The sequence below is a fragment of the Rhipicephalus microplus genome, unplaced genomic scaffold, assembly GCF_043290135.1.
Source record: "Rhipicephalus microplus isolate Deutch F79 unplaced genomic scaffold, USDA_Rmic scaffold_178, whole genome shotgun sequence".
NCBI lineage: Eukaryota > Metazoa > Arthropoda > Arachnida > Ixodida > Ixodidae > Rhipicephalus > Rhipicephalus microplus.
The window spans coordinates 95,075-167,163 of record NW_027464749.1 but is presented as its reverse complement, the minus strand read 5'-3'; the positions used below and the strand labels follow the sequence as shown (position 1 = coordinate 167,163).

The 72,089-nt window shown below is 43.3% G+C and overlaps 1 protein-coding gene across 1 annotated transcript; it reads right to left on the bottom strand.

Moving 5' to 3' along the window:
• Positions 1-45,406: 45,406 nt before the first annotated feature.
• LOC142791605 (uncharacterized) lies at positions 45,407-54,184 on the bottom strand. Its single transcript, XM_075885517.1, has 4 exons — positions 53,696-54,184; positions 52,943-53,215; positions 46,506-47,459; positions 45,407-45,421 (listed from the first exon to the last, which is right to left on the bottom strand). The coding sequence occupies exons 1-4, from the start codon at positions 54,182-54,184 to the stop codon at positions 45,407-45,409; spliced, it is 1,731 nt and encodes a 576-aa protein (XP_075741632.1).
• Positions 54,185-72,089: the final 17,905 nt, after the last annotated feature.

The following is a 72,089-nucleotide window of genomic DNA, read 5'->3' as shown; positions in this document are numbered from 1 at the left end:
TCAGCGGTAAACACAGCAGCACACGTAAGACGAGAATTAGCGCCGACATCCAATTGAAATTTATCTCAACTCCAAAATGTGTCCTACATCCGAGATAATAACATGCTTATGCTGAAAAAAAAAATCGAAGTGAAGCTTAAAATCACAGAGACCACAAAAAAGAAAAGAAAAAGAAAAGTGGTGACATAGAACATGCCAATAAATCCAGGTAAGCCAGTTCTTTGCAGTCAAAAATATTGAAGGTTCTAGGTGCCATCATAAGGATGAGTTACGAGAACTTGTCTTTTCTCAAACAGGCCCTGGCAGTCGTATGTCTAATTATGAGAACCCAAGGAAACGTCTCTGCCCACTTGTTTTACTTTTTGCAAATTTCCCTGTAACCATATGTTTTAGTACTTTCCCTTTTTTCCAATGCACTGAATAAGCAATCTCATTCATGTAATGTAACTTGTCATGTTAAAAGAGCTTTGAACCATAGCCAATCTATGCACGGCAAAACTGTGCTGACTGTGCAGGAGGCATCGATTACAGCATATCTTGGTTCTGTGGGCACAGTTATGTGGGTCAAAGAGACGGGTGCCTAAGTATATGGTTGCAAGAATACTGTCTGAAGGTAAAAACTATAGATAGAGATGGTTCTTTGGCTTCTGAATGTTGAGAATGTGGTTGCCAGCCTCTGTTTGAGAAAACAAAAGTATTGCAGCTCATCCTTATGATAGCACCAGGATTATCATTGAGGCTGCACGAACAGCTAAAGGAAGCTGGTGCCTATCTGCTAAAGAACTGGCTTACCTGTATTCATCGTCATGTGCTATTTTGCCTTAGTTTTTTTTTAGTTTCTTTCAGTGCAATTTCACTTAAGTCATTTCTTCTTACCACGAGCATGTTGATATTTTAGATGTGGACTATAGATTCTATGTTCTATAAAATTTCAATTGGAAGCCTGTGCTTGTCCTCCTGTCACTAGTGTTGCTTTATCTGCAGTTGTGTTGACTATTTTCAAATCTCTGCACAGATTCATTGTATGCATGTTGAAATCGACATAGTCAGACTCGCTCGCTGGATTTCATGCCTACCGGTTGTGCCCTCGCGATCTCCGACAACAGCGCAGCTCTGGCCGACTGGATTAGCGTAGAGCTAGAGAACGTCTAGCCCTACGCCATCTCCTGTCGCCGACAAGAGGACAAGAGCTTTCGCAAGCCCCGTCTTTGGACTCCTGTGACTGTGTTTCCATATTTCCTATCTGTCTTTTTTAGTTTAGCCCTGAAAAGTTTAGTCCTGAAAAGGCTAGCATGGTGCAGAAATTTGATGTGGAGGAGGGCATGAAGAACGTCAAGTAATGCAATTTAAAAAGCCTTTTACCGTATCTTATATATGGGACGTTTCTTAGAGAGATTTGCCGTTAAAATTCGAGAGAGATGATGATACCGACATTCACAATGACTAAAATATGGGTGCTGATTACAAAATAAAGAACATTTACTTCGTTGGTATGTTCTGGCTGCATGGGGTGCTTGTGGAACAAAAGCGTGAGAATAATTACATCTGTGTGATTTGCCTGAACACGTTATCAAGAGCAAGAGGCAAGAAATAAGTGCGAGTGCTATTTAGCAAAATGACCCAACTTTCTTCCTTGTAAAGTACAAAACAGCAGCAGAACTTCTGAACATGCTCGCTTGATGCCTTGCGAAATTTAGCAGCGACAAGAGAGAAATGTTTGTATTCTTCTGCAGAGACGATCCTCATGGTCGATCGCAGGGCCTCATCATTAGGGTAAGAATATCGGCTTCCGAGTGTTCTGTGCAAGCTTGGTCACTCAAGAAAGGTCGGTGGGACACGTTTTTCAGGCCTTTGATTTAATCTGCAACAAGTGCTGAGTGTTGTTCTCTCGTGATAGCAATGGGACAAAAAAATTGAGGCAGATTTGCAATAGTGGTGCCAAGTTTCAAAGAAATGATACTGAACAAACTTCTTTGTTTTTGTGTTATTAGTCTTCTTTCTTCCTCTTTCTTTTATCGGTTATTTCTGTCTTCTTTCGTACAATTTATTTTCATCTTTATTTTAGATTCTATTCTATTTCTCTTTTTCACCTTTTTCCCTCACTTTTTTTTATTTTGTTCCTTCCTCATTCTTGCTATGCGACACCTCCTCTCCACCTTTTTCCCTTTTCCTCACTCTCGCTTATCTTTCCAACCTCTTTGCACCCTATACTATAAAAAGCTATGAGAAATTTTGCTAGCGTGCCTGCATAGCTGAATGGTTGTTTTCAGATTGTCAGTACATAGGTTTGAATGCCATCTCGTTGAGATTTTTTTTATGCCAACATTTTGTTCTCTTTGCACTCATTCTCTAGTCCATCAGTCTTAATGCATCCCATGCCAGTCGTATCGGCGCATGTGTTTTGGGAGCGAAGCACAGCAGGACATAAATGAACAAGAGGCCAAAGAGAGCATGTGCCCATTTATGGTGATAGTTACTTCTGTTTTCCCATTGCAAACCAATTCTCTGCTCAAACAGCTTCATTGTTAATATCTGAAAAAGTTTTCACATGCCCAATCTTTTACTACGTTCCAAATGATCTTCCGATTTGTTTTAAGTGTGTGTGCACCATCTGAATATCAAAGCATTTTTTAGCAAAATAAAAGTCTTTTGACTGTTTCGATCTGTTCTTCTATCTAGCTGCCTGTGTCAGGGTGCTTGGGTGATCACCCCCTTTACTAGTACATTCCAAAACTGGCATATAACAGTATGAGTGTAAGACAAACATGACTGACGCGTTGTTGCTTGAATGACATGAAATACCTGTCGGGTAAACCAAGAAACCTTTTCCCGTACACATCTCGTGCATACCTATGACCCATGAAATTAGGTCGTGTCCTGCAGGTTCTAAGCCCACAGTAAGGCTTTATTCTCAAGTATTGCTAAAACAGACATTGGAAATCTTACCATGATAACTTTTAAAAGATTATGTAAAAAAAACTGCTGTCTGTTTCAGTGGCAATGCCGGAGAGTAATATATTTCTAGGCCATACAGAATAAAAATCACAGTTAAAGCCAAAAGTGAACCCAGGCATTTTGTGAAGTAGCCAATTTTTCTACCCCAGAGTCACACGACTACTTAAAGTTGCGTCCACCACGGCGGATCAGGGGCTAAGGTGCTCACCTGCCGACCTAAAGTTCGGGAGTTTGATACCGGCCACGGCAGTTACATCTCTACAACTTGTTACAATGCAACAAGCAGGTACGCCTACGAAGAGTTATTATTATTGACAAAGTGTTAGCCGCAGCGATCTGGTTCAGGCAGAAACTCGGCAAGTACAAACCACACGCACTTCGTCTTCTTTCACACTGGCACATAGATGGTACCGCTTTGCTCCGGTACATACTATTTGCTTTGCAAGAGGGTGCTTAATGTATGAAATCAGTGCCTTACAACGTCTCAATTCTTAAAGCTTGATTGTGTATTCAAATTTAAAGGAAAGATGTGCCTTATTTTTATCGTCTTTCACATTGCTGCAGGCAGCAGGAGAAGGTGCATTCTCATTTATACAATGTATACACTGTATTCTATTGCAGATAGATTTATTGCCCACTTGTCTATAAAGTGGTCTCCAATGCACCCAAAAAACACTCGTACATTTAAAGCCTCACATGTTGGGTGTCTTGTCTGGAACTGTATTCTTGCTATGACAAATCGGCTAAGAAAGCATGTGTTCCTGGAAAACAACCATGAAATGGCTTGTAACGAGCCCCTAATCAGTGTGTCTTATTTCATATGATTACCATGTTGCACAAATCACTGGCTCTTGCCTTCTTGCTGAACGAGTTAGCAGCAACGAAGAATTTTGTAGTTTGTTCACAGTATGTGCGAAAAAAGTTGGATTCTTCGATCTCTTACTAGTCAGAACCATAGAAGAATGTGACATTTTGTGTGCCTCAAAACAAATTGATGTTCTTGATTCTGTGTGCGGTTTTGTCGATGCCGCACATGCATGCACAGTCTATGTACAGTTCTATTCATGTTTTATGCAATACAGCAAATAAAAACAAACTTTCTGCTGTATGGTAAATGTTCGATGAAGCAATCTCTGTGCGAATTACAACATAGGTGACAATTTGCTAGCGATGCTTTTTCCACGTTATACAGAATTACGTGGTTGCATCAACAAACAAACGGATAAAAACCAGTTCCAAGGTAACACACAATACTGCATTATTGCCCTGCTGAGTATACTTATTTTCTATTGGTATAACTAAATTCTCCAGTCATTTTTTATTATGTGTCTATGCTGAGCATCTTCTGATACACACTGGGGCAAAAACATCCTGCATCTTCAACTTCAATCAAGCTTTTTTTTTTTACAGCACTGCCTGTTCAACAAAAATTCTGTACAGTTGCCTGTATCAAGATGGGACTGGGCTGCATTTGCCAAGACTGAATTTTGCCATGCAGTTTATGAGAAAAAAATCAAACAGCACCATAATTAAAAGATAAGGTGAAAATGGCAGACTCATGTTGTGTCTGTTGCCTTCTCTCTACTTTATTCACAGTGCTGCACGATTCTCCCCTAAAAAAGGCATATTCAGTAGTACACCCTCAGTATGTGCTATGAAGCACATAGTGAAAAAGTGCTCCTCCCAATGAATGAGGGAGTTATTCGTTTCAGAGTATAGTATAGGAGCAGAAGCTCGACTTTGGTATGCATAGGTTCTATAACAAAAAAACAGGAAATGAGTATACCACTCTTGCAGGAAGTTGCAAACATGCCAGAAATTCTAAAGCTGGAGAAGAAAGGACAAATGATTCCGAAGGCCTAGCACTCATATGTAATAGGATATCATAATCTTGTGCGTTTAAAATAAAACAATATTCATATCCTGGTTTTTTCCGGCTTTGTTGATGCCAGAAGTGTATGCATTGCCCCTGTACTGCTGTAGCCATGTATAGAACACAGCAAAGAAAAACACTTTCTTCTCTACACTATAAGTTCGTCCCAGGAACGAGTATGGATTTAGTGACTAATTGCTATTTGGGTTATTTGGAGAAAAAACAGAGCATACATACTGAGTTTTTATAACAGTGCTCCCAACGTGAGCCTCCGTGATAACGCTCGTTTCTTCTAGCTAGCTGATTTGGCCACCTTTCTTATAAAACGGAGTGTCGTCATTAACACACATGACAATCGATACTGCACGAATTAGATCGTCAGATGAGAAGCGGTTCTGAATTTCTGGCGAATGATGTACATCTACATCAAACATGTGAGCTAGCAGAAGTGCGTAGGCGGGCTAGTTTGTTCATCATACTTGTACGCGCAATAGCTTGAGGTAATCACGTCATTTTGTTACGAATCTGGGCTCCAGAGATAATGTTGACTTTGATCTACTCGTTCGAGTCAAAATTGCGCCGTTGTGACTAGAGTTGAAAACGGTGGAAACTGAAAACATGTGCGTTACTTAGCCCTGAATTGTCAGGTTACAATCCGTGCATCTGTGTATTCAAACCTGTGAAAGCGCATGTAGATATCAATTTGATGCGTAAGAGATGTTAACTCTTATTAGTGTCCTTGCTATGAGCAACCCAAGAGGTCCAATGCCTTTCGCTGCGTATATAGCTAGACTTTCGATATGCACACCTTCGATCAATGATCGTGCAGCAAGGATGTTTATTCTGTGTGGGTGTATGTGCTTGTTCTCTTCTGTCTGCATTCAATCGTGCTGTTCAAACTTATAGTGGGAGCTTGCTCAAGAAGCTCCTACAAGTTGTATACACCAGGGAGCGCCGCTTTCGGTATGCTCACAAAAATTATGCTTTTCCGCATATCAAATTTGCTTCACCGTGTGACAAATTCATCCTGTAGTGAAGCCAAACAAATGCTACGTTGTCTTCGAACGCATGTACGATCGGCCCTTCCCCATGTGTGGATATGTATATGTGTAATGACCTAGGTGGTATTATATGATTGTGACAACATCTGTCACTCCAGCTCCGTCTTCTATCTCGATAAGGGAAGTTTATTTTGAATTAAGAGATATTTTGCGTTTGCACCTTTCAGCGCCTAAATAATGACTGCTGTTTTATTAATTTATATGTACACCTATAACCAAGCAGGGCTCGACAGTGAGTAGACAACGTTGTAATGAATTCAATTGACTAAGAAGGAAAAATTGACTTAATGATTGTCACGCACTTCGGGTGAGGCCCCACCGATCCAACATCGACGTGCGGCAGACTCGCAGGCTTCCACTTTACGCTTCGGCCTGCGACGCCTGAAAGGCCTCGAAGTGGCACATTTCGAATTTATTTGCGGGTTGGCCGACCCGTGCGGGGTTGCACGTGTGGTGATGTGTGGGCCTGACCGACGCACTCATAGAGCAGACACCGAGTTTGATTACACATAAACACGCATTTAATTAAAACAAGGGCAAAGGCAGGACAATAACAGAGAGGAATAACACTGATGCGCGATGGAAAGAACAGCAACATAACAAAATGGGCCAAAAACACTACAAAAGATACAGGCTGACGACAAATATGCGGAACATTAATAAAATAACAACAAGATGGAAACCAAAGGAAAGGGATACAAGAAAATAATTACAGAATGATCATTGGTCGCGCTTTTGAATTTCTATGTGCGTCGCAGCGCACCCACTACACATATTAAAAAAAAAAGGCTGGTTAAAACAATTTAGCAGTTTAAAAAAAGTCACAATAAAAAGTTCCATACGGACCAGGCCAGCTCTTGGTGCACGTAGGGGAGTTGACGGGTGCCGCTGAAGGTCTCGCCGGCTTGGTAGACGACGAGGGTGCCCGGAATTGCAGCCGTCTCAATACGTTGCACGGGTCACTCCATGCTCGCCGCCTACGCGAGACTCGCGACACCGACGACCGCACTTGTTGCTGGCTGTACGTCAACTCCCTATTCCGATGCAGTCCAAACCTCTTCAGGGGCGTACACGTGTTCCCGTCACATCTGGGAGTAATTCTCCTTGTTGAGACCGCCGGTTCCCCTTCCGGTCAGGGGCAGGGAAGACGAGCCGGCGCCACGCTGGGTCGTTATAGTCGCCGGATGTCGTCTCCCAACACAAAAACGCCCTTCCTTGGAAGATGGGGCCCGCGGATGCTCCGAAAATTGGAGTCGTTTGTGACAATGATCTGTCTATCTCCTGAGCCGCCTGCGTCTGGTTGCTCTCGTGATCACTCGGGACGGTAAGATGGTTTGACGAATATGATTGCCCGCCAGGTCGTGAATAATGCCGCAATCCCATCGCGTATGTCATCAAAGCCTTTCTTACAGATGTGTGGCACACATTGCAGGTGTGCGGTTATATGTGCCACAGGTGATTGACAGTTCTTCTACCAAAGAATGGCAAGAAATAATATAGGTAATTTTAACATGACAACGTCGAGACAAAAGTCAGTGTTGATCCTTAGAGTATCAATTAGAACAACAAAGGTAACATGTGCAGGAGGATAAAAAGGTGTGCGGATATACGCAAAAAAAAAAAACTTGATAATTTCTATATGTAAATGAAAGAGTACTCTGATAAACTGAACTGATACACACATATGTGTTAGCATGATATATAGATCATATATACCCAATAATTAAAATAATAAGTGCACAGCACCACTGTGCTAGTGAACAAAAATTATATATATGTGCACAATTACAAATTCTAATCAATCATGTATTTGTGCACATTCAAAATTCATTGTGAACCATTGCAACAACAAGTGAATTTTTTAATAAATTCGAGGAAAAATGATTGAGATTTGCGCGCGAATGCTGCAAGCAAATGACGCATTGCTTCAAGTGACATGTAGCCAAAAAAAGTGAATTCAAATAAGTGAATGAGTGCATGCATGGTAGCACTCAATCAGTTTAAAACAACTAAGGCGAATATCTTGAATTTCAATCTTGGATATTAAGCATGCTGTGGGAGAGAACCTAAACAATCGCAGCTGCGGCTGATGCAAAATTCTAAACAAACTGCATTCACGGGTATTGATTGAAGGTGTGCTTATCAAAAGTTGAATATTTATGACAAAATCGGGTGTCGGACCTCTTGGATGTGGCTCTTGACAAGCATGTCAATAAGAATAAACACCACGTGCGCATAAAAGTGATATTTTCATGTGCTTATTCAAGTGTGAATCCGCATAAAGATAGTTGCATGGACAGCACTTTGTCGGATTGAAACAGGACAATTTAAGGCTAAGTAACGCACATACTTTCGTATTCACCGCTTTCACCTCGGGTCAAATGAGTGTAATTTCGACTCCAGCCCCTAGATCAGTCAGCGTTATCTTTAAAAACCAAATTTGTGGTGATGTGACATCGTTACCTCGATCTATTGCACATATAAGTATGATAAACAAACTAGCCTGCCAACACGTCCACTCACTGTACAATGTACAATCCCTAGTCCACAAAGTTGACTGATTGGGACCCCATGGAATACACGTCCTTATCGTGGAGGCTCGTGCTTAGACTAGTCGTGCCGTGGGCGCAAATCGTCTAAAACAATTTACTAGAAGTTTTTCAAAGATTCTGGTATGGCCATGGCGGTCAAAGGCCTAAACATGAGCGCGCCCGGCTCTTGCAGCAAAAGCAATAATAAAAATTATACAATTACCTTGGTTGTTATAAAGTACAGTCGCGGCTCTCACGTGGGCCGGCTCTGGGATTCAGAATATATTATGCAGTGAATTATCGCCTGTATGTCTTGGAAGCTATGGTTGTTCAGTCTTCGTTGACGCGTTCACGTGAACGCCATTAATGACTTAGCACTACTTGTTTTACTTGCAGTGGGAGTCTACATCGTATGTAACTTATTTCTAGACTCAAATAGGAAACCCACGGCAAGCCGGGATTCTGAAGCTGCAACAATTATTTAAAAAAAAACTTTATTGGCTCAATTCATTGCAATAACTTTTGATGTGAAGTGCAGATGTGCATGCGCAATATAAAGACCGGCCGAGATATTTGTGACGTACCATACTTTCAGATAATCCGTAGTACAAATTGAAAAGTGGCTATAATCCTGCAGTTCCCGAGAATCCGTTTCTCTCAGAAAGGTGTGTTTAATGTTTCTCACCAATGCATATATAGCACGGGAACCTTTGTCCTTTCTTTCCAACATTAGAATATCTGACAATACTTTAACTTTCTCGCAAGTGTAGTATACTCATTTTCTTTTTCAATGAGATAACTCATACATGCCAGATGTGGTGCCTCAACTCCCGTAATTCCCTGCCGCGGTGTTCTAGTGGAAGTTGCTCGGCTGCTGACCCGCGGGATCGAATCCCGGCTGCGGCGGCTGCATTTCCAATGGAGGCGGAAATGTTGTAGGGCCCGTGTGCTCAGATTTTAGTGCAGGTTAAAGAACCCCATGTGGTCGAAATTTATGGAGCCCTCCACTATGGCGACTCTCATAATCGTGTGGTGGTTTGGGGACGTTAAAGTCCACATATCAATCAATCTACCCTCGTACTCTGAAATGAATGACTCTCCCAAATTTTGTGGAGCACTTGTTTAGACTGTACATGGCAGCCCACACTGCAGGTGTACTACTGAATACAGATTTTAGGAAGTTATCAAATAGCACAGTAGATGAAATAGAAGGCAGAAGACACGTATGTTGTGTCTGTCATTTTCACCCACCTTTTCTTTATGGCGCTGTTAAATATCTTCTCCATCAAGTAATGCGCAAATTAATCCAATCCAATGCAGCCTACACACTAGCTAAATGTGCTCGAAAAACACAGCCCTAACTTTACACAGAATATTTTGGCACTATTTTGCATCATAGGATTGCTTCGCAGAGCCACATGCTGAAGAGTAACAGGAGAAATCAGTCACAAACAGAAATAATTATTTTGAGAATGGTAAAGATGCAATATTGCTTCTCTCCTTGGTATCTGCTGCTTTTATATGGTTCCATGCTAACACAAACGCATAACTCTGCTCATTCTCGAGTTAGTAAAAACTTGATAATTCAAAAGTGACAGAGGCTGAATGGGAACAAAGGTCCCGCTAGCTCAGCAAGGTAGCCCCATCCTTGCCAATCTTCAAGCGTTAGGGGTAGAAAAAAGAGTATAAGATTATATAAAATACTTTTTAACTGACTGGACTGCGAGAATAATACTACGCGAATTAGAATCCCAAAAGTTTAGTCTGGGCAGCAGAGGTACGCCGCAAGGCTTAGTCCTATCCCCCTTTCTTTTTAACGTGGCCATGATAGGTCTCCCTACCAGACTAAACGAAATTCCAGGACTCCACCATATCCTCTATGCATGTGACATTACCTTATGGGTAGTGATACCTTATGGGTAGTGACGATACATAGAGGAAACTCTACAAACCGCAATGAATGTTATAGAAGGATATGCCACCCATACAGGATTACAATGTTCACCAGAAAAATTGGAACTTCTCTTCTATAACGCGATATGTAGGTGTCGGAAAAGTATCCAGGGAAAACCTAACATTAAAGTCATTGTTGGAAGAATTCTGGGACTCCGAATCAGCTCGAACGGGCATAATGGAGAGGCGATTAGATTACTAGAAACCAGTGCGCAGCAAATTATGCGTCTACATAAACGAATTGCAAACCGGCACTATGGTATAAAGGAAAATAATATGATAAGACTGGTACAAGCTTTTGTCATCAGTTGTATTCTCTATGTGATTCCGTATCTCAGACTACAAGTGGCCGAAAGAGAAAAGGTTGACAGAATCATTAGACGAGTTTTCAAACAGGTGATCGGACTTCTAATAACTACCTCTAATGATAAATTACTTCAAATAGGGCTTCACAACACATCATAAGAGCTTATAGAAGCTCAAAGAATCGCGCTATATAAAAGACTAATGCAGAGTAAAAGAGGTATAGCCATACTAGAGGAACTGTGTATACACTACGCAAATAAATTTGGCGCCAAAAAGGATATCCGGTATGAAATCAGGAAATGTTTAGTAATTTTACCGATTCCAAAAAACATGCACACCGAATATCACAAAGCAAGGAGAGCTGAAAGAGCAAAAAATATACATAACAACGTAACAGATTTACCGGAAACAACATACGTAGACGTGGCCAAATACAAAGGAAATGACATGAATATAGCTGTAGTGGACTACAAAGGAAATCATAAGGTCAGCGGCACGGTGAGAACGAGCTTTGCAGAAGAGGCGTAGGAAGCAGCTATTGCAATGGCCATAGCATCCACCTCGACTTCACTAATTGTTAGCGACTCGCAGACGGCTGTGAGAAATTTTGCACGAGGGCGAAATATCCCAAATAGCCTTAAGAATATTAGCTGGATGCAAAGACCAACGAACAATTGATATAGTATGGGCACTCGCTCACTACTCCTTACTCGGTAATGAGGCTGCACACCAGACAGCTCGAGGACTTACAGACCGAGCCTCTGGATTGCCCTGGTCGAACGGGGAGGACTATGAGAGATTTGAGTGGATGACCACTTACAGAGATATTATGCAGTATTACAGGCTAACCTGGAAAATTTATCCTCCCGCACACTCGTCATTGAACAAAAGACAGGCAGTGGCGTTGGCGTGGCGCCTACTCCAGACTCACACGTTTCCTAGTCCGGTAACAATGAACCGCTGCTTGCCGGAACTTCATTCCGACAAGTGTAAATTTTGCCACAACAGGGCAGACTTAAGCCACATTTTATGGGCATGGCCGCAGGCCCCCATGAGAGGCGAATTTCCAGACGGGAGTGGATGGGATACCGCGCTCCTCAGCTCTGACTCTCAATTACAAGCCCGCCTAATAGGGCAGGCCGAAGACGCTGCCAGTACCCATGGGATCATGGCCGTCAACTAGGTTTGGTCCTACCTTCTCCTCTCGCACCTGAAAGGGGAGGAGGACCTTTCTGCTAACTAAATAAAGTTTGTTCATCATCATCATCATCATCATCATCAGAAAGGCAAATAAATATTGCTACTAAACAAATTGAGAAAGCAATCACTCAGGATAATAAATATGTGTCGACATACACAAATCTGATTAGACTGTTTGCGCTAGAGCTTGCTAAGGCATGTGACAAGTCACCTTGGAAAAGAAGACACAAGCCCAAGAGTTCGTGGGATAAGGAAGTTACAATAGCCATAGCAAAACGTCAGGAAGCCTCTAGGGAACACAGACATGCTAAGCAAAGGGGTGAACTGACAGATGAGGTTGAAAGAAAATGGGAAATCTTTTAAGCCCAAGAAGAGAAGCATCCCTCCTGATCTATGAAAATGAAAAGATTGGAAGAAAGGGTGCTCAGTGGCTGGCAGAAGTGCATAAAAGGGACAGAAAGGCCGCTGCACAATTTTGGAACCATCTAAACTCCCTAAGAAATGAAACAAATTTAGAGCAGAGGTTTATAACTACAGCTCAAGATGCTTGACTGGAAGGGGACGAATCTATGTAATATATAAGAACAAGGGTGACAGAAAAAAATTGCCCGCAGCTTCCCTCGGGGGAACACTAAGGAGGATGCGGAGCATATAATTGGTTAACGGGGTGTTAAAGTGCGACTTACTTGGGTCGATGGCTAAATTGGTTAACGTGGTTGTGAAATGGGGTGTTAAATTGCGACTTTCTTGGGTCGATGGCCAAATTGGTTAACGTGGTTGTAGGAGGGGGTGTTAAATGAGTGAACACGTACACACGTATGCGAAAGGGCGGCGCTGGTCGAAGGGACGTCGATCACTGTGTTTGTGGATTCGTTGGAATTCATTTCACCGCGACCTTGGACGTCGACGCGCCGTACAAACCAACCGACGAGCGGCAACTGAGCGAGCGAGCGCCGACCTTGAGTATATATACAGCTCGACGGCGCATGCACTGTCAGCTGTTGAATGTTCTCGAAGCGCGACGCCACATGCGCGACCACTGGAGAATCAGGAGAATTGTAGATGTCGAACGCGGTGTGTAGAGGAGGAAGGGTGCACAGATGGTGGAGGAGTGAAGCACGCGCGGTGTGTAGAGGAGGAAGGGATGCACAGATGGTGGAAGAGTGGGCGACGGCGCGACGGCGCATGCGCGCGCGTCAGCTGTCGAATGTTTGAGAAGCGGTGCGGACGGCGCGGACGGCGCACTACAAGGCGCGAGTATAAGATGCTTCCGCATCTAAAATTTCAACAAAGAAGTGCTTTAACCACCACAATAGACAGGGATGGATCAAGTGGCACAATGGCTCCATTTTCACGAGAGTGGGAAAGGGCTGAGAAAAGGGTTCGAAGTAGTACATCAACAGGGCCAGATGTCATTCCAAATATGCGTCTACAGGCTGGCGATGCAGATTATAAAGGAAAGACTGCCGGCATGGATAGAGGATGAGGGGGGTGTTGGGGGAACTGCAAAATGGGTTTCGGAAACACAGGAGGTTGGAAGACAATCATTTCTCACTGACGCAGTGCATCCAAATAGCAGAAAAGGAACTCAGGCCTCTGTGGCTAGCATTTTTGGATATCAAGGGGGCGTACGATAGCGTGGTTCAAGAGGACTTGTGGGGAATACTAGACACACTGGGTGTGGAAGATGGAGTCACTGATATTTTGAAGGAAATCTATAAAAGTAACAAGGTAGTTATAAAGTGGAAAAAACAGGTATCCAAGCCCACAGAGGTGAAACGGGGACTTAGGCAGGGGTGTCCATTGTCACCCTTGTTATTCATGATGTACCTACAATGATTACAGGCCAGGTTAGAGGGAAGTGGGCTGGGCTTCAACCTCTCTTTCGTCAAACAAGGAAAACTCATTGAACATGTACGCGGATGATATAGAGCTAATAGTCGACAACAAGGAAGATTTGCAGAGATTGGTTGACATCTGCGGTATTGTGGGAGATAGGTTAGATTTTAGATTCAGTAAGGAAAAATAAGCTGTCATGATTTTTAATGACAATGAAGGTAGTGAGCTTAGAATTCAGGAGGTCACGCTAAAGATAAAAGATACATACAAATATCTGGGCATATAGATAGGCAATGGGACCGAGTACCTAAGGGAACACGAAATATACGTGACGACTAAAGGTAACAGGAACGCAGCGGTAATGAAAAACAGGGCACTGTGGAATTACAATAGGTATGATGTTATGAGAGAAATATGGGAAGGGGTCATGGTTCCTGGGCTGACGTTCCGCAGTGCGGTCTTGTGCATGAGATCAGAAGTTCAAGCAAGATTAGAAATTGAGCAACGTGGAATAGGCAGGCTTGCCTTAGGAGCTCATAGGAATACACTAAATCGGGGAGTACAAGGTGATATGGGATGGACATCATTTGAAGGCAGGCAAGCTTGCAGTAAGATAAAATTTGAGAAGCGATTGAGAGAAATGAGGGAGGAGCTTTGGGCTAGAAAGGTATTCAGCTCCTTGTACAAGGAGAATGTCGATACAAAATGGAGGAAGCGAACCAGAAAATCGACTGGTAAATACTTAGAAAACAGTAGGTGGCCAAACCAAAAATAACTATCGGTTAAGAAGAAAGTGAAGAAGACTGAGACTGACATGTCGAGAATTGGCATGATAAAGAAGTCCCCACTAGAGATCTATCGAGCTTTCAAGCAGGAAATTGGCAAGGAAAGGATCTATGAGAATACTCGGGGTAGTTTTCTACTGTTTGAGGCCAGGATGGGAGTATTGTAAACCAAGACATATCTGGCCAAATACGAAGGGGTAGACAAGGTATGCAGTGCATGTGGAGAGGAGGAGGAAACTACTGAACACTTGATAATGTTCAGTAAAGCGCTTCACCCTATAGTTGAGGATGATGGCACAGAGTTTTTAAAGCACTGGGGTTTAGCGACAGGGAGAGCAAAATAGACTTTAAGCGGGTAGAACTAAGTAAAGGAGGTTATCTGGTTGGTGGCTAAAGTCAAGGCATGAGCGAAAATTAAACCCTTCTTTGCAAAGTACCAGTACTCAACTTCACTATTTAAAGGAAACAAAAAGATAAATCTAGTTGTTGATTCACTAAGTTTTACGGCTAGGTGGCATTAGTCGCCACCCGATCTGAAGGGTACAGCCACATCAATCCATCCATCTATCGTGGGCCGCAGCAATATAATAATAATATATCTCTTCTAAACTTGCCTAGCTCTGTACGACTCGCTTTCGATGGGAGCTGCTGCACTTCGCTCATCGAAGTGCGAAGGTTAGGTTAGGTTGAGTTATGTTAGTTTAGCGTCGTGAAACCACCCAAAACGACGTCATCTAACGAGATAGTGTTGTTTTATTGCGAGTACGAAACTGCAATAGGTGAAATATTGTGAAAGCACACAAAACGGCATGAACAAGCCAGATACTGCGTCTTGTACCGTTACAAGTGTGAAACTGCTATATTGTGATATTCTCGTGAAAGCGCATGCAAGCATCGTGAAACCTTAAAGAACGATGTCATTTAGCGAGATACAGCGTTCTGTACTGTACTAAGTTCGTGAAAAACTGTGAGGTCATGCAAGTATCGTACTTCTAAACGAAATAGTGTAATAGAGCGTTTTTAGATACAAGTGCGAAGGTTAGGTTAGGTTAAGATACGAACCGTCATAAAACCGCATTAAACAATGCCAGCTATTGAGATGCAGTGTTTTTCACCATTACAAGTCGGAAACTGCGATATCTAATGTGAAAGCGTCGTAATGTTGCAGAAAGCATTGTAAACTAGCGAGTACAATGTTTTCTAAAGCTAGAAGTGCGAAGGTTAGGTAAGGTTGAGTTGTGTTAGTTCAAGCTAGATAGCGTCGTGAAACAACCAAAAACGACGTCATCATCGAGATAGTGTTGTTTTGTTGTGAGTACGAAACTGCGAAAGGTGAAATATTGTGAAAGCACACAGAATAGCATGACCTTGCCAGATACTGCGTCTTGTACCGTTACAAGTGCGAAACTGCTATTTTGTGATATTATCGTGAAAGCACATGGAAGCATCGTGAAACCTTAAAGCACGATGTCATTTAGCAAGATACAGCGTTCCGTACTGTACTAAGTTGGTGAAAAACTCTGAGGTCATGCGAATATCGTAATTGGGAACGAAACAGTGTAACAGAGCGTTTTTAGATACAAGTGAGGTGGTTAGGTTAGGTTAAGTTATGAAGCGTCACAAAACCACAATAAACAATGCCAGCTATTGAGATGCAGTGTTTTTCACCATTACAAGTCGGATACTGCGATATTTAATGCGAAAGCGCATGAAAGCGTTGTAATGTTGCAAAAAGCATTGTAAAGTAGCGAGTAAAACGTTTTTTAACGCTAGAAGTGCGATGGTTAGGTTAGGTTGAGTTATGTTAGTTAAAGCTAGGGCCGCTTCTGCTGCCACCGAGTGGCACGAACCTTTTCGAGGGAAAAGCGTTCGGTTAACCTATAGCCGCTTAAAACCGGCTTGACTTGGCTGAAAACGTATGAATAGACGGCGACAGAATCGCCGTGTTAGACATTTTTTGGGGACGTTTAGGTGGTGGGAACGAAAGGTCTAAGGTTCCTCACTAGCTTGTGAGGATCTTTACCGTGCGGTGGTTATTTATGCGTGGTCTTTGCTTGGCCGGGAGCCTCATGCGATCGCGAGAACCGCCTCTGCGCATGGATACGTGGTCTCGTTCTGTAATACTGTCTATAAGCAATGTGGTAACGACTTGCCCGATCATGAACACCGTGTGTTATGCTATTTGTGGATGTATGCCGTACGTGTATGTCTGGTAAGTGCGTGTGTAGCGTAAGGATCGATGTGTCGCTTCGGTGAAGTGTATGCTTGCGCCAAAACTTTCATTGAAGCTTCTTCTTGCGTAACTGCGTGAGACAGATATGAAATGCACAAGTTGAAAGCGATGGACTATTACCAGGCGTTCACACGACATTTTCCAAGTGGCTTAAATATGTTGTCGCCGAATACGATAATCGGTTTTCTAAGCTATGTCTTTTCTTGTGGGTGTATACAAAGAAAAAAAAAGAAATAAAGTTGAAGATATGCTGGGAGCACTATAAATATTCGCTCAAAATTGCCACCTTAAGCGTCTTCTTAAAATTAAACAGTGCCGCAAGGCAGTCGTGCCTTGCGGGGAAGTGCACGTTGTGTATTGCGGTAAAGCATACATATTGCGCGCGCTCGTGTTTAAATTGGAAATGTAGCACTGACATTGGGCCTCGTGTGTGCACCTAAATTGTACACGCGCTATCCTCTGCCTCATCAGTGACGATGGGGCAGTCAGTATCGTCATCATCTTCAGCTTGTGTAACAAGCACAGAACAATTTACGTAGTAAAATATATTTTGTGGCAGGCAATTCGCAAGGCATTCAGATGTTAGTTCATTGCAGGATTAATTCAAGATTGTTAAATGGCACCTTCAAATAAACGAAACATGCATATGAGAGGCTTCAGTCGTACTTCAAAATTTGTGACATGCCTCAAATTGAAATTGATTATAAAGGAAATGATTATAAGGACTGCACGTGACGATCTTGTTTTTTCAAGGTTCATGTACTGAGTAAAAAGAATTGGATCAAGAAACTTACATGCTGTCTTAAGGCATAATCAGGCTCACCATAGAGGTAAGTGGTGAGATTTTAGTTAGTTGTATGTGGGAGGTCTGTGTACATAACATCATAGTAATCTTGCAATGCTGTAGCTTTATTTGTGTAACGAGTGAAGCTTCTTTTCCTGTTAAAAATTTCTGCCAAGCAAACAAGTTCCTACAGTAGGATTTGCCCTTGGGTAAAGCAGGTGGTAAGAGTGAGCTTATTCAGAAGCCCTTCAAGAGTACCCACTGAAGGAATTAGTACCTATAGGGCAAAAATTCCAGTGCACCAAGAAGGGCAAGGGAGGACGGTGCAGGTTAACATTTCAGGAGGGCAACTTCTGGACATCATGCTTCTCTAGCCACAAGCTTGTATGGCCAATGTTTAGCAGACTCCTACTAACATAAACTAGGTATAAATGTTGCTTCTCTATTGCAAGATGACACACCATATACCTTTTGAGAGTCTCCTCACCACAAGCTCTTACATTAGCCTAAAAATTTTTTTTTTCTATGGTGCCATTTTTTTGTCCTAAACAGTTGTCTGAAGCAACAATATGCACATTGTGACAGTTTAGCTGGTGACCACAGAGTTGGCTCCCGCCATCACGATGTATACTCCACTCAAAATGTAAGACACTGCAAAATCATAGTCCGGTGTGCGTGTATACGACCTTGAACATGCAAGCAGTGACCACTTCTCTTGTGTTCTCTGCACTGGCGAATGCTTGTTGCTCACCTGTTGATTGTGACAGTGAAATTAGTTCTGGCAATGCTGTCTCAGAGGTAAGACTGTGTACGCCCTTAGGAACACCATGGTGGAGCGAGCAGAGATTCATATCAAATGTAGTGATAAACTGGCAACACCATGGTGATACAAGCACACTTGCATTAATTTATTACATTTTTATTGAGGCAGACATCACACAGCTAAGCCTAGTTGTGATCTCTTTTCATTATTGTCTACATAGTTTTGCTGTTGGTCACAGCACAGGAAGAAAAATTTCTCTGTGGGAGCACCATATTTTAAGCTTGCATGACTCCAATGAAGCACTGTGCGAACAGATATATTGAAAATGTCAATACTTCGGGTCCTATAAATGGTGAACTGGTTGTCACATTCAGCCGGTGATCCTGCAGGAGCTTTAGCATATACTCTAAGGTCATTTTGCATCAACAATGCCACATACAATAGTTTAACAATGGTTGTTAATGGGCAAGATGATGCATAGCTTCAGGGAGCTAACTAAGCTAAGGGGGAAAATTATAGACGCCTAAGCACCACTGGAAAAATGAAAAAGCACAGAAAAAGAGCACCGGTCGCAGCTGAACTACAGAAAATATTTACACTGCACCACACATTTGCATCGTCTAGAATTTTCCCTAATAATGTTATACCAACCTGCCTAGCAGCAAGTACTTCTACGGTAATAAAGTGCAGAATGACACTTGCATAAGACAGGGAACAGGACGCGAGTTAACTGCCATCTATCTTTGTTTGTGCAGGGTGTCTAACAACCTGGGAAAGTCGGGGAATTGGGGCTTGCTGGAAAACTGTAGGAACTTTGGTAAAACCTGGCTAATTCATGGAAATTGGCGGCAGTCTGTGCCACCATCACAAAAATAAGCATTACCCTTGATCAATACTCAAAAAGTCACTCCTTCGACTGCAACTACAGTGAACAGCTAGAAGAGGCCTAAAAAAAGGCAATGCATAACTGTTTCTTCTTAGTGTACAAACAAAAGGATACACCGACCAAAATAACACAAAGTTTACTGATGTTTGGGCACCTGATAATGTTCTGAATGACAGCCATAAGAAAGGTACATGGTATTTAAGTATGACTAGGTGCGTGATGTAAGCACCAAAAGTATATGGTCAGCGTTCCATAAATCTTATTGAGTATATGTGCAGCTGTGTGAATGTGCAGGGATTCCAGGTGCTGGCATGATGCAAGCTTGTTTTCTTCGACCAGAACACGGTTGCTTGACCAGTCAATTTGAAAGCCTGTATATTCCGCATGTTCAGCGAGGGCATCCAAGGCCACCCATGGTTTGGTGACTTCATTTTGAACTGTTGTGTTGTTTAACTCTTTCATTGAAATCACAGGTCTCATAGACTGACATGTTGTCACACTCGTGGCAGACTACAGTGTAAAGAAGACTACAGAAAGTTCGCTCAGCAGCTTATTCTTCCCATTGACTAAAGCATTCCTTAGCTTCCATGTTGGTACATGCACTATTTTGATGTATGTTCCTTCTACATATCACATATCATATCTGACTTTCCAAGCACAGCATTTCTCACATCGGTAAATTTGTGCATATTTGTCGTGGCCACAAATTCGGCTTGGCTTGAAGGCCTTTTAGTGTGGTGCTTATGTTAGAACTGCCATCACAAGAGGTTTGCTGGGCTATGTTTTGCCTTGTTTAATATTATTGCTATTATTATTATTATTATTGGCGGTGCAGCTGCAAACGTCCTCCGCTATGCACTTATTGCAGATATTTCAAGAGTAGCACACTCTCTTCTCATTTCATTTCCTTGAGATGGTGTTATTAAATCCATGAGTATTTTTTATCATTATGTTCATAGAAGAGTACGTAAATGAAGGTAGCATGAAAGTAACCAAAACACGCAACTTAGCTTCACAAAAAAAAGCCTACTGGCTTTTTCAGCTTGCCTTTGTTGTACATAGCCTGGTCACTCCTCACAACGGTGTTCATGCTGTCTGAGACGCATCTGGAAGCTAAGTTGCATGTTTTGGTTGCTGACAAGAAAGGCTTCTTTTCAACTCTAGATGGCTCTATGTATAATGATAAGGTGGCCACTGGTTTGAAAAAAAGCTGAATAAATCATTTTCTGAGCAACTGCAGCCAATCAATTTATGTGGATGGACATGCATCTTCACTTTCACATGCAAAGTCTGGTGTTCCCCAGGGATCAATCATGAGACCAGTTTTGTTTCTCATTTACATCAACGACATTGGACATGGTTTGTCATCTACTATCAAATTATTTTCATACAACTACATCATTTATAGAAAAATTGGCAGTACCCAAGCTAACGAGTCATTATAGTTGGACCCTAATAAACTCGCATTTTGTGTCACCATGGCAAATTAACACTTCCAAAACGAAGGCCATGACGTTTACAAGAGCACATAAAACAGAAATGAGTCAATATGAAATTCAAGCTCTCCCCATTGAAAAAGTAGCCGTATTTAAATATCTTGAAATTAATTTATCTTCTGACCTGCCTTAGAATAAGCGCATCGATATCATAACTAGTGAGGTGTCAAAAGCACTTGGATTTATTAAAAGAAACCTTTACTTGGTGAACTATACCTCTAAAATGCTAGCGTACACTACACTTGTCCGTTGAAAGATAGAATATGCATCCATCATCTGGAACCCACATCAATCATATCTCATCGATTAACTAGAATCAATACAAAATGAAGCAGCAGGATTTATCACCAAGTAGTATTCTCGCAACTGCAGCACTACAGATATTACACACTCACTTTCATTACCCCTTCTTGAAACACGCAGACTGTCGTTGCTGTTGTTGCATTTTCATAGATTTCATCGTAGTAAATCTGCCTTCGTAAAGCTTGCACAAACACACCTCATAATATTTTGAAACATATTGACAAACAATTCAAAATACAGCCTTTTTTGGTACGCACAATTATGTATCAACACTCACATTACTTCGAAGCACACATCACTGGAACACACTGCCGGGCGACATCGCTTGATTCATTGATCATGCCGCCTTTGTAAACCAATTCAATATTTTCTTGGACATATGACTTACCTATCTGTGTGAGTTTGTAAGTGCATGTTTGTGCTTATTTTTACTCTTCTTTCATTGTAAATATATTTTCTCCATAAAAATGATAATAGTCTTGCTTGGGATACTCCAACGCAAAAATTTTGGTCTGTCTGTCAGCAAAAAGGCTCAAGTACGACCACATCCACAGCATCCACCAGTATTGCTCAAGTTTCTGCGTTCATACTTGTACGATTGTCAATAAAAAGCAAATATTGAGCATATTTGAGGCACAATATCAACACGTCAATATTGTGCACTGTGTTTATTTATACTAGAAAAGGTATAAATAAGTAATTCTATGCACTGCAGCTGACAAAGCGACGCTTCGCATGGAAAGGCGAGTCTCTTACGCTTTTCTAAGACGATACTGTGCTGCTACCTGTCTTGAAATCTACAAAGTATGCCCTCCAAGATCGCACGCATGCTGCGTGCTGCGTGCTCGCTATAACATAGGCCATCCTTTCGTTTTCTGAAATTACCGCCAGATGGCACTCATGTCTCACGCAACACCTTCAGGATCCCATTCACCAGTTTTCTCGTGCAAAACATCAAATAAATATTTCTGTCTATTCACTCTTTTCAGGCGAAATACAATAGTCTTTCGGCGACATTTTTGGTCAAATATGCAGATAGGGGGCAATTTTTTCATGGCAATTTTCTGTATATATATTTTTTTGCACTATAGCTGTGTCTCTCTTATTGAGTTTTCATTCCTGCCACAATTTTTTTTCCTTTTGCATCTTAGTCTATGGAACTGTATTTTACATTGTTTACCCCTATAATTTTATAATGGCAATGTTCTGATTTGCAAATTTATTGTATAACTGAAACCCCCTGCGTAATGCCTGAATGGGCCTTTAGGGTATATATTAATAAAAAAAAGTGTTGATGCACAAAGCGGGTGACTGAACGAATAAGCTTATGCCCTGTTACTAACGCTTAATCAGGAACATGTAGCGGCAAGTGTGAAAAAAGCAAAAAGGCAAAAACTATCAGTTTTTATTTCAGTGAAGATTCATGTTGCCACTAAGAACTGTTGTTTCAGGAAAAGACACTTGGTAAATAAATTTTTCAGAGTATATTCAAAGAAATTCGGAGCGTTTGAAGACTTGTGATCCGCTAAGAATTTCTAACTCAGAGTCTATCATCTTATCACTAAGTGAACAACCTTCTTTGTGCCGTAATGCATTCGGTATAGACGTAAAAGATTTATCTTATTGTTTGCCCCAATGTGAAGATTTGAAGTGTATAAAGCAGTGCATGAGAGAAGATAATGATGAGTTGTTGTTTCAGTGCCAGTGTGGCATCTCTATTGCATCGTTTTTAGAGCTCATGCAGGCCACCTAAATGCTGCCGTTGTGTTTTGGAAGGGAAATAATTTTGTCCAAAAATCTGGTATCTGCATTGAATCATGAATATACCTGTAATTAGTTATATTTTTTGGGGTATGTAGACGGGCATTGGGTATGTAGACGGGCAGCTGCAAAAGCATTTGAATTGGTTATCATCACACGCTGTTTATATGTCCATGACTTCTTATTTCTACTGGACAATAATAATTGCTCTTTACTGGTTGCTAATATAAAGAAAGATGTTAAGGAAAACGAAATGTCAGCGTTTCACTTTGGAGTTTCAAAAAATTGATGAGCTACAGTTTCTCGATTTAACACAGGCTTTCGTAAAAGATCACATATATAGCAATACCAACCTAGATTCATAAAGCTATTCTGGCCGCTCGAAACCACTCAAAACCATACCATACCACTCAAAACCATACAGGGAGCCATTGTGTCAACTTTGCTGGGTGCCGCTCTTCAGAAGTTACGCGAGCACCTTATGGCGCATGCATTTGATGCACAAGTTGCTCGCCTTGCAAATTCTGGCTTTCCGAATGACGTGATTTGCTCCTTGTCGGAAAAACTTATTTCAAAGATCGAGAAGTTTTATCATTGTGATTCTAGTGCACTAGAAATTAGCAAGAAAAAGAGGCAGGCAGTTATCCCATACATACACAGGATAGCACATGGTTTGAAAAATGTTGGTGCTCGTTATTGCATAACCATGTCATTCTCAGCATGTAATAAAGTGCATAATGTGTGTACTTTGGTGGATAGAGCATTGTGTCAGCAGCCAGGAAAAGGGAACAAATGCGTCTCCAGTCATGTCCACAGATATGCTCCTTGCACTACTGGCGTGGTTTATGGGATTCCACTGTCTTGCAGCTGCGAATATTTAGGTGAAATGGGGCATTACATAAACGTGTGCTTAAGAGAGCATGGGCTAATGCCATCACATGCTAAAATCACGTCTAATTTGGCAGCTCGTTGTAGGCCATGTGGATGTGTGCTCAGGGCTGGGCAGAGATGCCCGAAAAAGTATTCCGGAATGCAGATATCGAAATGTGTGGTTTGGAAGCATAAAATACAGATACTGAGATAAATTTGTAATTCATGTGACAGGATATTTCAGAGATACGTTTGCAAAAAGACAAAAAAGTATTCCAGAATACATATACTAAAATACTTTTGTCTATGCCGGGGATAGTTATACTCCATAAAAACATTTGTTATGTGCAGCATAATATTTAAAATGTGCAGCACATTGAAACTTGCAAATGAAATTCACTTATTATATTTTCACCATTCTCCGAGTGTCATTAAGGCATTACAAAGGATGCTCACACTGCACATAATTGTTAATAACCACATATTTACAGATATCAGTTGCAATAAAAAACTATGCCATATGAGAGCATCAGTCACACACATTGTACACTGAAATTCGGAACTCGACAGCAACATTATTAGTTATGCTAGAAGGAGCATAGTTCAAGCGAAGTGCTGGAACCATAAACAAACGAACTTCCAGTTGAAGGTTTAGTGTTTTCTAGAATCATCTTAGAAAAGGCAGAAAGAATTAAGAACGGACAAAACAAGGAATGCGAAAGGAAACTCAAAAAGACCTCTTTCGAATCGATGTTTGGCCATGCTGGCGTTTTTCAGAAATGCTCTGCAGAAAGAAGTATCGTAGATGGCACACGGCACCTAATTCTCTTTGGGTGGTTTGTGGCTTCCGCAATAAGCTCCAGTTTTCAAATGGGCACTGCAAAAGAAAAGTAAAAAAAAACGAGAAAAACAAACACTACTCGTTCAATCGGCATGAGGAAATACATTTAAAAAATGGTGCCCGTTGTGCAGTATACAATACTCCTCACAATAAAAATATCTGTGCTGGAATTCAATATAGCAGTATAACATAGTTGTCACGCTGAAGCAGGCCATTATTCAAACACATCATGGGATGCGGGTAGCAAAGCAACTAGCTCGCTTTCAAGAAGGTAGGAGTCAGTTTCGCCCTCAGCAGAAATGTAGAAATGGTGGGTGCATATCTTGCCGTGGACTGCCAAGGTCACAGCAGAAATTTTTTTCCCCATTGTCAACACGTCTCAGCTCGTTTACGAAAAAAAAAAGTAACAAGATACCCGTGTCCTGAATAGTATCGCGATACATGCGATACACCGTAAAAGTATTTCACTACTGAGATACAAATACATTTTTTAAAAGTGCCTTGATACAGCAATACAGACACTCAAAAGTATCTCTTAAATACTATTGTGATACTACCCAGCCCTGTGTGTGCCCCACTTGTAGAAAACAAATATCAAATATTGACATGTTGATTAGTGCATGTGTGAAGTAGCCGAAGCATTTTCATTAGGTCTAACAACAAGTGCATAAGTATTTCATGTGACACTCGTCTAGATGAAGAACATAAGGTCTTAGAGAAGACATGAATCATTCTGTGTTGTAACACATGTGTACATGTGCATAGTTTTTATGAGTCAATATTTTCTATATATGTTCTTTCCTTTTCCAAATAAATTTCAGTTGTGAAATCAGTGCTGTGACCCTCGCTGACTGATTCTAACCCGTTCCTTTGTAAAATATTCTACGGTGAACACTCACCAATTTGCCTAACTCACGATTCTGCATCTTTTATTTACCTATGGAATCGGGGAAGCAGTTGCGGTCTGACAGATTCCTTTTTTCCACCCCATATTCAAACATCAGCGCTTCAAACGCTACCGCAGCTTTTATTGCAGGTGTCTGAGTACTTTCATTGTGCTCCACGTGTCAGAACCCAGAGAAATAAAACACCAACAAGCATGTGTGCATTGTGTAAAAAAAAGAGAGTGAAAAAAAGGATAAAGTAAATTTTGCTCTAGAGTTTCGTTGTTGCGACATTGTTGTTAGTTATTGTCAAGACAAGGTCGCATAAAATACGTAAGTACTCCTTTTTGCTGAAAAGTATATTTTAGACATGTACGGTGATGCAAATCATTAGTAAATACAGCAGTCTAGATCAAAATAATATAATCCAATCCTAAATGGCCTGCAGGCTATAGCCATTATAATGAACTAGAATGTGCTCCAGTAAGCGAACTGGCTGGGCTGTTGCATCCTTGTTTTATACGAATGCCACGAGATAGCGCCACCTTTACGTTTCCTAGCAGCATTGGCTGCACTGTTGGACTATCGCAGGCTCCTTCAAACTTGCAGCTGCAGTTGATTTTATTTGTGTGGTTGTGTTCTGGTTGTTCCGAAAACCAAACAGCCAACTTCCTCAGTGCCTGGGTCACAAGTTTTGTTTTGACCAGATACACATTTTTTCATATTTACCACATACGCTCACAACATTATGAGTGTGTGTGTAAAATGTGTTCATTTGTTTTATATGAGTGCCTCTTATTTTATTTTTTTACTGCTAAAGTGTTCTTTCCACCGCACATTTTCCAAGAAGACAATATGGTCTTGGAGTTTGCTTTTAATCTATGTGAAAAGCCTGGAAAAATCACTAAATTTGAAAAAAATTAAATTGATAAACACCCTGTTGTGGCTTTGCTGGCAAGTATGTTAGGAAACAGACACATCTGCAGTATGGAAGTGTGCAATGTCACAGTCATGTATTGTCAAGAAACGTCACATACCTACTCTTGAAATACTTTTCTGACCTTCCAAGTTTCAACAGATGTGTCAATGACACATCACTTCTTTCCTAGGATGAAATGCTTTCAAGCGTCCTATCAGGACTCCTGCCTGTGATGTTTTTCAGGTATTTAATATGAACTGACATGCCCTAATGCTTGCATACTTACACAACAATCTGTCAAATTTTCCATACACTCCTAACAGCCTGTAAATTCACTCCTAACAACACTCCCTTCACTCTTCTAGTATAGACCAAAAGGGTGATTATTTACAATACCATGCTTGTCGAACATTACTATCTATGAATCTTACAATCGTTTGATGAAAAAAATTAGGGGACCCTCAAGGTTTGAGTAGAACACAACAGTGATATCCTATCCCTAGTGCATACTCCAATCACCTAGTGCATACTTTTTGCAGGGTAACATTACTTGAAAAGTTTATACTGCAGATTATTACTACGTAATCAATGTTTAAAGTGGCTTGTGCTAGTAAGGGTTTCGCATATAGTTGCAGTCTGCGTAATGGATTTCTAAATGGTGGCTGTTACAAGCTGCCACTCTAGCGTCGCCAGCGCGAAGTCGGCGACGGGAATGACAGCAGGTTGGTTCGTTCCGTACGCAAGCAGAGACAGTGAAGAAATCAGAGACGTGGGAAAACAAAACAAACTTTAGTGATATTGCAGCACACGGGATCTAATACAACACTTCAATACGACTAACAACATACATTGACACTTGATACAACTAAAGACATATATAACAGAAACAATAAATCAGCTTACGAGAGAGAACTATCACAAACTACACAAACTAACAACAATAGAACTACGGAGTAGAAAGTTCGAAGATATAAACAGGTGAAGGCATACGTGTGATGACCGGCAGCGTTGAGTCCCCGACGATCGGATGCGAGAAGTCGAAGAGAGTTCTGGCACGACTGCGATGTCGGCGGTGTTGCAACGCTGGTGGCTCCGGGAGGCTAGTGCTTGCAGGTGACTTCGAGCAGGTTGAGCTAACTCGAGGCGAAGTCCCGATGTCTACGTTGCAGACGTTAATATCGCGTCACAACTAGACGAACGGCTAAGTTTAGGTGGCCAGCCGATACAGAGCCACACTAAAAACTTCTAGAAGAGATGCTTGTTGATCTGTTTCTACACCATCTTGGTCAGCGACTAGTCTGCCTAGCAGGGCAAAATCCTGCGCTTAAATCCCCCTCGTGTCTCCTCGCTCTTCCTCGGGGACAAGAGACCTCTACCTGGGTCCAATCATGCGCGTTTAATTGAGGGGAAACTCCGCCCCAAAAATATTTTGACCCCACCCCTTTTTAATAGGGAGAGGGCCCGCAACTAGCGAGAGTGACAACCTGTCGGGTTGTTGTCATACGGCTTGGCCACCAGAGCGTTTCCCACGCTTCTCTCCGTGGGAACGGTCAACCACTTAGCTCTCAGCCGGACGTCTTGTAGTCTAATCCTTGTACGGGGTATACCGCGGCCTTCTACGACCTTGCAGACGCCGCCACAGTTACAAAAGGATTAACCGTCGGCGGCGACGTTCTAAGGAGAGCACCCCATTTTGCACTTATCGGTTCCCTTTCATGTGCCGCCGTTTCTCACGGTCAGTCGGGGAGTACGGCACCCGTTAATTGCCGTGACGCGGTGTCGCCGAAAATAGCCGTCCGTCACAGTGGCTAAGCGAGCTTGTTGATACGTACACATAGTTACTTCGAAGAGCGCAGAGATGGGACACAGGATAGATAGACCACGCAATACAGGTACTGGGTAGTATGCTTTAAACCACAAGCAACTATGTGCATGAAATGTTTTTAAACTTGATATGCACCCAGTACGTGGTCCTAAGAGAATACCCCAGTAGCATTTGTGCCTTTTGTTTTTCGTGGCTGCTTTAAACAACGAAGTCATTATGATAATTACATGTTCTGATGGCCAGTGGCAATGTACATTTGTATCATGAAATACTGCGATATTACATATTGTATTGTGAAGCATGTATACTAGACGCGTGTATTTGTAAAGCATGAAAATTATTTTTGAGCAGGCACATGGCTTTGTGGTAGAATGCCTGCTTGCCACTCAAGCAGCTTGGCTTCTATTCTCACTCAGACCTAGAAGGTTTTATTTGTTATTCTTTTTATGTCCATGTTTTTATATAATAGACCAGATGTAAAGTGAGCATGGAGAATTTCATGCACCAAAAAAATGCCAACACTGCAGCTGTACAGGTGGAATCACACTTGTCCAGAGCAGCGGAGCGCATGGCTCTTGTTAGTGACGGCTTCTACGTCACCTTAGCTACATGCTTAAATTATCGCTTCACGCTTAAATCGCACAAAGGCCTAGCACGCCGTATGCCATGTTAGATATTCATACGGCGTCGGCATTAACATATTTCAGCAGAAAACAGCAACTGGAGCGGTCGGCTGGGTGTTTTAGACAAGTGTGAGTCAATCTCTAGAAATATTAAATGATTTAACACTCCAAATTTAATTTTGTTGTGTTCGATTCAACAGTCATGATTTGCAAAACTGTATATGTTTTAAAAGTTTACTAATGTTTTAAAATGTTAAGTACACCAAAATAAAAGAAAACTTGTGGAACAGTATGATACACAGCATCCGCCCTGGCACATTAAAAGAAGAAAGACTTGAGAAGTTGTGTAGCGCAGCTGGCTACTCAGCTCCAGGAATGTGCTTGTACCAATGAATACTTACCCTTTCTTTGTGGATTTCTAGGGCCTGATTATTTTCTACGGCCAATCAATTTTTTTAATGTACATTTCTTTTATGTCACTGGAAAGCTCGTAATTCAGAATGTCTAATCATGCATTGGCAACACAAAAAAGGCAATGAAACAGTTTTCACCAACCGTTGTTGCTGATGGAGTCTTATATGCAACACATGTTGAAAACAGTGGCCTACAGCTGTTCACTGCATTGGTACCAAATTCTGCCATGACAGAGTGCATGAGCAAAGTGCTGGAGAGATGGTGTTGCATGCACTGTGGTTCAATGCAGGTTTTTTGTTGCTGTGGAGGAAGCTCCACTGCTGAGCATCAATTTCTTAACCTTTTGATGGTTAATAGGATGAATGCATCCCACTTTTTCCTCAGTAAAACTTTCTCTACCACTTTACGTTGCCATCAGCACAATGCCTTCCAGTTGTGGTGTACCAGAAACATTAAGGAAACTGAGAAACTATATATTGCACATTTACAATGCATAGTATCAGTGATACGTTGTATTTAAAATCTTTTATTCTGTTAATATTTCTTTTTCAGCCAGTGTCATATTGCGTACCAGGTAGCTAAAGTTTCAAATTTATGGTATTTTTCTGTTCAGATTTTTAAAGAATTTAAGCATGCAACTATAGATTTTCTTTCTAAATTGCAAAAAATATATCTGCCTAAAATCATTGTGGAAGTGCACTCGAATGAAAAATGAAGCAGTTCCTTGCATAGCCTAACAACATAGCATACACGCATAACTGTTTTTTTCATGTTTGATGGATGCCACAAAACAGCACATTCTTTGATATTTTTATAATTATAAGGAGAGGCAATGAGACCAAAAGCTGTGGCTAAGACACTCTTGCTAAAATTTCGTGCCAAAGGAAAAATATGGCAAAATTGCTGCTTCATACAGCCAGGAAGCCAAAGAGAACACGAATTTTCAAGATCATCAAATCATGCAAGATATATGAGAAAAGCAAATATGTCACACCTGAATAGAGTTCACGAATATGATGCAGCATTTGTTAACACACTTACAGCATTCGGTGCATTGACACCACGTCAAAGTGGCTTGCCATGATTCATTACCACAATTTTAATTACTTGCGAAAATGCAGGCTTAACTGAGATGTTTGCCCTTATTCGTTGCAGATACAAGACAAGACATGCATAGACACAGCTTCGTCAAATGTGAATGAAAAGCAATATTCTCCTTTTTCTTTATTTTCATATGAATGCGTGCACTCATCTATGCCTGCTGTTTTCTCCTTGTTTTCGACGAGTTTCAATATTATCGCCACCTACCGACGAGACAGACACAAGCTGAAAGGGTACGTGTATGTGAAGACCTTGGGACCGAGCCGCTAGGCTCAATGCCACAAGAAGAGGCGCAGAATTGCGTAGAAAATCTGAAATTAAGGTTCACTGCAATTTTTCTTCCACAGTTTTAGAAGTGTTCCTCTGTACTGCTTCCATTGGGCCTTTTTGGGCAAGAAATTTGGCAGCAGAATTACAGCTTAGTGCCCTTATGAGACAATGTGACATGTGTTGCCCCATTTATTCAAAGATGCTTCATGAGTCGATGAGCCACATGCGTCCCACTTTTTTCTCATAAATTGATGCCCATATTTTAGTGAAGATTGTGTCACACTATTTTTAGGCATGAAGTTCTGCAAATTTCTGTTATTATGTGAAAAATATCGATGAATTCACGAAGGGTAAGTTAAATTGCATAATAAGCAAAATTTAGTCAAGAGTTCAACGGAATGCCGTCTGGTCAGGTAAAGGCATTGTTGAAAAAAAAACAGGTCCCTGACCAATGTCAAACGAAACAATGACGTTTCAGGACCCGTACGGGTCTCTTGTTCACAATGGAATGACGGCTGAGCAACAGGTTCTTATGTAACGTTGAGCGCATGACACAAAGTCCCGGAGTACACGTGGTTTAGTGTGCCAGATGATCTATTGATTGTGTTACTTGTCGTCTGAATGATTAGTGATTCGAGGTTCAGTCTGGTTGTAAAATTCTTCTCCGTAGCTACGATGCGTGCGTTGTCCCAGCTTATCTCGTGGCCCGTGTTCTCGGCATGCTCTGCGAGTGCATTTGTCACTGTGTGGCCCTTGGCGACGTCATTCTTGTGTTGCATAAGACGTTTGCAGTAATTTCCACTCGTGCCAATGTACACCGATTCGCAATCGGCGCATGGTATCTTGTAGACCACACCAGGAAAGCGTTGCCGAGGGAGAGGATCCTTCACATTTAGCAACTCAGCCTTAAGCTTGCTTGCTGGAACATGCGCGATCTGTACACCACGTTTTCTGAATAGACGGGCTAGAGCTTCGCTTATATTTCGAATATAAGGAATCGATGCCCGCTTTTTTGTAGACGATGTGTTATGCATGGCCTGACTAGTTGACTGCAGTTTACGCATGACGGATTTAGTTGTTTTCCTAATAAAAATCTTGGGGTATCCATTCTTGATCAGGTCATCTTCAATGGTCCGGAGCTCCTCCTGCAGGCTTTCTTCATCGGAACAAATGCGAATCGCTCGTTGAACTAAAGACCGAATCACTGAGCGTTTGTGGGCTACCGGGTGGACTGACTCGTAGTCGAGGTATCTACCGGAGTGCGTTGGCTTTCGGTACACAGCGAAGGCGAGGCCTGTGGGAGTACGTTTTACAACTGCATCCAAGAAAGGGAGGCAACCGTCTTTTTCTTCTTCCACAGTGAACTTGATGGAAGTCTCGACGCCATTTAGGCAGTCAAGGAAAGATTGGACGTCTTTCTTCTTTATCACGCAGAAGCAGTCGTCGACGTATCTCAGAAAAACCTTGGGTCTCGGCTGAAATGTTCCCAATGCTTTCTGCTCAATTGCTTCCATTGTGATATTCGCAGTTGTGACCGAAATCGAAGCTCCCATTGCGGTACCGAAAACTTGCCTGTAGAATTCACTCTTGTACGAGAAGTAAGTGTTGGATAGGCAAAACCGTAACAAGGTGCACAGCTCGGTGACGTCGAACGGTGTGCGATCGGCCAATGTCGTGTCCTTGTGAAGCAATTGTCTGGAAGTGTCTACAGCAAGGTCGACGGGAACACTTGTGAAGAGGGAGCAGACATCAAATGAAACCAGTACTTCGTCGACATCCACAGTGATACTCTTCATTTTGCTTATGAAGTCATTGGTGTTCCGGAGGTTAGTTTCAGTCTTGCCTGCAAGGGGAGCCAGGATGCCGTGAAGATACTTTGAGAGGCTGTATAGGGGTGACCTAGTGAAATCTACTATGGGCCTTAGAGGCGTTCCGCTTTTGTGAATCTTCGGTAAACCGTATATCGCTGGAGCAGAACCATTGGTGCACAGCAGCTGGAAGTATAACCTTTTTGCTGATGCAGGAAGCGTCTGGAAAATACTAGAGAGCGTCTTTTGCAGGCCCGTTTGGACTTTCGAGGTAGGGTCCTTGTTAATCTTGGCGTACGTTGTACAGTCCCCCACTATCTCCGTCATCTTCTACTCATACGTCGACCGGTCAAGCACAACCGTCACGTTGCCTTTGTCCGCAGGAAGTACGGCAATCTTCTTGTTTTTGTGCAATGCCTTAATCGCTTTTTCCTCGTCTTCCGAGAGGACTTGCTGGCAGCCAGACTTGCGAATTCTGGATAGTATACCTACTGTTCTCGTACGGATTTCGTCTCGTTCACTTTCTCCAAGTAGACCAATAGCGTTTTCGACAGCACACACGACTTTGCGTGTGTCCGGCTGCTTTGCTTGGTTGAAGTTGAGACCACGGCTCAAAACTTGGCATTCCGCAGGAGTAAGCTCGTATGACGACAAGTTCCTGACCTCGAACATGGGTCCTCTGGTTTTCCTGCCTTTTTCTAGCAAAGAACTCAGTTTGCGCTCTTGTGACGTTTCCTGCTTTTCTGTTCGTCGTCGCGATGCTTGGTTCGCCACGAGATGTATTTCAGGGAGTAATTCAGGCATGATGAATTCCAGCTGGCGTGTTGTGAAGAAAATGTCAGTCTCAAGGCGCTTCACAGTCTGCTTGCAGTCTTCTATCCGTGCTTGAAGAAGCTGCCGTTCAGCTTTCGAAATGACTTCATGACCGAATGCCGATTTCACAGGGTGCTTTAGCTGCAAAGATTTTGGGATGAGTTGCTTGGACTTACAGGTTATGTTGAAACGCAGGTGCGTCTTGAAGGTGCGTCTTTTTCAACAATGCTTTTACCTGACCAGACGGCATTCCGTCGAACTCTTGACTACGTGAGCATCCGCCACAAGTATGGACAAACGGCTATCACCAGGATTCGTCAGTTCTTGAGTGCATCTACACGACTGGCAGCCTTCAAGACGCACCTGCGTTTCAACATAACCTGTAAGTCCAAGCAACTCATCCCAAAATCTTTGCAGCTAAAGCACCCTGTGAAATCGGCATTCGGTCATCAAGTCATTTCGAAAGCTGAACGGCAGCTTCTTCAAGCACGGATAGAAGACTGCAAGCAGACTGTGAAGCGCCTTGAGACTGACATTTTCTTCACAACACGCCAGCTGGAATTCATCATGCCTGAATTACTCCCTGAAATACATCTCGTGGCGAACCAAGCATCGCGACGACGAACAGAAAAGCAGGAAACGTCACAAGAGCGCAAACTGAGTTCTTTGCTAGAAAAAGGCAGGAAAACCAGAGGACCCATGTTCGAGGTCAGGAACTTGTCGTCATACGAGCTTACTCCTGCGGAATGCCAAGTTTTGAGCCGTGGTCTCAACTTCAACCAAGCAAAGCAGCCGGACACACGCAAAGTCGTGTGTGCTGTCGAAAACGCTATTGGTCTACTTGGAGAAAGTGAACGAGACGAAATCCGTACGAGAGCAGTAGGTATACTATCCAGAATTCGCAAGTATGGCTGCCAGCAAGTCCTCTCGGAAGACGAGGAAAAAGCGATTAAGGCATTGCACAAAAACAAGAAGATTGCCGTACTTCCTGCGGACAAAGGCAACGTGACGGTTGTGCTTGACCGGTCGACGTATGAGTCGAAGATGACGGAGATAGTGGGGGACTGTACAACGTACGCCAAGATTAACAAGGACCCTACCTCGAAAGTCCAAACGGGCCTGCAAAAGACGCTCTCTAGTATTTTCCAGACGCTTCCTGCATCAGCAAAAAGGTTATACTTCCAGCTGCTGTGCACCAATGGTTCTGCTCCAGCGATATACGGTTTACCGAAGATTCACAAAAGCGGAACGCCTCTAAGGCCCATAGTAGATTTCACTAGGTCACCCCTATACAGCCTCTCAAAGTATCTTCACGGCATCCTGGCTCCCCTTGCAGGCAAGACTGAAACTAACCTCCGGAACACCAATGACTTCATAAGCAAAATGAAGAGTATCACTGTGGATGTCGACGAAGTACTGGTTTCATTTGATGTCTGCTCCATCTTCACAAGTGCTCCCGTCGACCTTGCTGTAGACACTTCCAGACAATTGCTTCACAAGGACACGACATTGGCCGATCGCACACCGTTCGACGTCACCGAGATGTGCACCTTGTTACGGTTTTGCCTATCCAACACTTACTTCTCGTACAAGGGTGAATTGTACAGGCAAGTTTTCGGTACCGCAATGGGAGCTTCGATTTCGGTCACAACTGCGAATATCACAATGGAAGCAATTGAGCAGAAAGCATTGGGAACATTTCAGCCGAGACCCAAGGTTTTTCTGAGATACGTCGACGACTGCTTCTGCGTGATAAAGAAGAAAGACGTCCAATCTTTCCTTGACTGCCTAAATGGCGTCGAGACTTCCATCAAGTTCACTGTGGAAGAAGAAAAAGACGGTTGCCTCCCTTTCTTGGATGCAGTTGTAAAACGTACTCCCACAGGCCTCGCCTTCGCTGTGTACCGAAAGCCAACGCACTCCGGTAGATACCTCGACTACGAGTCAGTTCACCCGGTAGCCCACAAATGCTCAGTGATTCGGTCTTTAGTTCAACGAGCGATTCGCATTTGTTCCGATGAAGAAAGCCTGCAGGAGGAGCTCCGGACCATTGAAGATGACCTGATCAAGAATGGATACCCCAAGATTTTTATTAGGAAAACAACTAAATCCGTCATGGATAAACTGCAGTCAACTAGTCAGGCCATGCATAACACATCGTCTACAAAAAAGCGGGCATCGATTCCTTATATTCGAAATATAAGCGAAGCTCTAGCCCGTCTATTCAGAAAACGTGGTGTACAGATCGCGCATGTTCCAGCAAGCGAGCTTAAGGCTGAGTTGCTAAATGTGAAGGATCCTCTCCCTCGGCAACGCTTTCCTGGTGTGGTCTACAAGATACCATGCGCCGATTGCGAATCGGTGTACATTGGCACGAGTGGAAATTACTGCAAACGTCTTATGCAACACAAGAATGACGTCGCCAAGGGCCACACAGTGACAAATGCACTCGCAGAGCATGCCGAGAAGACGGGCCACGAGATAAGCTGGGACAACGCACGCATCGTAGCCACGGAGAAGAATTTTACAACCAGACTGAACCTCGAATCACTAATCATTCAGACGACAAGTAACACAATCAATAGATCATCTGGCACACTAAACCACGTGTACTCCCGGACTTTGCGTCATGCGCTCAACGTTACATAAGAACCTGTTGCTCAGCCGTCATTCCATTGTGAACAAGAGACCCGTACGGGTCCCGAAACGTCATTGTTTCGTTTGACATTGGTCAGTGACCTGTTTTTTCCACAATAAGCAAAATTGAAAGTGAGAATGCAATATATATACTATATAATTTTAAGCCAGATTAACGATTGTCTGAGCTGCAGCAGGCAACGTGCAGAAATTCTCCAGAACTCGATACTAAGCTTTTGCCACGAAGCAGTGTAATGGCACAGCTGCTGTGATTTTCAAACACCATTTTAAAATACATATAAACGTAAACATTTTGACAGCAATCTGTCTGGCTGGGTAGAAAAGTTTAAAAAAAATTGAAATTGCTCCAGCCACAGTTCAAAAAGAGCCCGACGTTTCGAGACCGACTCGGTCCCTTCCTCAGGGGGTGACTGTCTTGGTCATGGAAGTGTCGTCGCGTCGTGTTCTCTCACCACGGCTCCGGCTTTCCCTTTCCACCACGTTTCGGAGACCGTGAACGTACACCGAAGGCATTGTTCCCAGCGAGCGGTTCACGTTGGCAGGCGTATGCTGAATGTGCTGAATGTCAGCATACGCCTGCCAACGTGAACCGCTCGCTGGGAACAATGCCTTCGGTGTACGTTCACGGTCTCCGAAACGTGGTGGAAAGGGAAAGCCGGAGCCGTGGTGAGAGAACACGACGCGACGACACTTCCATGACCAAGACAGTCACCCCCTGAGGAAGGGACCGAGTCGGTCTCGAAACGTCGGGCTCTTTTTGAACTGTGGCTGGAGCAATTTCAATTTTTTTAAAATACATATACATCTCAAATTACTCAAGGGAAAGGGAGCTTGACTTTATCATACTTCAGCATGTTTCCAAATAAAGATCTATTTACACTTCCTGGCCAGTTAATTGCTGTACCCCTAAACAGACATAAAAGTGAAAACCATGACATTTGGTAGTCTAACAATGGACCTAGGGATTTCAACATCACACCAATGTGATTTGGCATGAGCTGTAAAAGCTTATTCAATCAGTCATACATTGTTACCCTTTTATGCCAGTTTTAACGCGATAGTTTTAAAAATCTCGTGGGCATCATTGATTGTGAGTGATGAACCTTGTGAGCAACCGGAAAAATTAAGAAAGATGCAAATAAAATAAGTAATAAAAAATTTCCCAGTTTGCGGGAGGATCAAGCCCAGGCCGTTTGCATGGCAAGCAGGCGTTCTACAGCACAGCCACACATCTGCTTGGAAATTAAGGAAAATAACTTCATCTGCTTGAAAATGCAGTGAAAATAATGTTAGGCTTTGCAAACACATGTGTCCTGTATACTGTCTTCACAATTCAATATGTAATATCACAGTAATATTTCTTGATACAAGTGTGCATTGTAATCAGGCATCAGAACATGTGATTATCTTAAGGACTTCATAGTTAAAAGGTGGCCAGCCATACCAAAACGCACACATTTTGCTGCACACATTTCCTTCAGACCACATAGTGAGTGCATACCAAGTTCGAAAATATTTCATGCACCAAGTGCTTGAAGTACGCACTAGGGCCAGGGTATCATCGTGTTCAATTATTGAAAGCGAACCTTAAGGGTCACCCAATTTTTCTTTTTTAAGTGATGGAAATGAAGCATTATTCTAACCATGGATATTTTTATGCCAGCAATTAGACTAGTAGGTTAGCTCAGTGAGCCATTTTTGCATTTATATCAGGTTTATTTGACTCAAGGAAAGCAATATTATTTTCAAATGGCACTGTATGCCAAAGACCTGACATGGTGTCTATTGTTGGACATTAATCTCCAGGTATCCTCGGCCCTCCCTCTTTCTCTCGTTGAAGGGCCTGTTTTTTGTTTAAGAAAAGGTGGCAACCCTGGTGGCCGCAAAGTGTGAAAACAGTATAAAAATATTGAAGCAGGTTGTGTAGACAACAATCTACAGACAGTGAGTGGCATACAGAATTGACTTGGCTGTCTTTAATGTGTGTGTGTGGGGGGGGGGGGGCATAAAAAAGCTGCTACGGGGCCAAAACAGATGCCTTAATTGCAGTGGCAACTATGCAAAGGGGCAGCTGGAAAGTCTACTTAAATCTTCCAAACATGAGCGTCTCGAATTCGCTGTAGTTTTTTCTCGAACAAATTAGGACTTGAAAAAAAAGAAAACCTAGTCCTCATATATTTGAAACAGGCACATATTGCAAGAAGGCTGTTAATAAACCAGGAACAATTTTTGCCATGCCTTCATTGTTGTCAATTGTGAGCACACAATACATACCACAGCGATACTTTTGGGAAGCACACCTTGATGTGACCGAGGTTAGGGGCACAGGCTTTCACCCAGGTGCCGGGGAAGAAGACACCTTTGAGAGGCTTCTTGACGACAGAAACACACGATTTATTTACATATTTACAGGTGTAAAAAACACAAGGCGTTGAGATGCGCTTTTACAGGAGACAGTACTGGTCGTAACGAAGGCCACAGAGAGAGCCCTGAGTGCACACGCGACGCGCTTTTCATATCCTCGGTCCGTGCATGCGCCTCTCCTCAAACACGAACTGTCTGTCCCAGCGACGCTGATGCGTGTTCCCTGCAGCACACCCAGACACCTTTTGCGTTTCTGCTGGACGCGTACCACATTTGGCTGGTATGCCAATGAGCGTCTATTGCAGACTTGGTCCTTGCACTGCCAGTCATAACATTTTAATGGATACTGGCAAGCTAACTGGCACCTCCGAACCTGTGCCGCTTTAGAATACGGGTCCCATCTGCAACGAACCACTTCTTAGCAGCAGAAGAAAAGAAAACAAAAATACTTCTTGGTTTTTTTTTTTGCTTACCCGAGGCAACATTTGAACCAGCGAATTGAAAGCTGAGCATAATAACTCTTCAGCTATTTATGCATGGTGACAGAAGAAATCATAGCCTTAAATAGTAAATAGTAGAGGGGTGGGAAAGGCAAGGGAGGATGCAAAGGAGAGAGTGAAAAAGAAGATGGGAGAACCATTAGAAAGAGGAGAAAGAGAAAAAAACAAGGGGAGAAACCAATTGTGTAGAGAGAGCAAAAAATACAAATATATTAACTAAAAAAAGCAGGGTTGTGCAAATATTCAAATGCTTTGAATATTTGAAGGAACAGTACTGTATGCAAACTCGCTTCGACTCGATTTTAAATTGTTAAAAATTTTGAAGTATTTGCAATGAACAAATAGTTAACATTGATCTGCACATAACCTCCTGTGAAGGTGATTTCACTAAAGCATAGAGTGCTATGCTGTGAAAGCACCTATCCAAGAGAATTCACACTGCCGCAAAACCTCTTCAAAGTTTAAGGGGCCCTGCAACTCTTATTGAATATGGTCGTAAAATGCGGCCAATCGGTAGTCAAGACTCCCGAGAACAGGTGAGCCAAATATTGTTGTGCAGCACAAGGCCACAATTTCTCAATAAATGTTCAAGTTCACCTGAAAATTGCTTTCCTTTCACTCGACAAATTGCGCTACAAGCTCAAAAATTACCCATTACAGCCATTGTATCAGCGATTGGCTGATTCGAGCATGGCACATTGGACGTTAATGGGGCCAGGCTCACTTGGACTATGATCGAGTCGTGAGTTTGAGTGAGTACAGCAGAGTAATATTACATGAGTCTGAGTTAGAGTGAGTGTGGCTAAGGAAAATTTTAATGAGCTTGAATCCGAGTGAGGAAAATATTTGCAAGTCTGAGGTGGTGAGCCCTAAGCTCAACGTGTATTTCTTGGTTGAGCCTTAGTGAGCACCACATTTTATTTCTGTCCTATGTTCCTATATACCCGCCTATAAGCATAACTATCGACATCATATTTGCTTTCATTGCAAATCAAGTCTGTTCAAGAATACATCAACACACAACCGTTCATGTGGTTATTGCACAGAGGCGCAAGTTAGGAGATAAGGAGGTCGCCAAGACCTCCCTTCACAAACTCGCTCATGGGACATTCATGGCAAAAATTTCTGATGTGAGCTGCATATTTCATAAAAATATTTTTATTGGATTGCGACTAGTGACAGCTGTTCGCTCACTCAGACACAGGTCAAATCGCGAGTCTGACCGTGCCGAACTGAGTAATATGTTGGTAAGTTTGAGCCTGAGTGAGAGTGGTTGACAAACAGTATAGCGAGTCCCAATTGGTTCTGTTGAGCTAAATTTAAGTTAATTTGAGTCCAAGTGAGTTTCCATGGTGAAATGTATTTCTTGAGTGAGTTTAAATAGGTTCCACTTTTTCTACCGGCCTATGGCTGCTGCTCTCAAACATCAACACTTAATCCTTGGGCAGCATTGAAGTAGCTGCAGCCATTCAGCCCTCATGCCTGCGATGCAGGATCGTTTTACTGAGGCAGGGTCTCGTTTCAGGAAAGGATGAGCCAGTTTTCCACACACAAATGTCAAACATTTAAAATTAAAGTAATTTTAAATAAAAGCAAAACAATCACACTGAAACTGCATCCATTACCAAACTACTAAGACAAGCATAGCTTTGTAATAAATGAAGTTCTGCTGAACATTTGAAACAAAAACAGTCACTAGTAGTTTTAATGCTGGTGTCATCCACAGTGGCAGACTCATTCTTTGCAGGTGTATTTGTTGGCTGAAGCAGATGAGAAGCCCAATTCACCCATAAGTCATGGGCAGAAGTGCTTCAGTCACAGTGTGAAAACAATCTCCAAATGTGAGCAGAGAGATCAGAACATCTGATAGATAGAGCTGCAAGAGACAGGATGTCCCTTGCAGCTTCTGTTTCTTCTTTCTTTGTCTAGTTGTAGTGCTGTTTATAGCAAGTTCACGGCGTATTAACAAGCCTGCATTAACACTTTATATCAGACAGATCTACCCATGCATGCACCATGGTGGCTGGTCATTGCACCATCGTGGCTGGTGACCAGAAGCAGGAACCCGCTCGCGAACCTAGACGGCTGAGTCAGCCTCCCAAAGGCAGGTCAGGACCAGGACATGATGGCTGGCAGCAGGTCCTTGTTACGGTCTCATGAATGGTAACCAACATGAGCACTGCACTGATGTTACACGTACATCACAATGTCTAAGTATATGCACTGAGTTAAATTTGGGTGATGTGTAAAAACCACTGGCCGCTAACAGCAGCAAAAATATGGTTGTCACTAATATAAACCATGACTATATGCCTGTTGGTCCGCGGGCATAACTGCCTGTACCATGATATGAAGCAGCTTTGTGCAACTTCACATCATGAAACGTTTCTCTATCCGCCACCCGAGAACGCGCTCTGTAGTGGTCAGGCTCCGCCCAGAGACTTAGACAATATGAAACTAATACAGGCCATGCTGAACTGCTGCCTCAAACTGCAGCCAGTATAATGGAATCAAACTTTGCCATAGCAAACATTTAGTCTTTTACGAGAAATGATGCTGTTTTCTAGGAAATGTTTAGAATATGAACTATTTGTTAATGCATTAGGAACATCTTACATTGTAATACAATCACATAAAATTTATTTACAGTTGGAAAAGTAAATTTTCACCAGCGGCCCGCATTAGCTTTCATTTTGCCGAAGTATGTGTTTCCACATAGCACAGCTTAGAAAATGAAGTCAGGCATTTAATCACAAAGGAACAAATTTTCTTCATCTGAAAGGGACGCTAAAGGCAAAAAATTTCTCTTGTTCGAATGATGAGTGAAAGTTTAAGAATGCCTAACTGCAGTATTATCTACAGGGCTTAGTTCACCAAGAAAGGAGTAAATGTATGATAAGGCTCCAGTCACCCATGCCATATTCTGCGAACTCTGTAACTCTATAAAATGACGTAGTCGAGTCCCAGAAAAAGTAATTACTGAAACTGTCCACAGTAGAAAAGACGATTTCAGCGCATTAAAATCTGGTATGAAATGCCTATTTTTTATAAGTAAGGTTTAACGTCTCAAAACCAGCATATGATTATGAGAGACCCCGTAGTGGAGAGCTCCGGAAATTTCTACCCCCTAGGGTTCTTTAACGTGCGCCCAAATCCGGTATGACATGCTGCTTGGTTCTTTCTATTTTTTTCTTTGAACTAAGAGCCGCCGACAAGACTCATGGCTATCTTCAATCATCCCCCAAAAACGGGGGGGGGGGGGGGGGGGAGTGAAAGTTCTCTCAAATTACCTACTTGTGCCACAGAAGTTTCTGCGAAGCTACTGACCGGTGTCTGCTCATAATAGCAAAACTTTCCTTCTACCATGCCTGCTACTACTGTATTTCACGCCACCTAAGGGACAAAATGTCAAGAAGACCTACTTGGAAAGTTATTTAAATACCAGTTGTAGCATGCTGACCACTTAATATATAACTTCTTTTTAAACAAGGCATTTTCTTAGCACGGAACAAACAGTGCACCACAAACAGTGCACCAACAGTATGCCTTTAGGGCCCCTTTAAAAGGTTTCATACATTTATATAGTTAAGCATCTAAAAAGGTTGCAACATGCTAGGATGCTCATGGTCCCTAAAATATACCGCAAAAATAATACGTTATTTACACAGTTCATTTCATTGACCGATAGGCATCAAAATTTATTAACTTTTCCTCAGACCACTTAGTTTTTAAAAGCAAGGTGCATATAGTATAATGGTTTGCATTATTTTCTGGATAAATAACGCCTGTAGAAAGTTATCTCACTGGATAACACGGACCAAAGAATGTCATTTTAAAATTCTTTGTGAGGCAGAAGAACTAAGAATGCTAATGATGATGACCGAGTATATTAATAACCTAGAGTTGGAATCTATAGAAAGGTCTCAAATCAGCAGCTATAGAACTATATGGTTTCAGTTTAAGGCTGATTTTGTTAATGGTTTAAACATGCAATATTACTTTGGAACAAAAAAGCAACTTGACTTTGGTTTTATTCTGTGCACTTGCATTGTAGCAATAGGGAAATGGACCATCTCATTGTCTGCAAGACATGATATTAAATGCCTGCGCATTAACGTCTTATCAAAAGCAACGGTGCACGGGTCGACGCCAGATGCAATGGTGAATGCATTAGCAATGGCAAAAACGCCACAGTCATAACAGTTCTCTTGACGCTGTACTGCCTTAGCGTGAATGGTGAGAGTATTAGAAGCTAGACTCATTATGTTCATAACTTGAGTTGCTACACTTGGCATAATGTCCTGGTCTAACGAATCATACAGAAAAACACTGTTTGTAGGGGCACCATAATTTTTCACTGTAACCCAATGCCCAGGAGTATGCAGAATTTGAATAAAGTTGTCTCGCTTCTCAAATGTCAAGCTCTCCCCAAGAAGAACATCCTGATAATTGCACAGACCAGGAAACTGACGCGAAATATTAAGTTGCGCTGCATTTACGATTGCATCTGACAGCCATCCCGTGCCTTGTAAGGCCACTAAATCAGAGAAACTTATTTTGTACGGTTTGCAATTATTTGGACCACAAATCGCGTCAGCTATGGGGTCACTAATTTCTTCCACTGTTCTACCAACGACTGTCACAGGTGCCTTTTCTTTAAATTGAGAGTTTTTCAAAACATGCAAACGTAGTCTTTTTTCTCCCCGCTTCGTATCATGTGCACATCTCTTACGTGGTCGGCCGCGAGCGGATTTAACTAGAGGTATGCTAAGCGCTGTCAGTTGCTGTGCAAAATCACTAGGCGAAAAGCTAGTGTCCGATGTCTTTGCTAGAACCTGACATACCTTATCATCATGCGAGGCTATAGTAAAGTTAATTTCATCTTTTGAATAAGATTTAACTTGACCAGATTGCACTTTCAGTTCCGATTTATCTTCTGTGGAGCCCTTCTTCATAGTGCCATCATCTACAGACTTGGCCAATAGATAGTCGTTCAGGTCTACACTCCACGAATTACTTACTTCTTTTGACTTTTCTAAGCTTTTTCCTTCCCCACTAACTGGTTCATTACTTTGTGCTATTTTAGGAAGGGGTGAATCATGTTTCTAATTTCTAGGGTAAGTAACAAGATTTTGGAAAAAGTCCTCACACTCGCTCAATTTTTCGCAAAGTTCAGTTGCGCTACATTGGGCTAGTACATTAGCCACTTCCTTTGAAAGTTCCAACAGACGTGCATATGCATATTTATATCTGGCCTCTGAGTTATCAAGTTCTGGCTGTACCTTTTTTACCATGCTTGTGGTTAAAATGCTTAGTTTGTCTGGTGACACTGTCTGGTCGGTCTGCACAAAATCAGATTTAAGCCAGCACTTTGACACACAACTTTCATCAAACAGTTCCATATTATTTTTTGATCTAGCTGCAAGAATGTGCCTGCAGGGCAGCTGGTACTGCGCATTAAATGTGCATATGCATGTCCTCATATTATTAGTAACTTCATAAAGCTTACTGCCAACAAAAACGGTGCATTTGCCATCACAGACAACACAGTATCCTGGATATTTCATAAACAGCCCATATTCTTTACATACCAATTTTCTAGCATATTCGGTGTATTTTGCTGACACCTCACTGCAAAACTTATCAGTCTTACTGGTGTCAATGCAAGTTCTTATTTCTTTATATTGCATATGGCTGAGTGCTAGAGCATCGTGGGTTACATACCTTATCAGAGCTTTCACTGCTTCCACTAAGCGCATGTCACGTGTTAGATAATTTTTTAACTTTTGATTATGGCTTTCCATTCGATTGTTAGTATTATTTCCTAAACTACATGCATTTGCACGATAAGCATGAACCCACATGATCTTGCAGCTGTGCCAATTTTCTTAAAAGTACTGCACAAGGGCTTTGTCATTTTCAAGTGCTTTTTCCAAGTCCTGCAAGTGCCTTTGATATATATCTACGGTATGTGCAAAAACCAGTTTCGTAATTACATCTTTAACATACTTCTTATCTAGACTGTTTGACTTATGCTGCATCACTTTCGTGTGTAAGTACTTTAACACGTGCCACGAACACAACAAGATTCTACATTTGGCCAGAAGCTGCTGAATTATATTCATTTCATTTAAATCTTTGTCCATTACCACAATTTTGCACTTCTCCTCTACGACAGGATTCAAACAAAGGAATGTCTCTAGGAAAGACGTTAATATTTCTGATGTCTCCCGCTGAACAAATGCATAACATACAGGCCTCCCATGGCTTGTTCCATCTTCACACATAATCGAATGCAAGATATACCCTTCTTTATTAACTTTATACGTACCATCAAAGAACAACACTTCAGGGTATTTTTCTAGTAACTGGGCCATATGCTCTGATTGAAGCAATATGTACAAGAGACCATTTTCTGTATTCTTGTCAATATGAACCTTCCACCCAGAGTTTTCTGAAAACAATTCGTTGATTTTTTCTAACAGAAGGGCTCCATGATGAGCATTGTCCTGAATTTTTTGAACCGTTCTATGCTTCATGTTTATAATATCACGAGAAGTAACGTGTTTTCCCGTTTTCCTCAGAATGGCATCCTTTAGTTCTTTAGGTTTCACATTACAAGAAATCAACTCCTGAAGTTGCTCCTCGGGACCTATTTTATGGTTGTGCACACCCGCTAAATTTACAACTTCATAATAGGGCTGTAGAGAAACCCGCAGCGCAAGCTTCAGTTCAACGTTGCAACCTGTACAGTTGAAGCGTTGATTGGATCGAATATTTTGTCCCCTCAGATTTGGATGCCCTGCGTAGCAACAGACAAATTTAACTCGAACATAAGGAAAGTCTGCTTTGTTTAAATCTTTCTCAGTACACAATGGGTTTTTATCTGATTTTTCAATACGCATCGGATGGAACCCTTCACTTTTCCATCCTTCAGCTAGCTTTAAACTCCTTATAAGTGCTGAATGTGCTCCCTACAGAAAGATTTCCTCCACCTGTGCAAATATGGCTGTGTGACAATTTTGCTGAAGTTGCTCTGTGCTCACCACGAAGTGTGGAAGCGCTGGTGTCAGCTGCATTGCTGCCCTTGCAGAGAACCACACCTTCTGACTGGGGGCTCACCGTGGATGTTACGTCACAGGCGTCGGGTGGCCCACAGTCAGAAGGTGGGCTCTGCTAAAAAGCAGCAGAGCACAGTGGCACGGCAGTAGGCCCAGTCTTCTTCACTTTGTGGTGCACACTCACACCACTGACAAGAGCAGGAGAAACTGGTTTCTTGTTACTGTGCCCTGTCCTATTTTCGACTCAACCCCCTTTTCTACATGGGGATCACCACGAAGTGTGGAAGCGCCGGTGTCAGCTGCACTGCTGCCCTTGCACAGAACGACACCTTCTGACTGGGGGCTCACCGTGGATGTTACGTCGCAGGCGTCGGGTGGCCCACAGTCAGAAGGTGGGCTCTGCTCAAAAGCAGCAGAGCACAGTGGCACAGCAGTACGCCCAGTCTTCGTCACTTTGTGGTGCACACTCGCACCACTGACAAGAGCAGGAGAAACTGGTTTCTTGTTACTGTGCCCTGTCCTATTTTCGACTCTAACCCCCTTTTCTACATGGGGATCACCACGAAGTGTGGAAGCGCCGGTGTCAGCTGCACTGCTGCCCTTGCACAGAACCACACCTTCTGACTGGGGGCTCACCGTGGATGTTACGTCGCAGGCGTCGGGTGGCCCACAGTCAGAAGGTGGGCTCTGCTCAAAAGCAGCAGAGCACAGTGGCACGGCAGTACGCCCAGTCTTCCTCACTTTGTGGTGCACACTCGCACCACTAACAAGAGCAGGAGAAACTGGTTTCTTGTTACTGTGCCCTGTCCTATTTTCGACTCTAACCCCCTTTTCTACATGGGGATCACCACGAAGTGTGGAAGCGCCGGTGTCAGCTGCACTGCTGCCCTTGCACAGAACGACACCTTCTGACTGGGGGCTCACCGTGGATGTTACGTCGCAGGCGTCGGGTGGTCCACAGTCAGAAGGTAAGCTCTGCTCAAAAGCAGCAGAGCACAGTGGCACAGCAGTACGCCCAGTCTTCGTCACTTTGTGGTGCACACTCGCACCACTGACAAGAGCAGGAGAAACTGGTTTCTTGTTACTGTGCCCTTTCCTATTTTCGACTCTAACCTCCTTTTCTACACGGGGATCATCACGAGGTGTGGAAGTGCTGGTGTCAGCCGCACTGCTGCCCTTGCGCAGAACCACACCTCCTGACTGGGGGCTCACCGTGGATGTTACGTCGCAGGCGTCGGGTGGCCCACAGTCAGAAGGTGGGCTCTGCTCAAAAGCAGCAGAGCACAGTGGCACGGCAGTACGCCCAGTCTTCTTCACTTTGTGCTGCATCCACACACCACCGACAAGTGCAGGAGCGCGCACAGGGTGCCGTTTTACTTGAGCGAAAACAGTCACAGCTGAAGCCCTGGTGCATGCCACTGCAGTTATTGGCAGCGAAGGGTACCCATGAGCAGGGTCTGTTTCTGTGACCTTAGGTGTCACTGACATCGCACTGTGACATTGTAGGGTAGCAGAATCAGACTTCCGTGCAACGTCCGACCACATTTCCTTGCATGGAGATGCAGGGGCTACAACAAGCATAGGGTCTGTGGAAAGAGCTGGGAAATGAGTTACATTATTCCAATACTGTGCCAGCCCTTTTGACTGATCACTGTACTGGAATCGAAGCTTCTTGTGGTCCTTTTCTTTCTGGTGCTGCTGCTGTAATGCTCCATTGTGGCTTGCCTCAAGGTCCTTGCTTGCTTCCTTGATGGCTGCACGTAGCAGGCACCCCAACAGCTGGAACACAGAAGAGCACATTTACAGTTGAACCCCACCATAACGGAAGCCCCAAAGAATGAAGTTCTCATAGCAATGAAGAAATATAACGTCCATGATGAACATTCATTGAGTACAAGGTGTTTGCTCTCTCTCAACAGCGAAGAGATTTTAAAAGCACTCCCAAAATACATGTTAGTAATATGCGACTGTTTTAGACCCTTAAACTAGGTGAGAAAGTAGATGTAAAAAAATTGCAGCGGCGCTCATTTCACAAGTCGGGCACTTGGGTATTTGCCAAAAGGCATTGGTGCAACCATTGCTGTTTACATTGTTGGACAATGATGATAGCAAAATGACTTCTTTTTCTTCAAAAGAAGACTTTTTGCTAATGCTTCTGTTGGTACAAGGTGTTTGCTCTCTCTCAACAGCGAAGAGATTTTAAAAGCACTCCCAAAATACATGTTAGTAATATGCGACTGTTTTAGACCCTTAAACTAGGTGAGAAAGTAGATGTAAAAAAATTGCAGCGGCGCTCATTTCACAAGTCGGGCACTTGGGTATTTGCCAAAAGGCGTTGGTGCAACCATTGCTGTTTAGGTTGTTGGACAATGATGATAGCAAAATGACTTCTTTTTCTTCAAAAGAAGACTTTTTGCTAATGCTTCTGTTGGTAACTATATCAGCACATGACATATACTGTGCCATAATTTCGATAGATGTTCTGTAGACTGCCTAACTTCTTGCTGATGTGCTTCTGTCCAAACGCATGCCAAGACCTCACAGAAATTGCTTACGTACAGTGTTGTTTGGCATTTCAGCTTCAATGGAGCGACACCAGGTGCTGTTGGTCTACATGACTTTGTGTGAACTGATGCCGACCTGATCGAATGCGAGGAGTTCTGCAATTTTCAGGTAACTCAGAAGGCAGCCACGTGACCCAAAATTTTTTCTCTGAGAAAAATTTTACCACTTCACTATTTTAAACACAGTGCTCCAGCAAGATTTTTTTCCAATACATTTAAGACGGTTGCCAAAACGGCTGGGACGTTCGATGTATAATGATCGAATTACATAAAGGACTTGCAGAATTTTTACTTTATATATCAGACATTGCTGCCCTGTTTTGGAAACAAGTAAGGCATATCAGACATCTCATTTTCAGTATTTCAATTAAGAGAATAAAATGGGCTAACATGGGTTTGATGAAATATGATCTGTGTTCATAACAATAACAGTAACAGTAGTATTGATCTTTCCTTTGATGCACAATAGGGAATTCACATTTACACCAGATGCTTGTCAACTCATGGCAGAGATAATGCACATAAGGGAGGTAACCTCACTGGCCTCCTTAGTAGTTCTTGTCAGATTGCTTATTCTGCACTTCTGAGTAAAGGAGCTGCTGTTGCATAAAGGCTGTGCACCAGTGAGCTTACCCGTTGGCGCCTCTCAAATATACTGTGGTAATGAACACACAGTAAAACCCGCTTATATCATTGGTAGCCGAAGTCGCAAATAGTCCCACTGCACGCGTCATTTCACTCTAATCAAATCATTTCGGAAGGCTCTACATGTGCAAAACATGATCAACAAGCAGCCGCTCGATTCCGACGATCTAAGCATTTTATTTTATTTTTATTCATGATATACTGCGAACCATTTAAGGTCCAAGCAGGAAAGGTACAGCAAGTTCAAAGGTAAAATAAAAGTACAACAAAGTTACAACAAAATTGATACTGTTACACACGAAATGTAAGAAAAACATAGCAATCACCATCAAATTATACTCGTTTCCAGAGGGCTGAGTACACCCACTGCAACACAATCCATAAGCAAAGCACCACACTCTTAGGCACACAACAAATTGTTAAATCAAACAAGTATTGTGAAAGCCAGGAAACACAAGGCGCATTTCATGGTGAAAAGGAAAGAAGAGTAGAGTTTCGGGGCAACAAATTCCACTCAGAGATTGATTTCGGGAAAAAAGAGTGTTTGTATAAATTAGTTCTTGCGAAAATTGGCTTGATGCTACAGCTGTTTTTGTGACGAGAAGGCCTGGAAGAATCCTTTACCATGTAGTTTTCTGGCTTTATTTCGAGTTAAGAAAAATATATTAGACGGAGTAAGTTAAGTAAAGCAGCTCGTCGTCTGTCCTCAAGAGGTTCAAGATTTGCCAACTGCAACATCGCAGAGGGGGATTCGCGGCGTCTATACCTACTGTAAATAAAACGGGCTGCCAGGCGCTGAATTTTTTCTATCTTTTGTATATTGCTCTTTGTGTGAGGGTCCCATACTACGGAGGCGTACTCCAAGGAAGGCCTTACCATTGTTTTGTAAGCTTTAAGCTTTAAGGAACTGGGGGCATTAGCTAATCGATGCTTTAGAAACCCTAGTTTTTTACGTGCGGAAGAGGACGTATTTACTATATGGGTTGTCCAGTTGAGGCTTGAGGTAATTGTAACACCCAAATATTTATATTCTTCGACTTGTGTAATCTATGACCCTTTTATCTCATATTTAAAGTGAAACTTGTTGATTTTGTTGGTGATACACAAGTGAGCAGTTTTTTCTAGATTAATTACCATGTTCCACTCGGAACACCAAGTTTCCAAGTTACCGACGTTTCTGTTTAAAACTTGTTGATCTGCCGTTGAGTTTATGACTTTGAAAAGAATGCAGTCGTCTGCGAACAGTTTAACTGATACGCTGGTATCTATTGCTTGAGCCAAATCATTAATATAAATGTTAAATAAAACAGGACCGAGTACGGACCCCTGCGGTACTCCGGAAAAAACGTCTAAGAAACGCGAGCGCGAGCCCTCAATCTCTACGTATTGTTTTCGGTTTAGTAGGTAAGATGTGACCCAATTTGTTATATCTGAAGGAACGCCAATTGACTTCAGTTTATTTATTAATTTTTTATGGGGAACTTTGTCGAACGCCTTCGAGAGGTCAAAAAAGATCACGTCAACCTGGCTACCAGCATCTAGAGCCTTCGCAAATTCATTAATTGTAGTTCATAACAGCGTAGTAGTAGAAAGACCTCGTCGGAAACCGTGTTGGTGCTCAGTGAGAATATTTTGGGATTGAAGAAAGTTATTGAGGTATTTTGCGATAATATGTTCCAGCAGTTTACAACAATGACAGGTGAGAGAGATGGGCCGATAGTTACAAAAATTGAGACGGTTACCCTTCTTATACACAGGAGTCACACGTGCAATACGCCAATCATCAGGTATCGCACCAGACGAAACGGATTTCTGCAAAATGACTACAAGGAACCTGGCTAACAGTGTAGCATAGCGTCTGAGAAATGCGGAAGGGATATCATCAGGGCCTGTCGATTTTTTCGGATCCAATCGCAAAAGCAATTCTGTGACACCTTCCAAAGAAATCTGAATGACACCACAATCATCATTTTCACAAACAGCCCCGTTTAAAGGATCTGACGTTGAAAACACACTTTGGAAATACTCGTTAAACACCTCCGCCACTTCTCTTGGATCAGTAAGTACCCGATCACCCTTGGCGATTTGATCAAGCCTCGTGCCACCCTTATGAGATAAAAATTGCCAAAATTTAGAGGGACTTCCGGATACAAAACGATTGAGTGTCACATTAAAGTAGTGATCCCTAGAAGCAGCTAATTTGCACTTTAATGTAGCCTGTAAATTAGAAATGTCTGCTTGAGCAGCATTGGAACGTTTCCGCAAGCGTTTTAATTTGCGCTTCACATGAATTATTTCTCTATTTATCCACGGATTCGTCCTGCCAACTTTTTTCACTTTATCTGGAATAAAATGCTGGATACAGAAATGACAGTGCGCTTTGAACTTTGTCCATAATGTATTGATGTCATCACTATCATCAAACAAAACAATGGCTTCCTCGAGATAATTAGTTATATTTACATCATCTGCAGATGTGTACTGCTTTATAGTAATAGGTTTGTATTGGGGTGGGTTGGATTGGCGTGGGAGCAATGACGTAAAGTATACCAATTTATGATCTGAAATTCCCTCACAAATATCGGTGGTAATGTCAGTTATAGTTGAGGAGCACAAGACGAGATCTAGAATCGAAGACGTACAGCTTGTCACCCAAGTGGGAAGTAAAACGGTTTGGGTCAGATTAAACGCCAAGAGCATGTCCAGAAAAATTTCAGAATTCGGTATGTCTGTTGGGCCGCACTTTAGCGTTTCCCAATTAATACAAAGCAGATTGAAATCCCCAACAACTAAAAGAATTTGGTTGCGATACTGATTTAGCTTGTAAAGTTTTAACAAGAAATCTGGCTCAGCATTGGGCGGTCTGTACAGACCTACGACGATGATTTGGTTTCGTAAAAATTCACATCTGCAAAGCACACTTTCGTGGTCGACATCAATCTCGGGCAATTGATGTGACGGCACACCACTTTTGACAAGAACTGCAGTGCCACCGCCCCTTGTTTTGCGATCCTTACGATAGCACGTATATGAAGGCGGAAACACGCAACTATCTCGATCGTCAGGGTGCAACCAGGTTTCTGAAATTACGGCTATGTGAGGATCATATGATAGCAGAACATGTTCAAACTGTTCTTGTTTGTTCCGCAAGCTCTGTGCATTGAGGTTTATCAAACGAAGCCGCTTGTGCGCTAAGGTTTGCTCGTCATTGTGATGTCAATCTTCTGAGCGCGCAGCGCTGCGCAACAGTTTTTTACGGTTTTGATGCTCGTCCCATACGTAGACGTCATTATGGATGTAAAGCTTATCATAAACTAAGTACGCCTTATCACCCTGACTTCTGTTGTCCTTTACTGTTTTCCAGAGCCTTTTTCGTAGCTGAAGTGTTGCTTGCGAGTAGTCGTGAGATATTGATACACCCGAATCTTTTAGTATGCTACACTTCTTGAAAAGCAAAAGTTTTTCGTTGTAATTGTACAACCGCACAATGACCGGCCTTGGGCGTTGTTCATTCACCCGTCCAATTCTATGAATGCGCTCCACGGAAGTAACTGTGACCTTTAGGGTGTCTTGGAAAACTTTAGAAACAACTTTGTCTTCCAAAATTTCTCTGTTTTCGTCTGGTCCTTCCGGTATGCCGAATACGACCAAATTATTCCTTCTTGAACGATCTTCGTAATCGACAAGCTTTTTGTCTTGTTCTGTCAGAGCCTTTTCTACGCGCTGTATTCTTCCCTCCAGTTTCTTTATTTTTTCTTCGTTCGCCTTTGATACCTTTAATACTTCGTCTAGTTTGGAAAGTTTTTTGTTAATGTCTGAAAGTATGGTGTCGCGTTTCTTTTGTTCCTCTTTAGATTGTTTTAGTTCAGCTAGTATACTATTTATAAGTTCCTCAAGATCTGGACCAGGGTTGCTCTCCACATCACCACACAGCAAAATCGTCAAGACAGACCAGCAATCGTCAACAATTTGGACACATTGCCGAGGGCACGGCAGAATCAAAAGAGCGTAGCAACTAGTACGGACAGATGAATTAGGGGTGTGAAAACTGACCTGCACGACAATCCATGCAAGCTTAGACATGTTGTTCTGAAGAACGTTGCCGTGCCCTCTGAGGCGGAAGGCGAAATCTTGGTGCTTTATACTCGGCTCCACTGACGTCACCGATGACTGAAGCCAACGGCGTGGTTCACTGGAGACGAGGGTGCGTAGCTGCGATGTCGACGGTGGTTTCCACGTGCCTGGAGCGCGATCCAGTGGCGCATGCCCAGAGTGGGATGGCCGTCCAGTATCAGGCAGCGGACCAGGCTTGACAAGAAGAAACACCTGCACGACAATCCATGCAAGCTTAGACATGTTGTTCTGGAGAACGTTGCCGTGCCCTCTCTTATGCAACTTATGTTCAAAGGTCGTCCGTGGACCTGCAGTGCCAACATAACGAATTAACTCTGGAAAAAACGAAAAAGGCCGTAGCGGAATGCCGCTAACTAAATACTCCAACGTCCACGTTTACGTGGCCTTCACCGCGCGGTACCACATTGCGTGGAAATTATATGTAGGACGACTATCACAGCTACACACGCCTAATTTCACCTAATTTTATCTTTCGCGGGCGCTTTCAATGAAGCACGTGCACTGTAGCGCTGCAAGCACGCTTACGTTTTCTTGGAGGATTGAATTCGTATCTTCTAAATGCAACAATTGCAATATGTGTCGTTGACTCGTCGCTAACCCGTAACTTTGATCGTCCGCAGCCGCTACCGACTAGGCAGCTAGCCCCTTATAACATCCACATTAATTGCTTACCTGGCTAACATGTTTCGTCGGGTGCACGCCGTCAGCCTTCAGCATTCCCATTAGCTCGCATGTGCCGTCCACGAAACCGTAGCCGTTCTTGTGGCACAGCGCCTGCAAAATGGCATTCGTCTCCCCGGCATCCATGTTGAACGCCTCCAATTCTCCGACAGACAGCGCCCACTGGCACTTGCGCAAACTCGCTTGTCTCGGCAGAATTGCAGACACTACAACACGGATTGACGGATTGACATCAAGAATTCTGGAGATCAGTGATCGGAACCTGGCAATCAGCACGAGGGGTTCTTCACCGACATTGTTAGTGCCAATGTGAAGAACGACCACGTGCACATCTGCCAGAGAATGAGCAATTAAAGAGAACACTTTCTCGATCCGCACACCGCTGAATGAGCGAACCTCGACATGTGTCCTGGAGCTCAATGTGAAACACCCTGTGAGGTACTTCAACATTGAGTCTCCGGCAACGAGTGCACGGGTCATGTTAGGGTTGGCTTTTCAGCAGCTGCACACGAACACTTCAAGCACACTTAGATAGAGAAATAAATGCGAACAAGCTACAACGCGAAAAGTGCAACAGAATTGACAGGCACAACTGGAAGATCACATGCAATCTCCAACACGATACGGTAGCAGAATCCGCCGGCTGTCAACGGTTAGAATGGTCCGCACAGTCAACCGCACAACCAACGCCGACTGCGTTGACACAACTGACCACCACTGAACAACGAGGGCAGTAGGTCCGTGGTTCACCTGCACCAATTGGAACCAGTTCACGACTGTGCACGCGAAGTTCAGAAATTGTGCAGCGTGAGTTCAGCGGTGCAGGCACAGCGCGACCCCCGGAACGAATGACGATGAGCCAACAGTTCACGCCGTACAGCTAACATTGAACGATGGCGAACCACACATGTGGACAGTTTATGAGGCGCAAACATAATGGCGAAACACACCGCGTTTGAAGAGGCGGGTATGAAGCCTAAGCCACCTACACTAAAGTGCTGCATCGTCTGCTCAGCTGCACATGCGACTGCACCAAGCCAGCACCATCAGTGTAGGTGGTGCAGGAAAATCTTGAACCAGTGCTGCCCCTCATCTGCACCTTTTGAAACGAATGACAGAGTTAAAAGGTCGTCAATGCTGCACCGCTGAAATGAATGACAAAGTGCAGCACCCTGTGATCTGGTTCACGTGGTGCAGGTGAATCGAACGAATCTAGTGCTCGGGAACAAAGTTCCGAAATGAGAGCTTTTACCGGTATGCTTTCTGTGCGCGCGCCAAAGGCGGGCGCAAGGCAGTATGGGAAGGCGAAGCGCAAGCCGCTGCAGGGCTTCGGCCGCCGATGTTTCGTCTGCTCAACTTGCACCCTTGCTTGCAGCGCGTGGGAGCGTGTTGCGCTGTTGCAGCGCGTGCATGCGAACACGTTGTTGCAAGACTAACGCGGGTTTGTGAGTACGCAATGTACACATGCCGATAAATCCACCGACAATAGACAGGATGCAGTATATTTGGTTCCTAAACGGGGGATCAAAAACTCCTTAAACAGAAATGACTGTGCAGCTGGGCTGGGTCGTCCGGTGCTTCCTTGGTAATTTTTCATGGCAAATTCTGGTATCTATGCGGCGTCTGCATTATGGAAAAAGCAGCGTTAGGTGTCAGTGAAAATTCCAGGTATGAGCTAGCCGGAGGACGTTTGCACCTTTATGTTTTCCTTGCGGCACACAGCCCTTGCAGGAGCGAAACAGGCTATCAATACAGAGTTTCAGTGCGGCGGCTCCAAGTGGCTTGCGTACATGAGCCCTTGCGTTCTTTTGTATTCTCCACAGGTGTGGCGGTGAGTTCAAAGACACGCAATAGCATGCGCGTGCTACAGGCAGCTAGGGGTACCCGACATTAAAACGCGCGTGTGCACGCACGCGCGCGCCCGTGTGGATGCGGATGCTGCTATCGGGCACACACACACACACACACACACACACACACACACACACACACACACACACACACACACACACACACGCGCACACACACACACACACACACACACACACACACACACACACACACACACACACACACACACACACATATATATATTTCATGACCTTTCACTGTGTTCAAACTTTGCGCACCAGCAGATGGATGTGAAGAATCATTGTGGCTGACAGCGCCAAGACTCATTCATAGAGTATAAGTGGACATGGCGCAATGCGCAGTGCTTTATAAGCGCTGTGCCATGTCCTATCGTGTAGCTCGACAAAAGAAATACTGAACGCTGCATGTAACAGCAACGCGCGTCCTCGCGTCATGAAAGCATGTATGCAGTTCCAAGTGCATAAATGGAACGAATTACCGCACATGTGAAGAGCAATACGAAAAGCTCTTTCACAGCATGCAGATTATCAACAAACAGCCTTCTTGTGATTGGTTAAACCTAAGAAAGGTAATTCATATTTATTTTACCGTTGCTGTTTTACAAATGTGAGTAAAGATATTACAGGCGAAGCATTTCTTCAATCTATCTATCTATCTATCTATCTATCTATCTATCTATCTATCTATCTATCTATCTATCTATCTATCTATCTATCTATCTATCTATCTATCTATCTATCTATCTATCTATCTATCTATCTATCTATCTATCTATCTATCTATCTATCTATCTATCTATCTATCTATCTATCTATCTATCTATCTATCTATCTATCTATCTATCTATCTATCTATCTATCTATCTATCTATCTATCTATCTATCTATCTATCTATCTATCTATCTATCTATCTGTCTGTCTGTCTGTCTGTCTGTCTGTCTGTCTGTCTGTCTGTCTGTCTGTCTGTCTGTCTGTCTGTCTGTCTGTCTGTCTAGCCGCTCACGTCTGGGTGCTCTCGTGATCACCTCCTTAACTTGGCGTGAACCAAAATTAGTATGGGAGAGTTCCATAGTTTGACGAATACGACGCGCCGGTGAAGATATGAATAAGGTCACAATCCGGTTACGCGCGTCGTCAAACGCTTCCTGCTGAACAGTGACACATACCCGCGGGCGGCTATGTGCCCCAAGTAATTGACACTTAATTTTTTGCATCTACCCAGGAATGACGAGAACACACGTGGAAAATTTTGACACGTGAGCATTGAGAAATTATGAACCATTTCCCCGAAGAGAACCCTGCTGGGATGCGAAGCAGTAGTGGTGCTCACGTCGTTGACCCAGTTGAAACGGGCGTCAACGCGGGTGCTGGAAGAACGGCTGGAAGCGAACTCGGTGTATTGTTTACTCGAGTAAACGTTTGTTTGAAACGCAAAGACATGGGAGGCGGGTTGGGTTTCGTGTAAGTTTCATCGCAGATAACGAGCTAAAAAAGTGTTTCCACTCGACGTGCGGTCGAGCGTTGCGGGTGGTGGAGAGGGTGAAGTGGGAGAGATGTGTGTTATGAGCGGGTGGAGGAGCCGGCAGCTGCTGCGGGTGAGACGTCAACGTGCATCTGCAACTTGACCTACTTGGCAGTGCTCCAATACCTGCGGCGAGAAAAACGCGCTGCGGTGCGTTTGCACGGACGTACGTACGGCGTTAAACACGTGAGTCAGAGATGCTTCGCATCTAAAAAGCCTTACATCGGCAGTGCTGACCCGACGAATGCAAAGAATAAATGTCGCGGTCCCATCAGGAATTGAACCCAAGCATTCTGCGCGGCACTCAAGCATATTCTACAACAAAGCCACGCCAGATCTCGGACCCACTTTTCAAATAGCTTAATACCTTCATATGGTCATGAAACGTAAATAGTGGTTGCAGTGGTGGCAATCCAGCTTTATAAACATTACATATGTACTCCTATGATGCAGCTGTGATATCGAGTTGACGTCAATTGTTGCTAGGTGCCATGCACTGAAGTTGATTTATGCAGCAGCGTCCAGGGCTACCATCCTCACTGGCACCAGCACTTCATACCAGTTTATTGATTCTGGTGTTCCTAATGCTCAAGTTCATGTTTGCATCATTGCACAAGTGCAAACAACTGGTTATATAAACACTTGGAATTCTTCAATGTATGTCTGTGTGTGGAACATTTGGACGTATATTTGGCATAATTTCATAACGTGCCGCTATAAAAAAATTACAACATGGTCATGCTAAGCCTGCCTCCGCATGCTTCGCATAATGTCGATTCCGGAGCTACGTGGAATATGCTGAATTTTTCAGAAATATTCTTGGGCAAGACGTACTTTCGGCATGAATCTTGACATAAGTATGTGTCAGTTTTTTTACAAGAAAATGTAACTCTTAGAAATTCTGATTACCATATTTTTAATTGTATAGTCAGTGTACTCAACATTTTAAGCAGTACTCTCTTTTATATTCATACAAAACACAGCTGTAGTGTATGGCTCATAGTTGAGGAAAATGCTGGGAAAGCACAACTTTCACTTTTGCAGTCAAGACGACGTAACTTAAGGGCCCACTGAACGTTTGTGTTATGCATGGTGTACTACTAAGTTATTACCGTTACTTCGTGCGATCAGGCTGACATTATGATCTGTGCATGATACAGCTCCTCAGCTGCACGATAGTGATTTTCATTGCAAAGCTGTTTTCTGGCACGACAGGCATGAGAATTTTGGGAGAGGATGTGACAACGAGCATGTACGCTAAATCTGAGTGCGCCGTCAATTCAGTCGATCTGTGTATAGGAGCGAAAATTTAGCCAGGTAACGGTAAAAAAGTGACGCATGGGGAAAAAACGAGGAGCCCTCAAAAATGAAGGCTAGAGAAGTTCAGTGTGCGTGTGCCTCCTTTTTTCTCTCTTTTCTTCTCTCTTTCTCTTTGAGAGCTCGCCTTTGTTTTTCTTGCTCTGTTCCCTGTTTTATCTTTTCTCTTTGTTTTCTTTTCTGCCTTTGGATGCACCACTTTCTACATTCTTTCCTTTCGAGGTGAAAATACTCCACGGTTTCAGTTCACTTTAACTGAAACCATGGCTGTATACAGCTGGGACTAAGTACAGGCCAACACATCAGCAACATGTTCCAGTTGGTCCCAGCATGAACCACTCGAGACTGAAAATGAAACCAGCTGGCCTTGAAATGGAATCAGCTGGAATCATTTGTTATAATGAAACCAGTTGGTGTGAATTATTATTATTATTATTATTATTATTATTATTATTGTTATTATTATTATTCTTATCTTCCTTATGGTCATTCTCTTCATCCCAGAATAGCTGTAGTGCAAGGCAAATAAGTGATAAGGGCTCATTGCCTTCATGATGGTTTTTTTTGTACATCTAATGCTGACAACATTTACAGTTCATTGTATGCCAGTACAAGTTTAATTTCAAAAAGGCACAGGGTATTTCAAGCAGTGCAAACAACTAAAAAACAGTTTGTGTAAAGCACAGGACATATGCGCAACCAAATATTGGTGTGTGCTGCATCGAAGTTTAAACGGGCTGGCACTCCTTTACCTCCTCTTGCCTAGCACCTCTCTGCCAGAGGAGGACATGGCACTGCAATTTATAGAAAGGCATAAAGCTACTCTGAAAAGGTCTAACTGCTTTGCCTCATACTGCCATCACCTGATCTTTTGGAGATAAGGTAAGGTTGCATGGAAAACAGGTAGCCGTGCATCAGTCATTCCCCAATACGTACCTCTTTGAAAAATTCAAAACATCCCCGGGATGTCCTGAAATGACGAAAATATTCTTGTCCTGTAGGTTGTGCCACAAGACTGGCTGATATATCTGAGTCCATTAAATGCAGTTAAAATATGTAGGTCTTTGTAAGGACATTATAAATACTGCATTGAACAGTGTAACAGTGAAATACAGATTTAATGAGTAAACTGCAAATCAAGTGCAATGTTATCAATGCAATAATAATAATAATAATAATAATAATAATAATAATAATAATAATAATAATAATAATAATAATAATAATAATAATAATAATAATAATAATAATAATAATAATAATAATAATAATAATAATAATAATAATAATAATAATAATAATAATAATAATAATAATAATAATAATGAATATATTACTAACATGATTATAATAGTATTGTGGGGTTTCCCCATACAAAGTAACTAATTGCAAGGATTAAAAGGGGGTGAACAGGAAGGCAATGAGATATATTTATAACAAATTCAATCTAACGAATTCTCCTACTGAGTTGCAAACGAAAGCTGGTCTATTAACACTACAAGGTAGGGCAAAAATACCAAAACTAAAGGTTTTGTTTTAATTAATTCATAGTGACATAAACAAGGACACGTCAAAAGTAATTTTTTTTCTGTCATTTTAAGTTAACACCTTACAGGCACTCACAAACACATAATAAATACACTTTTAAATCAAGTTGCTATAAATATTCATACTTCCCCCAAACCATAAAAGAATGTAAACCAAATAAGTCCTTTTGGTACTGATGCCTCATCTTTCACTGTGTCCTTAGATATGGTACAAGCATCACGCATAACCGAGAGGAGAGAAAACAAAGAAAGGAAGGCAGTATTTGCCGAACAGTATATTAGACAGCGCTTTCTTAAGAATTACATAGAAACTGCAGTTGGGTAAAGATAACTAGATGGCGCTGTACTCCTACTCTCAGATTGGCTGCACGGGGGGCTGTGCCTGGATATGCATAGAATGAGCGGATCTCTCAGTGTCCTTTATAGTCACCATACGTAGTGGATCGTTGGTGGGGCATGAACGAAGCAGAGTGGCGGGCACGTTGAAGACGCTTGCGCTCGGCTCCTTTGGCACGCGTCTCATCGGTGTTACCCATGCGTCATCTGCATTCTCAAACGCGATCGAACGCATAGACGCATGCATGGACGGACGCTTCACCCCACTCATCATCAATCACTCCGTAAATATGCTGTAATTTTTTTAATTTTCTTTTTTTTCTGGAATTTAAAAATTTATTATTATTTTTCCTCATTTTAACTTGCACATATGTTGTAATACCACTACTAGTATTATATTCTAACAAAGCTTATTCAGTAGTTAAGTACCTCTATATCACCCTACATTTCATACAACACTACGCAGTATAGATTTAAAACTACGCTTCAAAGTTAGACTCCACTTATTTACTCATAAATTGTGCCATTCTCTTTATAGAGTGATTCATAGACTGAATTATTTAGAATTTTCTAACACATTTGACAAGGTCAGTCATAAACATTTACTTAAAAATTAAGTCATCTGGACCTTGGCACTACCGAACAAAGTTTAGTACTTTGAATGCTTCGCATGAAATTGAACTCACTTTGTGCTCAGCTAAGCCCAGCTTATTTCTCATTTTAACTGCCAATGCCTCTTCCTTGCTATCATCTAAATTTCCTCATGATTTGCTGATAATAGTGTTGTCATTTGTGAAATTACTAACAGAAACTATTTGTACCACATGTTATAGATATATTGCTAAAACAATAGGCTGGAATTAATCTGAAACTCCAGCACTAACTATAAAGTTAGTGCGGGATAAATACCATATTCTTTCGTCACGATCGTAAAAATTCACGTGGCGGAGGCATACTCATCGCCACTAAAAAAGAACTATCATGCTCTCTAATCAACACATCTTCACAACTAGAATCATTATGGGTAATATGCCGTGACCCTCCCGAAGCAATAATACTTGGCGTACGCTATAGGCCCCCTCGAACTGACCCAGACTTCCCCCGCAAACTTAACGAAATCTTATCCCAGCTAACTAATAAACACCCTAACGCACGTGTTCTGCTTTATGGGGATTTTAACTTTCCCTCCATTAATTGGCTCAATCAGGTTTCACCAACCTCTGGAAATACTGAAGCAAGAGAATTCGTCGATGTTTGCCTCAACTTCAACCTCATCCAACAGGTAACCAAACTAACGCACGTCACTAGTGAATCCTCGAACATTTTAGACCTGGTATTAACAAATAGCCCCGAAAGCTTAAAATCTATTGCATACTTACGTGAAATCAGCGATCACAAAGTCGTCCATACCATATTTAACTTCACCCTAAAAATACGCTCCATTTTCCGCAAAACGATTCACTTGTATGATAAGGGTAATTATGAATTAATTAATCGTGAATTACGAGATTTCCTACCATACTTCGAACTCAATCTCAGTTCCTGTTCTCTCAATGACAGCTGGCTAATGTTTAAGGATAAGATAACTGACTTGACTAATAAATTTATCCCCACAGTGAGCTTTACTGCCAATAAAAATAAACCATGGTTTTCCACAAGTTTGAAAACATTTGAAAATAAAAAAAGCGCCTCTTCCGAGCTGCGAAGTTTAATGGTAACGCGTGCGCATGGGGCAAGTACTATGCTGCGGAAGATGCTTATTATGCTGAAATTAGAAAAGCGAAACAGACATTCTATCACAATGTTTTAACTAAAATTCTGAAATCTAACCCTAGAAAATTCTCGGAAATCATAAACCTGTAACTAACACGAGACATCACGCTTACAAACGATAAAAATGAAGACGTAAGCGACACTGTTTGTGCCAATATCTTTAACACCGCGTTCTCATCAGTGTTCACTAAAGAAGCCAACGTACCGTTTCTTACGCCACCTACTACTACCAGCGATGGACCCTGTTGTGTTATCCGTTAGTGGCATTTCATCACTCATTGACAAATTAAAACTTTCATCATCAGCTGGCGTAGACAATATTAACTCTAAATTGTTAAAAAATACTAAGGAAATTATTGCAGTGTACTTTTCGATGATGTTCTCATTGTCACTCGAAACAGGAATTTTACCAGGACTGGAAAGGTCATTCTAGTCCACAAATCAGGTAACAGACAGTCCCCCCTAAATTATTGACCCATCTCTCTAACAAGCGTCCCCTGCAAAATCATGGAACATATCATATAATTACACATCATGAATTTTCTTGACACCAACAATTTTTTTCATTTTTCCGAGCACGGATTTCGTAAATCATTATCCAGTGAACCCCAACTTGCTATATTTATTCATGATATACACTCTTCTCTCAACCATCACTTTCAGACCGATTCAATCTTTCTCGACTTCGCAAAAGCCTTTGATAAGGTACCGCACAAACGCCTACTGTTAAAACTTTCCCAGCTGAACCTGCACCCCAACATTCTTGCATGGACCACACAATTTCTTACTAACCGCTCTCAGTTCGTCTCCATTAAAAATACCCGTTCTAGCTCCCTCCCAGTAACATCCGGCGTCCCCCAAGGATTTGTACTCGCACCCCGTTTGTTCCTAATATATATTAATGATCTTCCTGTTCATGTATCTTCCCATATCCGCTTATTTGCCAACGACTGTGTCATCTATCGCACAGTTACTAACATTTCTGATCAAACTACACTCAAACAGGATCTGGATCTCGTGCAACAGTGGTGTGATCTTTAGTTAATGAAGCTTAACCCTACTAAATGCGAACTCGCCTCACTTCAACGCCAGCGTAATCCTTTATCATTCTCATACCTAATCTCTAATTCCGCTATCGAACAAGTTCAGTCATAACTACCTAGGCGTCACCTTAACATCTGACCTTTCCTGGAACACTCACATTAACAACATCATATCATCCGCGAACAGACCCCTCGGTTTCCTAAAGCACCAATTGCGTCACGCACCACTAGACATAAAACTTCTGGCTTACAAATCGCTTATCAGACCTAAACTAGAATATGCAGCGCCCATCTGGAGCCCGCACCAGATATACCTAATAAACGAAATAGAATCTGTACAAAATCGTGCCACTAGGTTCATTCACTCTTCATATTCATACGAAATAAGCATATCATCCCTAAAACATGACATTGATATTGATAATCTTTCTGTGCATCACCGCATCGCCAGCCTCTGTTTGTTTCACAAGTTCTTTCACAGTTCCCTCAATCAAGCACCTTACATTATCCCACCAACGCGCATATCTCACCGCACAACCCATTCTTATTCAATCGCATGCGCAAGCGCTCGCACTACTACTTTTGCTGCCTCATTTTTTCTTCGCACAGCAGTGGACTGGAATGGCCTTCCCCGTGACGTTGCAGCCATCACGTGTTCATCAACGTTTGCGCAAAACATACATACATATTGCTTGTCAGAAGATCACTCTCTGTAACCTCCATTTGTTAACCTACCCCTTATGTAATACCCCCTCACCGGGGTCTTTAAGATAATAAAGTGAAGTGAAGTCGCACAAGCCAAGCATGTGGTAGCAATGCTAACCACATGCTTGGCTTGTGCGAGAAATGTCGCACCACTCCTTCCTTTCTTAATGTTAATGTACAATCAAACCAAAACATGTGCACGCATGTGCCTTTAACACATTTTGTAAACAGATTTGTCCAATGCCTATGAACAAGCCTTACCAATGCCTTTTGGCCTGTTTCACACTTCAGGGCCTTCGATGCACTGTAAGGGCACAAGAAAACTTGTGGGTCTTAAAAGTGACTTGTTTCAAGACTTTGCAATATGATGGTTAATTGAAAGTGATAAAATACTGAAGTTGATAAATGAGTTTGTTGTGGTGTCTTGTATAATATTATGCATACTTTTAAAAAAAGAAGCAAGCATGCAAATTACTAAATTCATAGTGAAAACATAATGACATCAGTGGAGGATTGGTTGTTGTGGTAACTCACCTGCAGTTTGATCGTAATTATGGAATATGAATGTTTAACTATCTTGAGTTTTAATGAACTGGCATTTAGTTTGTGAATAACAGTATGCTAAAGAGCATGTACATATTCTTGTTTGGTTGTACAACAACAGCGTTAGGAAATATTTTTAAAGAATGAGTGGTAAAAAATTTGTGGCACAAGCCAAGAACATTATTAGCATTGCTCATTTTGTAGCCAGCCTGGACATTCGAGAATAATTTAACAGACATCTGCCCAGCCAAGTATTTAAAATTACGAAGGATGTTTCAAGGGATGACTGCATAATAATTGCACCTGCATGCATGAGCTTTTGTCTCTCAAGTTTCATGCATGTGCTTCGTCATGGCAGAGCATGGTGCAAATACACCCAATGGTTGTCAGCCACTGTTTGGTACACAAGTTGCGCAGCAAAACGAATTTGAAATAAAATTTAACACAAAATGTTTCATTGCTATTTCCCAGTTGATGTATTATTTCCATTGCAATATAAAAACAAGTACATCAAATACTGGCTGTATCTCTCTTTGCAGCTATGATAAGGACTCCTAGAAATCTTAAAAGTAGGAATCGAGTATCTGGCGAAAACATCAAGCCCTTAAAATCTACAGAAGTGTTAAGCAAGGGTAAGTGACAATTGTATAGGTAGCAAAATTACTTTCCTAGAGCGAAGCAGCCAGCTGCACTAGATAAGCTGTCATGTTTAATGCGTATAACCTGCCAGGGATGAAACTTGTGATACTTTTACACATTTTCGCTTTATTTCAGTGTACTTAACATTTTAAATTTTATTAAACTAGTAAAAAATGTTTAGTTCCCCAAATAATGGCGACGGAATGAAATATAACAGTATTTAACTTGGTATGTGAAATCGTAGAATATTTTGCACACTCTTCGAATTTGGCAGTTGCAGAATTTCCCTGGGACGCATACTTCTCCATATGGGCTTTACATGTTTTCTAGAGAAAGCTTCTGGGCCATCATCGTGAAATAATTTGTTTTAATTAAGCCATCATAGCAAGTGTGGTACTTCATTAGTTTTTTGCAAAGCAGTTGTAGTGTTATACCAACCTGCCTAGCAGCAAGTACTTCTAAGGTAATAAAGTGCAGAATGACACTTGCATAAAACAGGGAACAGGACGCGAGTTAACTGCCATCTATCTTTGTTTGTGGCTTTGGTAGAAAATATATAAGGAAACAGACACATGTGAAGAGTGACAGTGTGCAATGTCACAGTCATCAAAAACATCACTTAACATTGCCTGCTCGAGAAATTTTCCTGGTTTTCAAAGTTTCAACAAATGTGTCGGTGAGAGTGGAGCAGGACTGTCTCCGTGGCGCAATTGGCTAGCGTGATCGGCTGTTAACCGAAAAGTTGGATGTTTGAGCCCACCCGGTGGTGGTGTGTTGCTTTTTTCTCTGCGCTGATAGCTTTGAAGATATGTTCTGATGGTGGTGAGAGTGGAGCAGGACTGTCTCCGTGGCGCAATTGGCTAGCGTGATCGGCTGTTAACCGGAAAGTTGGAGGTTCGAGTCCACCTGTTGGTGGTGCGGCGCTTTTTTTTTCTTTGGGCTGATAGCTTTGAAGATATGTTCTAATGGTGGTAAGAGTGGAGCAGGACTGTCTCCGTGGCGCCATTGGCTAGCGCGATCGGCAGTTAACCGAAAGGTTGGAGTTTCGAGCCCACCCGGTGGTGGTGCGGCGCTTTTTTTTCTTTGGGCTGATAGCTTTGAAGATATGTTATGATGGTGGTGAGAGTGAAGCAGGACTGTCTCCGTGGCGCAATGGGCTAGCGTGATCGGCTGTTAACCGAAAAGTTGGAGGTTCGAGCCCACACGGTGGTGGTTCGGCGCTTTTTTTCTTTGGGCTGACAACTTTGAAGATATGTTATGATGGTGGTGAGAGTGAAGCAGGACTGTCTCCGTGGCGCAATTGACTAGCGTGATCGGCTGTTAACCGAAAAGTTGGAGGTTCGAGTCACGCGGTGGTGGTGCGGCGCTTTTTTTTCTTTGGGTCGATAGCTTTGAAGATATGTTCTGATGGTGGTGAGAGTAGAGCAGTACTGTCTCCGTGGCGCAATTGGCTAGCGCGATCGGCTGTTGACCCGAAAGGTTGGAGTTTCGAGCCCTCCCGGGAGTGGTGTGTTGCTTTTTTCTTTGCGCTGATAGCTTTGAAGATATGTTCTGATGGTGGTGAGAGTGGAGCAAGACTGTCTCCGTGGCGCAATGGGCTAGCGCGATCGGCTGTTAACCGAAAGGTTGGAGGTTCGAGCGCAACCGGTGGTGGTGCGGCGCTTTTTTTTTCTTTGGGGTGATAGCTCTGAAGAAATGTTCTGACGGTGGTGAGAGTGGAGCACCACTGTCTCCGTGGGGCAATTGGCTAGCGCGATCGGCTGTTAACCGAAAGGTTGGATGTTCGAGCCCACCCGGTGGTGGTGCGGCGCTTTTTTTTCTTTGGGCTGATAGCTTTGAAGATATGTTCTTATGGTGGTGAGAGTGGAGCAGGACTGTCTCCGTGGCGCAATTGGCTAGCGCGATCGGCTGTTAACCGAAAAGTTGGAGGTTCGAGCCTACCCGGTGGTTGCGCGGCGCTTTTTTTCTGTTGGCTGATTGCTTTGAAGATATGTTCTGATGGTGGTGAGAGTGGAGCAGGACTGTCTCCGTGGCGCAATTGGCTAGCGTGATCGGCTGTTAACCGAAAAGTTGGATGTTTGAGCCCACCCGGTGGTGGTGTGTTGCTTTTTTCTCTGCGCTGATAGCTTTGAAGATATGTTCTGATGGTGGTGAGAGTGGAGCACGACTGTCTCCTTGGCCCAGCTGGCTAGCGCGATTGGCTGTTAACCGAAAGGTTGGAAGTTCGAGCCCACCCGGTGATGCTGGGGCGCTTTTTTTTTCTTTGTGCTGATAGCTTTGAAGATAAGTTCTGATGGTGGTGAGAGTGGAGCAGGACTGTCTCCGTGGCGCAATTGGCTAGCGTGATCGGCTGTTAACCGGAAAGTTGGAGGTTCGAGTCCACCCGTTGGTGGTGCGGCGCTTTTTTTTCTTTGGGCTGATAGCTTTGAAGATATGTTCTAATGGTGGTAAGAGTGGAGCAGGACTGTCTCCGTGGCGCCATTGGCTAGCGCGATCGGCAGTTAACCGAAAGGTTGGAGTTTCGAGCCCACCCGGTGGTGGTGCGGCGCTTTTTTTCTTTGGGCTGATAGCTTTGAAGATATGGTATGATGGTGGTGAGAGTGAAGCAGGACTGTCTTCGTGGCGCAATTGGCTAGCGTGATCGGCTGTTAACCGAAAAGTTGGAGGTTCGAGCCCACAGGGTGGTGGTGCGGTGCTTTTTTTCTTTGGGCTGATAGCTTTGAATATATGTTCTGATGGTGGTGAGAGTGGAGCAGGACTGTCTCCGTGCGCAATTCGCTAGCGTGATTGGCTGTTTACCGAAAAGTTGGTAGTTTGAGCCCACCCGGTGTTGGTGCGGCGCTTTTTTTTCTTTGGGCTGATAGCTTTGAAGATATGTTCTGATGGTGGTGAGAGTGGAATAGTACTGTCTCCGTGGCGCAATTGGCTAGCGCGATCGGCTGTTAACCGAAAGGTTGGAGTTTCGAGCCCTTCCGGGAGTGGTGTGTTGCTTTTTTCTTTGCGGTAATAGCTTTGAGGATATGTTCTGATGGTGGTGAGAGTGGAGCAGGACTGTCTTCGTGGCGCAATTGGCTAGCGCGATCGGCTGTTAACCGAAAGGTTGGAGGTTCGAGCGCAACCGGTGGTGGTGCGGCGCTTTTTTTTTCTTTGGGGTGATAGCTCTGAAGAAATGTTCTGACGGTGGTGAGAGTGGAGCACCACTGTCTCCGTGGGGCAATTGGCTAGCGCGATCGGCTGTTAACCGAAAGGTTGGATGTTCGAGCCCACCCGGTGGTGGTGCGGCGCTTTTTTTTCTTTGGGCTGATAGCTTTGAAGATATGTTCTTATGGTGGTGAGAGTGGAGCAGGACTGTCTCCGTGGCGCAATTGGCTAGCGCGATCGGCTGTTAACCGAAAAGTTGGAGGTTCGAGCCTACCCGGTGGTTGCGCGCCGCTTTTTTTCTGTGGGCTGTTAGCTTTGAAGATATGTTCTGATGGTGGTGAGAGTGGAGCAGGACTGTCTCCGTGGCGCAATTGGCTAGCGTGATCGGCTGTTAACCGAAAAGTTGGATGTTTGAGCCCACCCGGTGGTGGTGTGTTGCTTTTTCTCTGCGCTGATAGCTTTGAAGATATGTTCTGATGGTGGTGAGAGTGGAGCAGGACTGTCTCCGTGGCGCAATTGGCTAGCGTGATCGGCTGTTAACCGGAAAGTTGGAGGTTCGAGTCCACCCGTTGGTGGTGCGGCGCTTTTTTTTTCTTTGGGCTGATAGCTTTGAAGATATGTTCTAATGGTGGTAAGAGTGGAGCAGGACTGTCTCCGTGGCGCCATTGGCTAGCGCGATCGGCAGTTAACCGAAAGGTTGGAGTTTCGAGCCCACCCGGTGGTGGTGCGGCGCTTTTTTTCTTTGGGCTGATAGCTTTGAAGATATGTTATGATGGTGGTGAGAGTGAAGCAGGACTGTCTCCGTGGCGCGATTGGCTAGCGTGATCGGCTGTTAACCGAAAAGTTGGAGGTTCGAGCCCACCCGGTGGTGGTGCGGCGGTTTTTTTTCTTTGGGCTGATAGCTTTGAAGATATGTTATGATGGTGGTGAGAGTGAAGCAGGACTGTCTCCGTGGCGCAATGGGCTAGCGTGATCGGCTGTTAACCGAAAAGTTGGAGGTTCGAGCCCACACGGTGGTGGTTCGGCGCTTTTTTTCTTTGGGCTGACAACTTTGAAGATATGTTCTGATGGTGGTGAGAGGGGAGCAGGACTGTCTCCGTGGCGCAATTCGCTAGCGTGATCGGCTGTTAACCGAAAAGTTGGTAGTTTGAGCCCACCCGGTGGTGGTGCGGCGCTTTTTTTTCTTTGGGCTGATAGCTTTGAAGATATGTTATGATGGTGGTGAGAGTGAAGCAGGACTGTCTCCGTGGCGCAATTGACTAGCGTGATCGGCTGTTAACCGAAAAGTTGGAGGTTCGAGCCCACGCGGTGGTGGTGCGGCGCTTTTTTTTCTTTGGGTTGATAGCTTTGAAGATATGTTCTGATGGTGGTGAGAGTAGAGCAGTACTGTCTCCGTGGCGCAATTGGCTAGCGCGATCGGCTGTTGACCCGAAAGGTTGGAGTTTCGAGCCTTCCCGGGAGTGGTGTGTTGCTTTTTTCTTTGCGCTGATAGCTTTGAAGATATGTTCTGATGGTGGTGAGAGTGGAGCAAGACTGTCTCCGTGGCGCAATGGGCTAGCGCGATCGGCTGTTAACCGAAAGGTTGGAGGTTCGAGCGCAACCGGTGGTGGTGCGGCGCTTTTTTTTCTTTGGAGTGATAGCTCTGAAGAAATGTTCTGACGGTGGTGAGAGTGGAGCACCACTGTCTCCGTGGGGCAATTGGCTAGCGCGATCGGCTGTTAACCGAAAGGTTGGATGTTCGAGCCCACCCGGTGGTGGTGCGGCGCTTTTTTTCCTTTGGGCTGATAGCTTTGAAGATATGTTCTGATGGTGGTGAGAGTAGAGCAGTACTGTCTCCGTGGCGCAATTGGCTAGCGCGATCGGCTGTTGACCCGAAAGGTTGGAGTTTCGAGCCCTCCCGGGAGTGGTGTGTTGCTTTTTTCTTTGCGCTGATAGCTTTGAAGATATGTTCTGATGGTGGTGAGAGTGGAGCAAGACTGTCTCCGTGGCGCAATGGGCTAGCGCGATCGGCTGTTAACCGAAAGGTTGGAGGTTCGAGCGCAACCGGTGGTGGTGCGGCGCTTTTTTTTTCTTTGGTGTGATAGCTCTGAAGAAATGTCCTGATGGTGGTGAGAGTGGAGCACCACTGTCTCCGTGGGGCAATTGGCTAGCGCGATCGGCTGTTAACCGAAAGGTCGGATGTTCGAGCCCACCCGGTGGTGGTGCGGTGCTTTTTTTTCTTTGGGCTGATAGCTTTGAAGATATGTTCTTATGGTGGTGAGAGTGGAGCAGGACTGTCTCCGTGGCGCAATTGGCTAGCGCGATCGGCTGTTAACCGAAAAGTTGGAGGTTCGAGCCTACCCGGTGGTTGCGCGGCGCTTTTTTGCTGTTGGCTGATTGCTTTGAAGATATGTTCTGATGGTGGTGAGAGTGGAGCAGGACTGTCTCCGTGGCGCAATTGGCTAGCGTGATCGGCTGTTAACCGAAAAGTTGGATGTTTGAGCCCACCCGGTGGTGGTGTGTTGCTTTTTTCTCTGCGCTGATAGCTTTGAAGATATGTTCTGATGGTGGTGAGAGTGCAGCACGACTGTCTCCTTGGCCCAGCTGGCTAGCGCGATTGGCTGTTAACCGAAAGTTTGGAAGTTCGAGCCCACCCGGTGATGCTGGGGCGCTTTTTTTTCTTTGTGCTGATAGCTTTGAAGATAAGTTCTGATGGTGGTGAGAGTGGAGCAGGACTGTCTCCGTGGCGCAATTGGCTAGCGTGATCGGCTGTTAACCGGAAAGTGGGAGGTTCGAGTCCACCCGTTGGTGGTGCGGCGCTTTTTTTCTTTGGGCTGATAGCTTTGAAGATATGTTCTAATGGTGGTAAGAGTGGAGCAGGACTGTCTCCGTGGCGCCATTGGCTAGCGCGATCGGCAGTTAACCGAAAGGTTGGAGTTTCGAGCCCACCCGGTGGTGGTGCGGCGCTTTTTTTTCTTTGGGCTGATAGCTTTGAAGATATGGTATGATGGTGGTGAGAGTGAAGCAGGACGGTCTCCGTGGCGCAATTGGCTAGCGTGATCGGCTGTTAACCGAAAAGTTGGAGGTTCGAGCCCACAGGGTGGTGGTGCGGCGCTTTTTTTCTTTGGGCTGATAGCTTTGAATATATGTTCTGATGGTGGTGAGAGTGGAGCAGGACTGTCTCCGTGCGCAATTCGCTAGCGTGATCGGCTGTTAACCGAAAAGTTGGTAGTTTGAGCCCACCCGGTGGTGGTGCGGCGCTTTTTTTTTCTTTGGGCTAATAGCTTTGAAGATATGTTATGATGGTGGTAAGAGTGAAGCAGGACTGTCTCCGTGGCGCAATTGGCTAGCGTGATCGGCTGTTAACCGAAAAGTTGGAGGCTCGAGCCCACCCGGGGGTGGTGCGGCGCTTTTTTTTCTTTGGGCTGATAGCTTTGAAGATATGTTCTGATGGTGTTGAGAGTGGAGCAGGACTGTCTCCGTGGCGCAATTGGCTAGCGTGATCGGCTGTTAACCGGAAAGTTGGAGGTTCGAGCCCACCCGTTGGTGGTGCGGCGCTTTTTTTGCTTTGGGCTGATAGCTTTGAAGATATGTTCTAATGGTGGTAAGAGTGGAGCAGGACTGTCTCCGTGGCGCCATTGGCTAGCGCGATCGGCTGTTAACCGAAAGGTTGGAGTTTCGAGCCCTCCCTGGAGTGGTGTGTTGCTTTTTTTTGCGCTGATAGCTTTGAAGATATGTTCTGATGGTGGTGAGAGTGGAGCACGACTGTCTCCTTGGCGCAGCTGGCTAGCGCGATCGGCTGTTAACCGAAAGGTTGGAAGTTCGAGCCCACCCGGTGATGCTGGGGCGCTTTTTTTTCTTTGTGCTGATAGCTTTGAAGATATGTTATGATGGTGGTGAGAGTGAAGCAGGACTGTCTCCGTGGCGCAATGGGCTAGCGTGATCGGCTGTTAACCGAAAAGTTGGAG

What these genes read in the sequence shown, in the direction of transcription:
- LOC142791605 (XM_075885517.1), bottom strand. Translation starts at nt 54,184, where the DNA reads ATGACCCGTGCACTCGTTGCCGGAGACTCAATGTTGAAGTACCTCACA. An exon ending in CGACGAAACATGTTAGCCAG is followed by an intron (nt 53,216 to 53,695) that starts GTAAGCAATTAA and finishes ATTGTCGTGCAG; the next exon opens with GTGTTTCTTCTTGTCAAGCC. An exon ending in TTGCATGGATTGTCGTGCAG is followed by an intron (nt 47,460 to 52,942) that starts GTCAGTTTTCAC and finishes TCTGTGTTCCAG; the next exon opens with CTGTTGGGGTGCCTGCTACG.